The 72,089-nt window shown below is 41.8% G+C and overlaps 2 long non-coding RNA genes across 2 annotated transcripts; both read right to left on the bottom strand.

The window, feature by feature from the left end:
* Nucleotides 1–21,664: 21,664 nt before the first annotated feature.
* On the bottom strand, nucleotides 21,665–23,814 carry LOC112244952. Its single transcript, XR_002952663.1, has 3 exons — nucleotides 23,124–23,814; nucleotides 22,886–23,041; nucleotides 21,665–22,444 (listed from the first exon to the last, which is right to left on the bottom strand). It is a non-coding gene; the product is annotated as an uncharacterized LOC112244952 (long non-coding RNA).
* Nucleotides 23,815–25,080: 1,266 nt separating this feature from the next.
* Nucleotides 25,081–70,667, bottom strand: LOC112244967. The gene is made up of 3 exons (XR_002952666.1): nucleotides 70,542–70,667; nucleotides 27,859–27,997; nucleotides 25,081–25,504 (listed from the first exon to the last, which is right to left on the bottom strand). It is a non-coding gene; the product is annotated as an uncharacterized LOC112244967 (long non-coding RNA).
* Between the last annotated feature and the right edge of the window lie 1,422 nt (nucleotides 70,668–72,089).

Genomic DNA, 72,089 nt, shown 5'->3' with positions numbered 1-72,089 from the left:
ATTCTAGCCATCCCGGATCCGGAATCGTGAATACAGCCTCAAGCTCATTACCATAACGCAACGTTAACTATTCATGAAAATCGCAAATGAAATGAAATAAATATGCTAGCTCTCAAGCTTAGCCTTTTGTTACCAACACTGTCATCTCAGATTTTCAAAATATGCTTCTCAACCATAGCAAAACAAGCAGATTATTGATAGCTAACGTAGCATTTAGCGTAGCATTCAGCATGCAACATTTTCACAAAAACAAGAAAAGCATTCAAATAAAATAATTTACCTTTGAAGAACTTCAGATGTTTTCAATGAGGAGACTCTCAGTTAGATAGCAAATGTTCAGTTTTTCCAAAAAGATTATTTGTTTAGGACAAATCGGTCTGTTTTGATCATCACGTTTAGCTACGAAAAAAACCTGTATCCAGGAGTGTAATTATCCCCGCAGCTCATTAGCATAACACAACGTTAACTATTCATGAAAATCGCAAATGAAATAAAATTAATATGCTAGCTCTCAAGATTAGCCTTTTGTTAACAACACTGTCATCTCATATTTTCAAAATATGCTTCTCAACCATAGCAAAACAAGCATTTGTGTAACAGTATTGATAGCTAGCGTAGCATTTAACGTTAGCATCAGCAGACAACATTTTCACAAAAACCAGAAAATCATTCAAATAAAATAATTTACCTTTGAAGAACTTCAGATGTTTTCAATGAGGAGACTCTCAGTTAGATAGCAAATGTTCAGTTTTTCCTGAAAGATTATTTGTTTAGGAGAAATCGCTCCGTTTGGTGCGTCACGTTTGGCTACCAAAAAAAAACGAAAATTCAGTCATCAAAACGCCGAACTTTTTTCCAAATTAACTCAATAATATCGACTGGTGTTTTTCACATATCTCTTCGATGATATATTGTTCGTGGAAGTGTGCGTTCTCTTCTGAATCTCATGGGAAAATGCCTCCAGTTGAAGATTACGCACCAATTTAGACAAAGGACACCGGGCGGACCCCTGGTAAATGTAGTCTCTTATGGCCAATCTTCCAATGATATGCCTACAAATACGTCACAATGCTGCAGACAACTTGGGGAAACAACAGAAAGCGCAGGCTCATTCCTGGCGCACTCACAGCCATATAAGGAGACAATGGAAAACAGAGCCTCAAAAATTCTGCTAATTTCCTGTTTGAAGTTTCATCTTGGTTTCGCCTGTAGCATGAGTTCTGTGGCACTCACAGGTAATATCTTTGCAGTTTTGGAAACGTCAGAGTGTTTTCTTTCCAAAGCTGTCAATTATATGCATAGTCGAGCATCTTTTCGTGACAAAATATTGCGCTTCAAGAAGATAACTTAGGGGGGCGGGGTGTAGGGTTTAAGACTGTACTGGATAGGCAGCATCGGGGGGAAAAAAACGGAATGTAACATGAACACTTGGAATCTACTACAAATAACCATTTTCTGTTGCAGACAAGGAGGGCAGAGGTTAAGGTGGCCGTATTATTGGTTGAGCACAATGTGCCGCTGGCGGTGGCAGATCACCTGTGGCCTCCGTTCGTGGAGTGTTTCACTGATTCCCAAATTGCTAAAGATGACAAGTGTGCCCGCACAAAGACCACCTGTATAATCAACAAAGCTGTCACACCAAACTTCAAAAAAGAACTAGGGATGAAGATGAAAGACAATCTGTACACGGTCATCACAGATGGATCCAATAATACAGGTAGTATGTGGACACCTGCTTGTCAAACATCTCATTCCAAAATCATGGGCATTAATATGGAGTTGGACCCCCTTTTTGCGGCTATAACAGCCTCCACTGTACTGGGAAGGCTTTCCACTAGCTGTTGGAACATTGCTGGGGAGTCTTGCTTCCGTTCAGCCACAAGAGCATTAGTGAGGTCGGGCACTGATGTTGGGCGATTAGGCCTGGCTCGATGCGGTTGACATCATTGCTCTGTGCAGGCCATTCAAGTTCTTCCACGCCAATCTCGACAAACCATTTCTGTATGGACATCGCCTTATGCACGGGGGCATTGTCATGCTGAAACAGGAAAATGCCTTCGCCAAACTGTTGCCACACAGTTGGAAGCACAGAATCATCTAGAATGTCATTGTATGCTTTCGCGCTCAATGGAACTAAGGGGCCTATCCCAAACCATGAAAAACAGCCCCAGACCATTATTTCTCCTACACCAAACTTACCAGTTGGCACTTTGCATTCGTAGCGTTCTCCTGGCCAAACACAGATTTCTCAGTTGGACTACCAGATAGAGAACTAATTTCACTGCTCCGGAGTCCAATGTCGTCTAGCTTTACACCACTCCTCAGATGAACACTCAAGCCGTGAATGGTCATTTGTCAATCTCATGATGACTGTCAAACACATAGTTTTAAAAAACTATCTGAATGTGGTTTGAGTCGGCAGGGGAAGACACTTTTGTTTTGTTAATGGCTGAGAAGTTTGGACGTCTCTTTGTTATTGGTCTATTAACCAATTTATACAATATTTTTGTGTAACAATAGTAGTAGTTCATTCAATTGGTGGAGGTAAGAAGGGGGGCACTGGAAGTTCCCCCATGATGAAAGGGGGGCATGACTGAAAATGTTTGGAAAGCACTGATCAAGCTAATGATTAGCACAAATACAGATTGGGAAACCCATGCTTCAGTCTTTTTATTTATAGCCACAATGTGGCATCATTTGGGCTACAGGTAGGATTGTTGTGGTAACCATATTACCGCCACACCAGCAGTCACAAGTCATGAAGGCAGTCAAATTCCACATGACCATTTAGTCACGGTAATTAGGCTTCTCCAAGCTCTGATGCTGCTGCTTGTCATTAGTAGCCTACCAAACTTGCTAACTGCCTGGTACTCAGCACTCTATTGTCCCTCTAATCATCGATGTAAATGTGTTCGAAAATCTAATCAAACACTTCATGAGAGCCCATGAGCTCATGTTGCGCAACATTTCTATAGGCTATGCAATTGCAGGAGAAAACAGAGTGATGGCCCTAATAAAAAGAGGAGGATCCATTCAGCTTTCTACAGGCTAGGCCTACTATATTTATTTCTAAACATTCCTAATGTTAAGCACATTGCTTATAATTACAACAGGAGTACAGCCTACCTGGCTGGAATGAAAATAAACTGGTGTGGAAAGCATCCTCCATTTGCTACTTAACGGCATAGATGACATGCATTTTAAATTTAAAAAAAATGTCAAACATATATTATTTAGTATATGTTTTATTCAATTGTATTCTTCATACTCTAAAATAATGCCACGGAATTAGAAGTAAATCTTGTCTGCTAAATTAACTAGAGTAGCCCACAGCCATTTGGCATAGCCACATCAGTACCTAACATAAGGATAACTCAGAGTATGCTATTCTTTTCTTCTGAAATAGACTACATGTTCTTCATATCATGCTTCTTTAGACCTGTCTAAAATAAATAATGGATTTATTGTGAAGGTGTAGGCTATATTACAGGAATTTATTAGACTTTTTTAATGGCTTCTAGATTATGTAACACGATTGAGGATAAGACCCAGATGCAGACACAGGAGGTAGACAATTCGAATTTCAGATGTTTATTACAAAACAGGGCAGGCAAACGGCAGGTCCAGGGCTGGTAGAAGTCAGTAACCGAAGGCAGTGTTAACAAGGGACAGAACCGCAGGCAGGCTCAGGGTCAGGGCAGGCAGAATGGTCAGAACTGGGAGGACTAGAAAACAGAAACTAGAGTTACTAGAAAATTGGAAAACACGCTGTTAAGACTAGACAAGACAAACTGGCAACAGACCAGGTTATAAGTACACAGGGGAGAATGGGGGGAAATGGGAGACACCTGGTGGGGGGTGGAGACAAGCACAAAACAGGTGAAACAGACCAAGGTGTGACACTACGTATGGAAGCCAGGAGATGCTAAATGTTTTTATGTTAGTTAACGGTCGATTACAGTGAGACCGACAGTTATTTGCTTGGCAATCACCGGCAGGCAAAATGTTGTTACCGCCACAGCCCTAGCTACAAGTTATAATCATTATTGCTAAATAACACAGCAGCCTGATAATATGGACCAATATGTTGTTAGGATAATTTCTGGAGGGCAAAATTATATTTAAGACGTTGTCAACATAATTTTATTTTCATTAATTTTGGAGTAGTAAGGTCACCAGAACTGACTTTCTCACAGTCATTCTATGAAACAATTACATGCCAAGCATGTTGAAGGGTACACAAATAAGCATAGTTGTTTATAACGTTCAAAATGTGTTAAACCCAGGGGTTTGGTGGTGACTGTCTGAACATCATTGTCTATGAGGAAATAGCAAGCATTTTCTGAAGGATCTGTTTGAGGTGGGGGGGTTTTTAAGTGTTTTTTTCTCAAATGTATGCTTTGACCACAAATATGAGTATAAGTCCACAACATTATTTGGGTATGAGTTAACAGAACATAAACTTTTAAAAGTGAGATTTTCACCGGTCAGTTACTTTAAAGTATTTCAGTTGTGGTTGGGATATATTGACCAAATTATCAGGAAAGTTGCAGATGTATTTTCCCTAAAATAAAATTCACCAGTAACACCATTTCACAGCTCCTTATTTACTTTTAACTCTCAGGAGGACATGTCCCTGCTGGACCCCCTAGAGGGGTGTTGACCCTGGAAACTATTGGCCCTGAGCCCCCCAATATGCAACACAAGTTAGTTAGCTCAGCCTACCTTAGAACATCAATATCATGGAAATCATTACATTATATTAATTCATTGGGCAGTTGATGCTTATGTTCCTGCTCGCATTTGTATTGAAATAATTTAGTGTTCTGAAATTCTCATAAAGCTACAGTGACAATTTCAGAATAACTGTCTTTTACTGCAATTCCAAGTAAAAAGTAAATAAAACAAGTCTTTAATATAAGGAAAATGCCTATACATTTCAGCTGTTTCAAAAACATTGCTCTGCTATTACTAGTTTTACTGTAGGAGTGTTGGGCTCAATGAAACAATTCTGTTTACACTGCCCTGCTTGGTAACGGTCGAAAAACAACAAGATTGCAAGTTTACGTTACAGAAAAAAGTATATTCTCTGGATTTCCTTCGATTCCTCTCAAGAATCTAATTCAACTCTCTTCAGTGTAAAAAGGGCCTGAGTCCATGAGACCCCATATTGAGTCAACAGATCATGGTAAAAAAGATAATGGTGTGTAAACACACACATAAACCGTATTTGAACTATCAGCTACTAAAATCTACAGCATTAAACAAACTATGTGGCAGTGAGGAAAATAATGGATACACATTACTGTTAGAGAGTGTTCCGTCTGTCACTGAACAACAGAACAGACTGCCGTGTTTATGTTTTAGTTAAGCAAAGAGTTCTCTCTCTCTCTCTCTCTCTCTCTCTCTCTCTCTCTCTCTCTCTCTCTCTCATTGTATAAAGGACCAGACTCCTCTCGATACACAGCATTTACACCTCATGCACTGCTGCAGCTTTTATCTAAGATAAGATCATGTTTTATTGTCACATACACCGGATAGGTACAAAGAAATGTGTTGTTTTACAGGGTCAGCCATAGTAGTACGGCGCTGCCCCTGCTCAAGGACACATCCCCAGATTTTTCACATTGTCGGCTCAGGTGCAAACCACTACGTCACCTGCCGCCGTATTTGTCCCCCTACAAAAAGAAACACACTGGTTCCATGGCACACACTCCATGGCTGGGATCAATAGGCTAGCATTGTGTGGAGACACAGACAAATCAATGTAGCCAGCCTCCCCAGACCAGATCCGTGTGGATCCAGGGATAAATCTGAGCCCTGGCCTCAATATTTCAGTTATTTTTAGGTTACATTCGTAACTAGGCTGGTGTAATGTCAGCGGAGCAAGTAACATTGGTATCCTCCTGAGGTCCAGAGGTATCTGGGCAGTCAGGCTTCAACCTGGTCCGGGGCAGGGTTGAAGGGCTGGAGCTGTGCTTTCCTCATAGCTGTGCTGGATGGGTAGGTCTGCTCCACAGTCCACGTCCACTACTCCTCTCCACAACACCCTGAGGTGATGAGAAAGTGAGCAAAAAGGAAAGAAAGAAATCTGTAAAAATCTGCAGTACTGCAGTCTCTCTTTGCATGACCACAATTACCAGCCAGCGTGAATATGAGGCAGGTTCTTAAACAGAGGGGGGAGCATGATGAAAAGGTAAGTGCCAAAAGCAAGATGCTCCAGCCTCACTGCGAGACAGAGAAATGTATTGCTTTAATTATTTCTTGACCATACCAGAAAGTCTATCTTTTGGGCTTTGCAAGAAAAGAGAGAATGCAAAGGTCATCAAGAAAAATATCACATATTTTGCATCTATATTTGCAAAGTCTTCTAACTCCAAGACCACCATGCAGGTCTGTTCTCAGCTTTGACTTTCATGCCCATGCTGTAGATATCCCTTTCACTCTGACCGATCACACGTCACATCTCAGCACAGTTATTTTCAGGCCTGTCCATTCTGGTCATTGTTTTACAGAGCAATGTACAGACAGCTTTTACAATAGCCTCACTCTTATCCATCTGTTCCCTTATGAGGACAGATTGTTTTTTCTTCATGGCCATTCATCTTGGAGACCTACATGTGCCTTAGTCCACATTGGACTTTTAGCCCTTTGACGCGTACAATCACATATTTGTGATCATTGTTAACTGGTCCCTGCAGCGCACCATCAAACATACGTATGTGATTGGAACAGTAGCAACAGAACATATGATGCAACGCCTCTAAACAGCATTGTTGTCTGAAAAGCATCTAAACAATGTTTTTATACTGCTGGGAAATAAAGATTTTCACAACTTTATACCTCAATTTCACCTTTTATTGTAAAAGATAAATGCGAACTTCATCATCCAAACAACAAACTCATTCCATAAACCAGTCTAAATAACAGGCTGACAAAAGACAAAACATAAATTATCAACCTAAGAGCTAGACTTGTTTACAATATATTATATCTCTGGTGAGCACAAGGGAGAAATGTAATATTGTTTAGAAAAGAGATGCGTGTGAGCTAAGCTAACAGCAGATAAATTCTTTATGATGGCAGCCATTGTTTGTTTATGTTAGACAAGTGAAAAAATAGGGCCTAATCCCAGAATGCCACTCACTAAGTAAACAAATAAACAAAGTTAAAGATGACTGCACCCATTGCCTGAAAAATATAAACATAGTTTGGCCCCTTTTCAGCATATTACAAATTTTCGATGTACGGTACTTGTTACAGTGTATACAAGAACCGGAGCACATGACTTGACAAATCATTTATTGTTTTTGACAAATCACAAAGCAAATACAATGTTATCACCTCACAGATCATCACCCCAAATACAGTGCCTTGCAAAAGTATTCATCCCCCTTGGTGTTTTCCTATTTTGTTGCATTACAACCTCTAATTTAAATTATTTGGATTTGGATTTCATGTAATGGACATACACAAAATAGTCCAAATTGGTGAAGTGAAATGAAAAAAATTACTTGTTTTAAGAAATTCAAAAAAAATTAAATACGGAAAAGTGGTGCGTGCATATGTATTCACCCCCTTTGCTATGAAGCCCCTAAATAAGATCTGGTGCAACCAATTACCTTCAGAAATCACAGAATTAGTTCAATAAATTCCACCTGTGTGCAATCTAAGTGTCACATGATCTGTCAGATGATCTCAGTATATATATACCTGTTCTGAAAGGCCCCAGAGTCTGCAACACCACCAAGCAAGCAGCACCATGAAGACCAAGGAGCTCTCCAAACAGGTCAGGCAGAAACTTTGAACATCCCACGGAGCACCATTAAATTCATTATTAAAAAATGGAAAGGGGCCTCCCGGGTGGCGTAGTGGTCTAGGGCAATGCATCGCAGTGCTAGCTGTGCCACCAGAGACTCTGGTTTCGCGCCCAGGCTCTGTCTCAGCCGGCCGCGACCGGGAGGTCCGTGGAGCGACTCACATTTGGCCTAGCGTCGTCTGGGTTAGGGAGGGTTTGGCCGGTAGGGATATCCTCTCATTGCTCACTAGCACTCCTGTGGCGGGCCGGGTACAGTGCACGCTAACCAGGTCGCCAGGTGCACGGTGTTTCCTCTGACACATTGGTGCGGCTGGCTCCGGGTTGGATGCACGCTGTGTTAAGAAGCAGTGTGGCTTGGTTGGGTTGTGTTTCGGAGGACGCATGGCTTTCGACCTTCGTCTCTCCCGAGCCTGTACGGGAGTTGTAGCGATGAAACAAGATAGTAACTACCAACAATTGAATACCACAAAATTGGGGAGAAAAATAAATAAATAAATAAAAGTGGAAAGAATATGGCACCACAACAAACCTGGTGGGGCTGCTCACCAAAACTCACGGACCAGGCAAGGAGGGCATTAATCAGAGAGGCAACAAAGAGACCAAAGATAACCCTGAAGGAGCTGTAAAGTTCAACAGTGGATATTGGAGTATCTGTCCCTAGGAGCACTTTAAGGCGTACACTACACAGAGCTGGGCTTATGGAAGAGTGTCCAGAAAAACACATTTGGTGTTTGCCAATAGGGAGACACCCCAAACATATGGAAGAAGGTACTCTGGCCAGATAACACTAAAATTGAGCTTTCAAGGAAAACGCTATGTCTGGCGCAAACCCAAAGTTCAATCAAAATAAAAGCCCTGGAAAGGGGGTGTCTGAGCCGGCAACCCTGAGGTACCATAGTTGCAATCTGATGCCGCGTTCAAAACAACTGGAAATGGGAACTGGTCTATGGTATGTGACTTCGTATGTGAATTAATAAGGAGGTGTAACACACCTCAATTCAAACTGTTGTTAGAAAGTCATTTGAAATTGACAAGTTGAAACAGATAATTAAGATAATTAGTAGGCCTTAGTTTGAGGACAGCACCGGACAGGACAGCACCGGTTAACTATTCTGTTGCATAACAATCACATTGTGGAGTGAATTCTGACATCACACGCATAAAAAACTCACACTGGGGCGACCTTTAGAGATATTTGGAACTCACACGTGAAAAGGTTAGATAATGTCCCAAATTTCACCGATGGCCTATCCCCTATATAGTGCACTACTTTTGACCAGGGTCCACGGGGCTCAGTTCAAAAGTAGTGCACTACTGTATGTGGAGAATAGGGTGGCATCTGGGACACAATACATTTCGGTACATTCTGCTTGGTTGTATATTCTTCTGGTAAAGTGGGCCAGGCAACATTTATTATTTTATGCTGTTTTTAGAAACAAAAGGCACTATATGGGCCATTTCCCTTTGTTCTTTGTTGTTGTTGTTTCTTCTTCTATGGAAATATGGAAGCACTCTTCCTCTAATACAATGAAGATATACATTTTTAAAGCACTTGAACCTCTATTTGAAATAGGGAAAATCCACAAAATGGATGAAAGAAAGGAACCGGTGCTTTAACCCCAATCGGCAGCTCTCTCCTATGCCTCCAGGTACTGAATTAATAAGCAGTTCAGAGAGAGGCCTGAAATAGCTGAGAGAGACCACATGGGCCAAGTCAGAAATCAGTGGACAAAACTTTCCTTCTGAGTAGTGGAGAAACACCACTACAGCTCCAGCATCATAAGGGTTGACCTGTCAGAATAGAAAACAGTAGACCGGAAGAAAAAGAAATGTCCATCATCCTCTACTGCCAGCTGTGATTTGCAATCTCTACACCATACAAGTGTAGGATATTAATTTAACCACTTTTTCACAGAAGGAAAATAATCCTGCAGCAACAGGAAATATTAATTATTGTGTGGATTATAATGAATGGACATTTTTATAGGGGTTTACAAATGTTTTGTTTAGGGCAAATGAAGTCTGACATTTTAAACTGAATATTACAAGCTTCAGAAGCCTTTTTAACCTTTCTGGCACAGGCGTTCTGCTAGCAACCCACCTCGACAACATCCGGTGAAATTGCAGAGCGCTAAATTCAAAATACAATAAACGCAATATTAAACATTCATGATAATACAAGCGTCATACATGATTCTTTAGCTTAGAATCCTTGCAATCTAACTGCATCGTTGGATTTCAAAAAAGCTTCACGGCGAATACATTCCATGTTTGCATTTCCTGCAGTGCAGGGTGATCAAATTAAGATCCTTCATATGTATTCACATCTCAAAGACACACTATATGATACACAATCAGTTGAACTGTAACCAGTTAGAAGATAATAGAATAGAAACAAGCTAGTGAACTGAGAGTGCTGCTATACACATTTCTGCAGATTGGGAGGCTAAAAACCCGCATACCTCCAGGCTTTCATACAAATAGCATCCCTGCAGTGAACAGATTTTGTGAATCTACAGCAATTAAGATTGTCTCCACATCTGCCATACCAAGAAATGTTCTGCTCTCACAATCTCTCAGAAAGGAGGCTCCTCCTTTGTTATCCGCTATTGAAGCTCTTCTTCCACTACAAAGTGTTGCCACCGCTGCAAAGTTTCTACCGTTTTACTTTCCAAAGGAAATAAAATGCATAAAACAAAAACATGAAACTATGCTTCACTTTGAGATGTAAATTTTTTATTCTAATCGTCCTACCTTTTGTTCTGCTGTTTTATGAATTAAGGCATAAATTGTTGAAATCCTAGGCCTTTTGTCTTTTAACTCCAGGTACGGACTGGTGATGCTGTGTATCATAAAGGAAGTTGAATACTAATAGTGACACATAATACCGGACAGTTTAACAGTTTGACTGACATTTCTGATTCATATTTTCTGATTCATATAGGGACAAACCATAATTAAAGTCAATACATCTGAGTAAGGAGTACAATATAATAAGGAAACAACACATAAAATATCCTTGAGAGGTATTGAATGGCAACAAATTAGTATAGATTTTCCAAACCAGAGAATGAACTGGGGCAATGTATCGAGTGTAGTGTCTGTCGGTGCTGGTGACTGCAGATGTGCTATTTTGCCCTATGAATAGAATGAAAATCAGTAAAGATATGACCAACCTAAATACATGACCCAAGGCTCAATGGCCTCTGTAGTTCTTGTTCTCTCTCAGCAATATAAGTTGTAAAACAAATAATACGTAAAACATAAATGGTAATAATGGGAATTGATGGGAAATGATGTAAATATATCACTAGCCACTTTAAACAATGCTACCTTATATAATGTTACTTACCCTACATTATTCATCTCATATGCATACGTAGATACTGTACTCTATATCATCGACTGCATCCTTATGTAATACATGTATCACTAGCCACTTTAACTATGCCACTTGGTTTACATACTCATCTCATATGTATATACTGTACTCGATATCATCTACTGTATCTTGCCTATGCTGCTCTGTACCATCACTCATTCATATATCCTCATGTACATATTCTTTATCCCCTTACACTGTGTATAAGACAGTAGTTTTTTGGAATTGTTAGTTAGATTACTTGTTCGTTATTACTGCATTGTCGGAACTAGAAGCACAAGCATTTCGCTACACTCGCATTAACATCTGCTAACCATGTGTATGTGACAAATAAAATTTGATTTGATTTGATTTAAATGGTAATTGAACATTGGCTACTTTGTGAGAGTGTTAAATGTTTTTAGTCAGGTTGTTATTTTGGTAACATTGTCTGTTTTGTCCCTCAACAGATGGATGGCTTAATGATTCCTTCTGTGCTCTCTCCTCTCTTTGTCTCTTTCTTCTCTCTCTGTCTCTCTCTCCCACCTCCTTTCTTTCAGTGTTGGTGATGATCTCGCATAGCTCATGCTGTTTCCTCTCTCTACTGAGTTTACCTTGATCTATCTGCTCTGCTCAACCAGAGGTCTGGCAGGGAGATCAAAGTTCACAAGCCCATGATTAAACCTAATTTATGCTAAAAACCTGGGCCTCGTTCTTCAATAGAACCCCCCTTATCCACCACCATCCATCCATTCCATCCCACTCTCACTTCCCCCGCTTACGACATGAAAGGGTGAAATGTATTTTCTGTTCCTGATCAGATCGAGAAAACCTTTAATCTTGTTAAGCATCGACTGAAAGACACGCTGTTGCAATGTCCGTTACATTTCTCCTCAACAGTCTGATTCTACTGCAGTTACTGCTATATTGTTCTGTTAGAATGATCACTCTCTATCTCTATCATGTCCCCAAGCAGCATTTCACAATCAATCCTTTCCTGCAAGGCAGCCTTTCAACCAGTAGTTTCGAAAATTAATTTAAATTCACTCTATCTATACACACACACACACACACACACACACACACACACACACACACACACACACACACACACACACACACACACACACACACACACACACACACACACACACACACACACTCCCTCCAGGTTAAGCCTCTAAGCTTCTATTATCTCTGAAAAACAGCCACCAACTCCTGGATTGGGTTTCCTGATGGTCAAGTTGCTAGGGGCAACATTTAAGATTAATGCCTTTTTGGCCCCAACTAGCCACTGTGAAAACACATTACACTCCTTTTCTCATTTCAACAGTGCACAGCTTGACTTATCCAATTCCTTAAACTATTTATTTCCAGAAAGCAAGTCCTTCATGAGAACTGTTCATGTACTTGAAGAGTGTGAGGAGGCATATCTACTGTACAGTCCTCCGCACAGCCTTCAACCTTTAGTCAGACACTATAGTGGTTTAAATTTTACACCATGTTCTTCCATTCTGTTTAAAAGTCACAGGTGGCAGCTGATTGAAGTTTGAATCGTCTCAGTCTTAGGTATCTTCAGTCTGTAGGTGTACAGGACATTCTAATCAAAGTTAACGTTAAACTAACGGTCTAAGGACACCTTGGTTACACAAGCAAAGTCTTGTGGATCCCCATTATTAGGATCCCCTAGCTGGCTGTCGCAGGCCCCAGCGAGGGGCCTGGAGGGATGCATCTCCATTCTTTCACAAGGAATTCAATATTAGGTGTTTTGTTGATGGTGGTGGAAAATGCTGTCTCAGGCGCTGCTATTCAATTGGGATGAGATGTGGTTTACATCGTTTTCATGCTCATCAAACCATTCACTCATGCCCTGTGGATGGGGGCATTGTCATCTTATCGGGGCATAGCCATGGTAGCCAAAATAGTGGTTAAGTGTTTCCATTATTTTGGCAATTACATGCACATTTCTATAACAGAGAAATTGCACCAAAACCAAAAAATAAATATTTTATCAGGCCCATGGGCCATTTTACATGTTTTATAGATTTTTGTTTGTCTTTGTGTGTGTGTTAATTTGGACCAGACCACCTTACAAAAAAATGTCCAATTCAGTATTGCACAATGTTTTGCTTGATGTAATGTTTAATATCTGTTTGGACCCCAGGAAGAGTAGCTGCCACTTTGACAGTGATGGGCCAATGAGCGAGCCAATCTACTCCCCTCATATGCGCTCAAGAGAAAAATGTGTTCTGATTGTATAATAATTATGGGAAAAAATACAGCTTTGAAAGCTTTGTCTCCTTGTCCCTGTCAAAGCTCAGTAGCAACTATTTTTACAACCAAGCTTTTTGATATGGCTTTGAGATATGGAGAGGTACACCCACCATTGCGATGGCATACGCCTATAGGTCTCATGGGTAGTAGCCTACAACTGCAAAGTGTTTTTAGGACATTAAATTGACTGAATACATAGCTACTAGCAGTGGCTACTATACTGAGAGCTAGCGATCTAGTTAATTCTTAAGAGTCTAAGCTATTGATTTTGAATGTTAGGACCCCTTTAAGTATAGAAAATTACATAAAACATTGATTTTGGCCTTACTGCTATTATCCCATAGAAACACATTGAATAGCAGATTCATACATGGGGAAAAAAAGAAAAACAGATTGTTCAAAAATGTATCAAAAGGATGTTTTTTTTGTGTCTGTCCCATATCTGAGACATGTAAGAAAGATCAGGAAATTGGCAGTGTGCGCAATGATGTGGGCTGGTGTGAATATAATGCCTAGGCCCAAATTCTTGTCCCAGTCTGCCCTTGGTGCAATATACAAATTGACATTGCACCTTTATTACATTTCAATATTACAATACTACATTAGAGAGTGTGTAAGTGTATGTGTGTGTGTGCATCCCATAGGGCTCTGGTGAAAAGTATTGCAGTATATAGGGAATATGATGCGATTTGGGAGGCATCCTGTGAGATGTGGGGCTTTTGGAGCTTTTACGGCCATGTCTTGTAAACCAAAATACTTTCTGGCGACTCCATCCATCAGTTGAAAACATCCTTTATGGACTGAAGAAAATACTTCAACATTGCTAGGCTGTTCTTTTTCCCTCCAGTCTACAAAGTACCCTCAGTGTTTTATCTAACCAACTAGGTCGTAAAGTTGTAATGTGGTACTGAAGAGCAACAGTCTGAAGTGAAGAGGTGGAAAGGGGTCTGTCTAGCAGTAATAACCTGATACGCCTACTTCAACTAAATGACCTATGCCGCTAAACGCATTCTGAGCTGCTCTGAGAACTGCCCTTGTCTGCGCACATTTGCGCTGACATTCTTTCTCCTCGCCAGGATAAATTGACAACCACTAAAGGTCACCCACAAAATCATCTCTCTCTGTAATACAGAGTGCTCTCTCTCGGTCTCTCTCTCTCGCTCTCTATCTCTCTGTATCTCTCAGTCTACGTTCTCCCGACCTGCAGTAAAAAAGCTAGCAGAGACAGGTTGTTTATGGCAACACAAATCCTAAATGATGGCTTTTACGATAAGCCTCAAAAAGGCTGATTTCAGCATTTTAAGCATTTGCTTATTCATCTCCTACATTATGCATCAGATGATGCTTTCGCCTTCCCCTCCCCGCTTTTTCTCCTCTCCTTCCCTCCCCTCCTTCGGCCTCCAGGTAGAATTAGAAATAATGTTTTCTCTTTCTGTTGCCTTGATTTGCAAATGAATGACGGGGGATCTGGCAGGCAGTAGCTACAGTTGAAGTCAGAAGTTTACATACACTTTGGTTGGAGTCATTAAAACTAGTTTTTCAACCACTCCACAAATTTGTTGTTAACAAACTATAGTTTTGGCAAGTCGGTTAGGACATCTACTTTGTGCATGACACGAGTCATTTTTCCAACAATTGTTTACAAACAGTTTATTTCACTTTACATACACTAAGTTTACATACACTAAGTTGACTGTACCTTTAAACAGCTTGGAAAATTCCAGAAAATTATGTCATGGTTTTAGAAGCTTCTGATAGGCTAATTGACATCATTTGAGTCAATTGGAGGTGTACCTGTGGATGTATTTTAAGGCCTACCTTCAAACTCAGTGCCTCTTTGATTGACATCATGGGAAAATCAAAAGAAATCAGCCAAGACCTCAAAAAGAAAATTGTAGTCCTCCAAAAGTCTGGTTCATCCTTGGGAGCAATTTCCAAATGTCTGAAGGTACCACATTCATCTGTACAAACAATAGTACGCAAGTATAAACACCATGGGACCACGCAGCCGTCATACCGCTCAGGAAGGAGATGCGTTCTGTCTTCTAGAGATGAACGTATTTTGGTGTGAAAAGTGCAAATCAATCCCAGAACAACAGCAAAGGATCTTGTGAAGATGCTGGAGGAAACAGGTACAAAAGTATCTATATCCACAGTAAAACAAGTCCTATATCGACATAACCTGAAAGGCTCCTCAGCAAGGAAGAAGCCACTGCTGTTTGAATATGGTTTGCAACTGCACATGGTTACAAAGATTGTACTTTTTGGAGAAATGTCCTCTGGTCTGATGAAACAATAATGACCATAGTTATGTTTGGAGGAAAAAGAGGGAGGCTTGTAAGCTGAAGATTTCCATCCCAACCGTGAAGCATGGGGGTGGCAGCATCATATTTGTGGGGGTGCTGTGCTGAAGAAGGGACTGGTGCACTTCACAAAATAGATGGCATCATGAGAAGGAAAATTATCTGGATGTATTGAAGCAACATGTCAGGACATCAGTCAGGAAGTTAAAGCTTGGTCTTCCAAATGGACAATGACCCCAAGCATACTTCCAAAGTTGTGGCAAAATGGCTTATGGACAACAAAGTCAGGGTATTGGAGTGGCCATCACAAAGCCCTGATCTCAATCCTATACAAAATGTGTGGGCAGAACTGAAAAAGTGTGTGCGAGCAAGGAGGCCTACAAACCTGACTCAGTTACACCAGCTCTGTCAGGAGGAATGGGCCAAAATTCACCCAACTTATTGTGGGAAGCTTCTGGAAGGCTACCCGAAACGTTTGACCCAAGTTAAACAATTTAAAGGCAATGCTACCAAATACTAATTGAGTGTGTGTAGACTTCTGACCCACTGGGAATGTGATGAAAGAAGTAAAAGCTGAAATAAATCATTCTCTCTACAGTTATTCTAGCATTCTTAAAAATGAAGTGGTGATCCTAACTGACCTAAGACAGGGAATTCTTACTAGGATTAAATGTCAGGAATTGTGAAAAACTGTGTTTAAATGTATTTGGCTAAGGTGTATGTAAACTTCCGACTTCAACTGTAAAGTAGCAGACGATTCGCACTGTTGATGATAAAAACCCTTGGTTGCATCCCAAATGGCACCCTATTTCCTAAATTGTGCTCTTAGGGCTCTTGTCAAAAAGTAGTTCACTATATAGGGAATGTCATGACGTTGCCCTCTTTGGGTACAGCAAGCACCATCCCCCTCTCCCTGCCTCTCTCTGCTCCTTCAACCAGGCTGCTGTGGTCAGTGAGGTCGTAAATTCCTCGAAGAGATTATCTCCTCATGGACACAGTATAAGAGACAGAGTGAATTTTCATTGAGAACAAAGGAATTTCTTCCACCTCACAGAACTTGAGGTCCAAACTAATTTCATGTTCCGGAGAAGGTATAAAAGATCGGTGAAGAATCCAGCTACGAATAGGTCCGTTTGTTACATTTTTGGGAAGATCATGGGAGACGGTGCGGCCACATTACCATAACGCTATTTATATAATAGCCTCAGATATGAGGTTTACATCTAATTGTTGTATAAGATGAATGAGTGAGGATGATAGTGTTTGTAAAATTGTGTAATGTGATTTTGGACTGTTTAATGAAGGAAACTCCAATTCCCTTTTGAGTTGAACTAAATCAGAGGACCGCCCATGAGCCCAGTTAGGGTCAGGCATCCTGGGACAGCCCCTTTTCTGCAATTCCGAATAAAACCCAACTACTGAGAAATTCTCAGTAGACCATGTTTCTCTCAATCACGGGAGGACAAAGGTTGCAGACCATGGCTGAATCTTTTAACCATACCACGTCGTTAAACTCTTAGACTATTGATACCGACAGAATAAGAACAAGTCTTTGATATGAATTACTAGTCTGCAGCTAGGAATTCGGTATCATTGAACGCGAAGAACGACAACCGCCGAAACTTCCATTCTACAACAACTTTTCAACAGCGATCAAGGCGACACACTGAGCATAAATATATATATTGATTGCAATTGTTCCCGAATGAGTGAGCATTCATGTGTAAAGGATTAGCATTTCAATTGTTATAATTATTAACTCTGTAGTGATTTCTTAGTCGACCCCCACTTCCCTTTTGTCTAACAAGCCGCCATGCCGGTTTAGCCCACTAGGACACATTCTCCCCTAATTTCTTGTAACCATATTTACTTTGTTTGTTTTGTTTATGCATTTCTGTGAATTACTTAGTTAGTAATAAATAAATGATTTAAGACAATTGATGTATGGATGACTCATAGTGAAGACTGGGTTCGTGCAGATAACCAACAATTTACGACATTTGGAATGAGACTAACGTGAGGTAAAATAAATAATTCATTAATCAGAAGACTATTGACCAGATATGAAAATATCTGAAAGGTTATATTGGGAAATTATAACTTTGTAATCTGAATATTTTCCTTGGTGCCCTGACTTCCTAGTTAATTACAGTTACATGATTAATCAGTTTGATCGCGTAATACTAATTACAGAGAATCTTTGATAAAAACGAAAAGTCTTAATTTAATGATAGTAAAGACACGACAAGAATATGGTACCATTTGGGACACTGGCCTTGACTCGGTTACTCTTTCTTGTTGTTCCAATAATGGTGATGAGCAGCTTATTCAATCAATGGATAAATCAAATCAAATCAAATCAAATTTTATTTGTCACATACACATGGTTAGCAGATGATAATGCGAGTGTAGCGAAATGCTTGTGCTTCTAGTTCCGACAATGCAGTAATAACGAGCAAGTAATCTAACTAACAATTCCAAAAAAAACTACTGTCATACACAGTGTAAGGGGATAAAGAATATGTACATAAGGATATATGAATGAGTGATGGTACAGAGCAGCATAGGCAAGATACAGTAGATGATATCGAGTACAGTATATACATATGAGATAAGTATGTAAACCAAGTGGCATAGTTAAAGTGGCTAGTGATACATGTATTACATAAGGATGCAGTCGATGATATAGAGTACAGTATCAACGTATGCATATGAGATGAACAATGTAGGGTAAGTAACATTATATAAGGTAGCATTGTTTAAAGTGGCTAGTGATATATTTACATCATTTCCCATCAATTCCCATGATTAAAGTGGCTGGAGTAGAGTCAGTGTCATTGACAGTGTGTTGGCAGTAGCCACTCAATGTTAGTGGTGGCTGTTTAACAGTCTGATGGCCTTGAGATAGAAGCTGTTTTTCAGTCTCTCGGTCCCAGCTTTGATGCACCTGTACTGACCTCGCCTTCTGGATGGCAGCGGGGTGAACAGGCAGTGGCTCGGGTGGTTGATGTCCTTGATGATCTTTATGGCCTTCCTGTAGCATCGGGTGGTGTAGGTGTCCTGGAGGGCAGGTAGTTTGCCCCCGGTGATGCGTTGTGCAGACCTCACTACCCTCTGGAGAGCCTTACGGTTGAGGGCGGTGCAGTTGCCATACCAGGCGGTGATACAGCCCGCCAGGATGCTCTCGATTGTGCATCTGTAGAAGTTTGTGAGTGCTTTTGGTGACAAGCCGAATTTCTTCAGCCTCCTGAGGTTGAAGAGGCGCTGCTGCGCCTTCCTCACGATGCTGTCTGTGTGAGTGGACCAATTCAGTTTGTCTGTGATGTGTATGCCGAGGAACTTAAAACTTGCTACCCTCTCCACTACTGTTCCATCGATGTGGATGGGGGGGTGTTCCCTCTGCTGTTTCCTGAAGTCCACAGGGCTAAAGGGCTATGGAGATGAGGATGGTGATAGAGGTTGCCCTAATAGGTAGGTGAGACTGCATATGAAACAGACATCGTTGCGTTTACACAGGCAATCCAATCCCTATATAACCCTCCTCAGAGGTCAGAATGTCAACCTATACACTTCTACAATAACAGATGAATCATGTCAAGGTCATTTCAGGATTGTATACATTGTTGTAACACAATTGGGAATTGGGAAGAAGCTTGGTTGAAGGGTATTGCTACTTGTGTTGAAAGGTATTCTGCCCTACCAAGCAAAAGAGCAGTAACTGCTCATAGAGTGAAACTGAGAAATTACTTCAATGTTTTTTTATTGTCCTGCCAAATAACCACATCATTTAATGAATTCTAGGCAGATCATTGGATATGTGGTTATCTGTTGTCTTACTATGAGGCAATTTTTTTATTCATATTGACCCTGACCTCTGACATTTCCTTTGACCATAGACTGCAGTTACTGCCTTCTTGCTTGGTACACCCATTGGAATACATTTCCATTATGAATTTGCAATTACTGCACACATGACCCCCCCCCCCTTTTTAAATCCATAATACAACACAACGGAGGCAGGATATTTGTCCACATGATGAAGCAAGTATTTAATGTATAAAAAATATAAATAACTAATGTTTGACCAAATGTGCAGTTACTGCTCTTTTGTTTGGTAGGGCAGTATTGCTGTTTGTGAATGTATGCCATTCTGCTCTGACAGTCAAGTTATTATCATATTTCTCCCTGCCATTACCAGGGATGGGGAATAACTGATTACAAAAAACTGTAAGTGTAATCCATTGTTACCAGCAAAAGTATTGTTAAATAAATTTACAGGTACTTTTGAAAAACTAGATGATCACTTCTAGGATGACTTTTAAATTCCGAAAGAATGTGTGCGAGAAAAAACAATATATACATTATTTTGTTTTCTCAATTACATTAAAATCAGCATTGAAGAAATGAAGAAAGTTTAAGTTTACTCTGCCTGAGCAAGTTAAAATGACTGAGTGACAGGTTGGTGCAAAAAAAATCTCTCCGCTGCGCTGTATCAGCATAATGGACAGGGTGCGCTGCGATGTGTGTAGGGGGGCTATGGAAAGCCACTGGGTGGTTAGGTATGACTCCTTTGTATGGGTGGTGATTCATGCCAGAATTAAGCCTTGTGAAGCTACTGATACCTCTCACCAAGTCACGTAATGTCTACCTAGTGCCAGAAAATAACGGCATGAATTAACATGGACTGTCAATGGAGACTACTTTGTTTCTAAGGTGTCAAACTGCCGACGGGTTCACGTCACGTGACACGTACACGTCATGTAGACGTGGTGCTCACGTGGCGTTCACGTCGCATCACGTGTCACGTCACGTGTAAGTTTATTATGAATGATCTTACCATGAACGCCTTGAAAACGTCTACATGTGTTACGCGTTACGTGTTAGTTTAAGTGTCTGTTTAGTTCATCAATTTCATTTGTCGATTTAGCTAAAATAGGCCTATCATCGCAATGCAAAAATTATTAGGATAGTTGATATCGCAGCCACCATTACTGTGTAGATTTGTCTATTTCTCGCAACAATACAAACCCAAGGGCTTCTTGGTAGCCTAGTGGTTAGATTGTTGGGCCAATAACCAAAAAGTTGCCAGATCAAATCCCAAAGCTGAGAACTTTTTTGTTGTTGTTTTGCCTGAGCAAGACAGTTAACCCACTATTCCCCAGGCGATGAATAGGTGCATTTCGATTAAGGCAGCCCCCCGCACCTCTCTGAGTGTTCAATGCAGAAGACACATTTCAGTTGAATGCATTCAGTTGTACAACTGACTAGGTATCCCCCTTTCCTTTTCTTTGTTGGAGGTAGCCTAAGTCTCTAGTGGCGCCTTCAAAACAACTCAGAAGTCGGCAATCTCTGACTTCCATCTTCAGTGTGTTCAAGACAACTGGGAACTCTGAAAAAAATAAGCTCAGACTGGGATTTTTGTTTTGTTTTGAACAGTCATCCAACTCGGAATCTCTGGCACCTGAAAATGACTGATGTCATGATTTGACCTCATTTTCCCCCCACTTCCCAGTTTGCCGGATTAACAGACATAATCACTGTCACCATGCAATCCTTTGCCTATACATTTCTGTGGAGATGTTTTATGGTTAAAAGCATTGTTCGAATTTAGGGGGTATGTGAGGATATAGGCCTTGTTATAGAGACGTGCAAAAAGCATATGCTACCACTTGTTTTCTTAGCCATAGGAAAAGCAAAGGTACAGATTTTATAAAGCCACCTAGGCTATAACAATGATAAACGCCACAATTATTTCCGCAGTCTATTCGCCTATCAAAGGTCTTGCGCAGCCTTAACATCACATGAAAATGTGGTTGGTTTATTAAATGCTCTGCAATGTAGAGCTATGCCTTATGCAAAATACCAAAAAGTTAGAAACGGTATGGGTCTATGCATCGACCAAACAGCTTAACAGATAAAAATATTTATTATTCAGGAGCATCCCATTGAATCAGGCTATTAATTTCAGTGCAGTTGCGTTCTTACGCATATCCTTAGACTAAACGGAACTGAAAACAGATTTGATACACATGAAGACCTGTATTTAATCTGGAATTGACAAACAAAAGCCTGACTAGGATCCCGACCCACGTTATATTTATCCCCAATTAGGCTAGATGTATTCCTATTAATTTGCATAGGCTAAACATTAATGTTATTTACCATCTGATTTTTTATGAATAAACAGGCATCAGGGTAAACATAATATCATTACAATGCCCCCCCACACACACATTAATGTTACTTACCTTACAGATCACAAAGTGAGCTAATTTACATTGATATTTTTTTGGTACGTATGTCAATTTACTTTCTGATTTTTTTGTGCCAATCATAGACTGAAATACAGAATTCCGGTGTGTGGAATAGAGAGGACGTGGGTACTGTGTGGATGGGAGGTTCTGCCTATCACTTTTTTTTCAACAGGTAATGGACTCGAAGAGGGAAACTGCAAAGTCCAGGCGCTGCTGCCCTCTTTGTGCTGAGTGTTTGCAGTGCTCGTGTTTTTAGCTAATCGGTGAAGCTCACATTATGTGCCCAGTATGATAGTTTTCTTGCTCTTTCTTAGCAGATAATGATAACATGACAACAGTAGCTGTAGATGATGTAATGAAAAGTTGGAGGGTGGTTGGTAATGGAGGACATCAGGTGGATCCACGTCTGGGTGTTGGGCAGAACCGCTAGGTCCTGGAGAACAGGAGCAGAGTAAAGGGAACAAGGTAGGAGACAGATGTAAACAAGCAAACACACAGGTTAAATGATTATCAGGTATGTAAAAATACAGCTATTGAATGATTTAATTGAAATGTTTGATTAGACATGCAATAATGTTAATGGCAGACAAAAAATAAAGGATACCTGTCTAATTTTTTATGTCAGTGGGGTTGGTAAGGGATGGCCCCTGGAAAAGATTGAGAGAAACTCCAGGGTGGCTTCATGACCAGTGCAGTCGTACACCTTAACAGTACCTACCTGGAAGTGGCGGTTACTTAACGTGACCCCGTGGTTAGCTTTGAGATTAACTATTTGGAGAAACCCCTGGGCCAGTGTTGGTACTGCTGACAGCATGGTGATGCACCACGAGGCACCATATGCAAATAGTTATCATCTGAGATTTTTATATTTCACCTTAACAAATGTTGACCCCAGCTTGGAGCAAAAGAGCATCAAGCTTTCCCGGGTCTCGCCTTCCTTCCGTCCTTCTTCCAAGCCAAGTCATTCACCCAGATGTTGAAGCACTTTGTCCACTTGATTCTTCTGCGCCTTGTCCATGCTCAGTCTCACCTTGATTGATAATATAAATAAATGCAATGCTTACATATCTCTTGGAAGGCCAGAAAATAAATTAACAGCGGACAATTTTTACCTGGTCAAAAACCACATCCTTCTCAGTCCGTGCCTGAAGGTGGTCTTCGAAGGCGTTCTGATCTGGTTCGACAATTTACACCACATCAGGTGGAGTATCAGTGACCTCAAAGTATGTTATACAAACAGCAAAAGAAAAACACTAAGTCAGTCAAAAAATATATATTCTACAGTATATGCAATAATGTTATACACAATTGCATTGTTTTTGTCAGTTAACTGCTGAGGCTCATAGAAAATAAAACAAATTGGATCCAAAACTTTGAAAAAAAAAAGTATGGACACCATGTTAATCCCATTTCATTCATGTAAACCATTAGCAACCTAGCCAAACTCCATTACCTTACTTACAATTGGGAAAATACCAACCAGTTTTTCACTCAGTTAAAACTGCCTTCAAATATCACCAAACTCATGGACTATGTAATTAACCATGTTACCTCAATATTTTGAGTCATATTTTATTTTTGCACATTACATACCTGAATTAATCGGGTAAAATTATGAGACGGAGAAACGTTTGTTTTCAGAACTAACGTTAGTCATTCTCCATAATGAAGAAGAAATGTTAAATATCTCACTAACTTACTTCTTTGACGTCACAGTTCCCCTAGCGGCAGTAATTATATACACTGCTCAAAAAAATAAAGGGAACACTTAAACAACACAATGTAACTCCAAGTCAATCACACTTCTGTGAAATCAAACTGTCCACTTAGGAAGCAACACTGATTGACAATAAATTGCACATGCTGTTGTGCAAATGGAATAGACAACAGGTGGAAATTATAGGCAATTAGCAAGACACCCCCAATAAAGGAGTGGTTCTGCAGGTGGTGACCACAGACCACTTCTCAGTTCCTATGCTTCCTGGCTGATGTTTTGGTCACTTTTGAATGCTGGCGGTGCTTTCACTCTAGTGGTAGCATGAGGCGGAGTCTACAACCCACACAAGTGGCTCAGGTAGTGCAGCTCATCCAGGATGGCACATCAATGCGAGCTGTGGCAAGAAGGTTTGCTGTGTCTGTCAGCGTAGTGTCCAGAGCATGGAGGCACTACCAGGAGACAGGCCAGTACATCAGGAGACGTGGAGGAGGCCGTAGGAGGGCAACAACCCAGCAGCAGGACCGCTACCTCCACCTTTGTGCAAGGAGGAGCAGGAGGAGCACTGCCAGAGCCCTGCAAAATGACCTCCAGCAGGCCACAAATGTGCATGTGTCTGCTCAAACGGTCAGAAACAGACTCCATGAGGGTGGTATGAGGTCCACAGGTGGGGGTTGAGCTTACAGCCCAACACCGTGCAGGATGTTTGGCATTTGCCAGAGAACACCAAGATTGGCAGATTCGCCACTGGCACCCTGTGCTCTTCACAGATGAAAGCAGGTTCACACTGAGCACATGTGACAGACGTGACAGAGTCTGGAGACGCCGTGGAGAACATTCTGCTGCCTGCAACATCCTCCAGCATGACCGGTTTGGCGGAGGGTCAGTTATGGTGTGGGGTACCATTTCTTTGGGGGGCCGCACAGCCCTCCATGTGCTCGCCAGAGGTAGCCTGACTGCCATTAGGTACCGAGATGAGATCCTCAGACCCCTTGTGAGACCATATGCTGGTGCGGTTGGCCCTGGGTTCCTCCTAAATCAAGACAATGCTAGACCTCATGTGGCTGGAGTGTGTCAACAGTTCCTACAAGAGGAAGGCATTGATGCTATGGACTGCCCCGCCCGTTCCCCAGACCTGAATCCAATTGAGCACATCTGGGACATCATGTCTCGCTCGATCCACCAACGCCACGTTGCACCACAGACTGTCCAGGAGTTGGCGGATGCTTTAGTCCAGGTCTGGGAGGAGATCCCTCAGGAGACCATCCGCCACCTCATCAGGAGCATGCCCAGGCATTGTAGGGAGGTCATACAGACACGTGGAGGCCACACACACTACTGAGCCTCATTTTGACTTGTTTTAAGGACATTACATCAAAGTTGGATCAGCCTGTAGGGTGGTTTTCCACTTTAATTTTGAGTGTCACTCTTAATCCACTCCGAATCCAGACCTCCATGCTGACAACAAAATCACAAAAAAATTATCAATGGAAATCAAATGTTCCCTTTTTTGAGCAGTGTACATACATTAAATGCAAATAACTGGGAGGCAAAATAAACTAAATTAAATTAAACATAAAAAATGTGTCCATACACATTGGATTGATCATATTACACTGAGATGGGCACAGGGGTATATGTACAGTCATTTTTAGTGTGGTGGCAATGTAGTTGAACAGGAGAAGACGATGTGGTTACTTGTGGAGGGAGAACATTGAGAGTGGTGGGTTGAGCAACTGCAGTAAAGCTGATTGGTTGCTCTGGCTCATCACATCTTGACTGGAAGAAAGAGATTTAGAAAGTAGCTTGACATTGCCATAGTTCAACAGCTGAAAAGCCATCAATAACATACTCCCAGAGATAGCAATATATGCAGTATTCACTGAATGAAGTAGCCTACCCATCCCCATTTACAACTGTATTAATCAATTAAATAAATTATACTATAGCACATTCAATTACATTATTACTGTAGACTATAGACTACTCCTGTATCTACCTTGTACAATAACGTAATCATTGAATGAAAAAGCGTACCCATCCACATTTACAATTGATCAATTAGATAAATAATACCAGCACATACAGTTACATTGTTGTAGAATAGGCTGCTACTGTATCCACACTATATAAGGATACCGTTGTGATATTGTCAGGCTTAATTTTAGGTCTTCGATCGAAGTTGCATGTTGTACCTCATTTCCCTTCTACAGTGAAAAGTAGTTATTTAATTTACAATTGAATGAATCCGTTAAGTAAATAATACTAGCACATCAAATTACATTGTTGTACACTATCCTACTCTATTTAGGCTAGTGTTATTTACGCTATCGACACAGTAAATAATATTGCCTACGTGCTTTCGACAATACGTTATCAACAAAAAAATATTATTTTCAAATAAACCACATTAGGCCTACATTATTAACACAGTAGGCCTAAATAGTTCCTAACAATATCACAACTTAAATATAGCCTACTTACTCCTCAATTGGATCAAGGACATCTTGGTAATTATTTTCATTATCTCTAATGAAACTATCATGGGCAGACACTCGAAAATCACTTCTGCCACTTGTAAAAAAAAAGCTCTCAAATACCATGCCAGTCTCTCACTCTATGAACAGTCACTGCAATCCGGATTCCTTGGGATGTCCTTACCCTAAACCCTAAACTAACACTAACACTAAACTTCAATTTAAATGTATACTTGACAGAGGTATGGACATCCCAAGGATTCTGAATAGCACGGACTCACTGAGAAAGTCTATGAACTGTTTTATTCGACTGAAGGGATATCGCAAGGATCCCGAAATAGCACCTATGAACTCCTCTGAAAGCCTTATTGGTTGAAACTCTTATTGAGTGTCTGATGTGGAACTGGTAACAACACAGTCTGTGATAACAACATTTAGATCTGTTTTCAGCTAGATAAAATAGGGAAAGACAAATTATCTATAGATTGTGCATCATCCTTTCTAGGCCATTAGCAATAAAAAGGAAATACACAAGCCGTAGGCTACACTATAGTTCAAGGTGGCTACGTTGGAATGTCTGCTTGCACGGGAGAAATTGTACGTTTCTAACATTTATGGTTTAAATTTTATTTATATAAATATAAACTATGCACATTATGATTTTCATTAACACGCGATGCAGGCGTCACACAGACGTTAGCAAGGAATTGGTATCATGTCATGTCAGGTGGTACGGTTGCCTAGGCTTATATATGTCCCTTATCACCCCCTATACATTTGGGTATCCATAAAAAGCTGAAATAAACTCATACGTTCCTACAACACAGAAATAAGACTCGAAGCTACAGGGCTGTTGAATGTGGGGACGGACCCCGGCTTGATGTTTACAGCCACCATGGCGCACAGAATCCTCAGTCTTCTCGGTCTTCCAAACAAATTACTCCATGCAAAAGCAATGGCTCTTTACACTGGAGTAAAAGTGGTCCGCAGTGAGTTGGAGTGTGTCGAGAAACTGGGTTGCGAGTTCAAAGCCATTTGGGCACAGTGCAGTGCCAGTGGCACTGATGCAGCATCCCCGGCTCGAAGCAAACAACAACGTTATGGAGGCCCTGTGTGCCCTTGACCCAGAGACCCATGACTTAGATGTGAAACCACTGCTGGATCTAAGCAAAGCAGATTTGGGGGAAGCTGAGTTTAGTGTCGCTTGCCAGTTTTTGCCGCTCTGGCTCCAATGAGGACAAATTGCCCACTTTTGATATCCTGCAATGATTCTCTAGGCCTCTCTTCACTATGCTGACCGTGCTGACTGCACTGGAACATGGACTGAGTTTTGAGGTGTCCACAGTTACCTGCGATAACTAATTGTCCACTTTGACAAGTGTTCAGTCAGCACAGAAGAAGCATGCTACACCTGAAGAAAGCTAAACTAATCACTCTAAAAATAAAATGTTCCTGGAGTATCCTTTAGGGGTTCTTCAAATTGAAACTGTGGGGGAACCCCTATAAGTTCTTTGAAGAAAAGGATTCTTCAAAGATTATAAGATTGTAATTATACAGATGACTAACAAAACATGCACGAGTCAGTTTTCATACCTTGGATTTTGTGGTGAATGTGAATGAAAAAAACTTTTTTGATAATGGTTTTCATACACATACCTTCATACACATATCCATAATGTAGATGCTTATGGGACATCCATTCACTGAAGAGGTAAGGGAGGAGGATGGTAAATATGATCTGCGTAACATGCCAATACTAATTGACATACCGTTGTATGCCTCCTCATCTGTATACCTGCAGACAGACAAAAAAAAAGTGAGTAGCTCAGTCATCTGTGCCCAATACAGCCAGCCTTCAACATATTCTTATAGCCTACGTATTCTTACCTCTTTGTTGATTGATATCCATTGAATTGTGTCCATTTTCAGGTTTAGAAAGATTTTCACAAATGTGAAAAGATAGATGGTATCAGCATAGAACAATATCATTTTAGATCATTCAAGGGACAGATCTTACCTTAAATCGAGATCTTTACATTTTTCAATTAAGTGCCTGCACATGCTGTCCTTTCAATTTCAAATCCAAATGTTTCAGTTGGGCAGTCAGGTTCCTGCAAGAACCCCCACCAACTAAAGGAGGTTCCTCAATGGACCCCACCTCCTATGGGGTTCTTGGAAAAAACCTTTTGGAGGCCATTTTCAATGCCAAGAACCCTGAGGTTCTTCGAAAAACTTTGAGGATCTTAGAAGAACCCTTTTTGAACTCCACATGTTTTGAGTGTACCGCTGTTTTGTTCTGTTCCATTCGTTCACATTCGCAGTTTTGTCGGTATTCTAAGCAAAAACTGCTATTCAATATTATTACTTGCTTGCATGAATAACTAGGCAACTATTTTCAGCATGCAGTAGTATGCATTATATTGATAAGACAGCTGTGTGTACTGTTTGTAATAGGTGAATTGCCAAATCTATCTTGTAGCCTATAGTCATTACCTAAATGGCCTAGCTGTTGGGTGCTGTCCATTGTGCTGCTACAGCACAGCAGAGATAGGCTACAGATTTCAAAAGCACTCAATAATCTCGCAGTCTCTGCATTTTAACTTTGTGTTTATTGTGGTATAGCGTGATTATATAAGCAGAATTCAATATTATTCCAATGCAAGACCCCCCCCCCCGTCCCCAAAAAATGTTATGCCTCGCCAATTTCAACTGCGCCCGTAGTCATTTTATCCTGGCGCCAGGTCTGAATAGGCCTATAGCAAATGCAGCATATTGTCACGGTTTTCTAGTGGTGATGAAGAGTCGGACCAAAATGCGGCGTGGTAAGTGTCCATGGTAAATCTTTAATAAAGAAAATACTGACACTGTATACAAAACAATAAACAAATGACAACCGTGAAGCTACAACATAGACAATCACCCACAAACAAACAGTGCAACCCAGGCTACCTAAGTATGATTCTCAATCAGAGACAACTAATGACACCTGCCTCTGATTGAGAACCATACTAGGCCGAAACATAGAAATGCCCCAAAACATAGAAAAACAAACATAGACTGCCCACCCAACTCACGCCCTGACCAACTAAATAAATACAAAACAAAGGAAATAAAGGTCAGAACGTGACAGTACCCCCAAAGGTGCGGACTCCGGCCGCAAAACCTTGACCTATAGGGGAGGGTCTGGGTGGGCGTCTGTCCGCGGTGGCGGCTCTGGCGCAGGACGCGGACCCCACTTCACCATTGTCTTAGTCCGCCTTATTGTCCGCCTCCGTGGCTTTCTCACCATGGCCACCCCTCTCAATGACCCCACTGGACAGAGGGGCAGCTCTGGACAGAGGGGCAGAAGCTCTGGACAGAGGGGCAGAAGCTCTGGACAGAGGGGCAGAAGCTCTGGACAGAGGGGCAGAAGCTCTGGCGCCTCTGGGCTGACGGGCTCTGGCGCCTCTGGGCTGACGGGCTCTGGCGCCTCTGGGCTGACGGGCTCTGGCGCCTCTGGGCTGACGGGCTCTGGCGCCTCTGGGCTGACGGGCTCTGGCGCCTCTGGGCTGACGGGCTCTGGCGCCTCTGGGCTGACGGGCTCTGGCGCCTCAGACTCCGGCAGCGGCGCCGGACAGGCGGGAGGCTCCGGCAGCAGCGCCGGACAGGCGGGAGGCTCCGGCAGCGGCGCCGGACAGGCGGGAGGCTCCGGCAGCAGCGCCGGACAGGCGGGAGGCTCCGGACAGGCGGGAGGCTCCGGACAGGCGGGAGGCTCCGGCAGCAGCGCCGGACAGGCGGGAGGCTCCGGACAGGCGGGAGGCTCCGGCAGCGGCAGCGGTGCCGGACAGGCGGGAGGCTCCGGCAGCGGCGCCGGACAGGCGGGAGGCTCCGGCAGCGGCGCCGGACAGGCGGGAGGCTCCGGCAGCGGCGCCGGACAGGCGGGAGGCTCCGGACAGGCGGGAGGCTCCGGCAGCGGCGCCGGACAGGCGGGAGGCTCCGGCAGCGGCGCCGGACAGGCGGGAGGCTCCGGCAGCGGCGCCGGACAGGCGGGAGACTCCGGCAGCAGCGCCGGACAGGCGGGAGACTCCGGCAGCTGCGCCGGACAGGCGGGAGACTCCGGCAGCGGCGCCGGACAGACAGGACCACCTGCAGGGAGGAGACGGAGAGACAGCCTGGTGCGTGGGGCTGCCACAGGAACCACCAGGCTGGGGAGACCTTCAGGAGGCTTGGTGTTAAAAGGAGGCAACTGAAGGACCGGGCTGTGGGGAGCACTGGAGCTCTGGTGCGCAACCTTGGCACCACTTCCCCAGGCTGGACAACTACTCTAGCCCGGACCCTCCAGAGTGCAGGCACAGGTTGAACCGGGCTGTGGGTAAGCACGGGAGATCTAGTGCTTACTACACGCACCTCTCCCTTAGGCTCCACTCCCACATTCGCCCGGCACGAGCGGAGCGCAGGCAGAGGACGCACTGCACCCTCCCAGCGCCCGGAGACACAGCACGCAGAGCCGGCGCAGGATAACCTGGACCCAACCTGCGTACCGGCGACCAGACCCGCTGAGCAGGCACCATACGCCCTGGCTCGATGCCCACACTCTCACGGCACTTTCGGGGCTGCCCTATAGCGCACCGGGCTATGGGCGCGCACTGGCGACACCGTGCGCTTAACCGCATAACACGGTGCCTGACCAGTAATGCGCTGCTTATAATAAGCACGAGGAGTGAGCTCAGGTCTGCTACCTGGCTCACTACCACACCTCGTCTGCCCCCCCCAAACATTTTTTTGGGGCTGCCTCTCGTACCTGTCGCACTGCCGTGCTGCCTCCTCATATCGCCGGCTCCTCTCTCCGGCTGCCTCTGTTCTCCTAGCTGCCTCCACCTGTTCCCATGGAAGGTGATCCTTTCCCGCCAGGATCTCCTCCCAGGTGTAGCAACCCTTGCCGTCCAATACATCCTCCCATGTCCAGGAGTCCTGTGATGCTGGCCGCTGTTGTTGCCGCTGCTGCTGCTGTCGTCGCTGCTGTTTACCACGCCGCTTGGTCCGTTGGTGGTGGGTGATTCTGTCACGGTTTTCTAGTGGTGATGAAGAGTCGGACCAAAATGCGGCGTGGTAAGTGTCCATGGTAAATCTTTAATAAAGAAAATACTGACACTGTATACAAAACAATAAACAAATGACAACCGTGAAGCTACAACATAGACAATCACCCACAAACAAACAGTGCAACCCAGGCTACCTAAGTATGATTCTCAATCAGAGACAACTAATGACACCTGCCTCTGATTGAGAACCATACTAGGCCGAAACATAGAAATGCCCCAAAACATAGAAAAACAAACATAGACTGCCCACCCAACTCACGCCCTGACCAACTAAATAAATACAAAACAAAGGAAATAAAGGTCAGAACGTGACACATATGGCATTCATTTTTCACATGCAAATAGCACTTTTCGGGTAGTGCTCAATGCGTGCCATTCAATGAGAGTAGCATTTATTTTTCAACTCTAAGCAATGAGCCCAAACAGTCCTCCATGGCAACAAAGTCATAAGCAACAGAGTAGGCTAAAAGTCCTTAGTTTTGAGGTTATGCTCAGGTAAAACAATTCAACCAATCTATATTTCCAAGTCCGATTCTTAAAGATTGAGGGCTATTAAATTAATTGGAATTACTTGAAATCTGACAGACTTTGGCCTAATCGCAATATGATCTGTAGTAGAAAGCAATGGGTTAGAAGAAGCCTACATAAAGTAAAATGCAACATCTGTTTATGGGCAGTATGTAAACAATTATGTATCCTTCATGTCAATAGCTCTAAAGGGGAAAGTAACTGAAAGTAATCAGATTATGTTGCTGAGTTTGGGTAATCCAAAAAATTACCAATTACAATTTTGGACAGGTAACTAGTAACTATTCGATTACATTTAGAAAGTAACCTACTCAACCCTGGCCATTGCTGAATTAGCTTAATTAGCACGTTCAGTTCAACATGTCGCTGTGTTTTTCCCCATTGTCTCTCACAGTCTTCTTCACAAGGAAATGCAGAGGTGTTTCTCGAAGCAATGAGTAGAGAAGGTCTCAGCCCAGCGTTAAACTCATCTCAGCTTCGTTCACAATGAGGTGTGGATAAGGGGGTTGTTACGCATAGTATGTACCATAAGATTGTGGTTTTGGAATTGGTGCTGTTCTCAAAGCGCTACATTGACAAATCTCAGTCATTGGGTTTGATAAAGTGTTTAACTGATACTAACTGTATGCCAGAGCTCAAAAGACATGTAACCCACACACATCATACACAAATATTATACTTTGACAACATAGCACTACACATACTGTAGAACAGACTAAACATTCCAAATGTCATCTACAGATGAACGTGTGAATCATCACTGTCCTATAAGAATTGTAAATATAATATTTCTTATTTTTAAAGGCAGTCAAAAATGTTATTTTCCTGTAATTTATATGTACTGTATTTCCACACTATGAGGTTAGAATAATACTGTGAAATTGTGAAAATTATGATAATTTTTGTGTAAGAGCTGTTTGGAGACCCTGCCTGAAATTTCAGCCTGTTTTGGTGGGATGTAGATTTGGCCTCCCTGGTGACATCAGAAATGATATGATATTGAGATAAAAATGGCCAGATTGGACCTTTTAACTTTTGTAGCACTTTTCATTTATGTAATGAAAAGTGTTAAAAAAGCTAGTGGTCCAATCCAGCCTTTTTTATCTCAAAATCTTATTATCTCAAAGTGCTTTAAATATTAAAGAGTGAAAGTAAAGACATGCAATTTTGAAAATAAAAACAAATCATTATTGCGTCGAAGATGGACGGGACGATCATGACAGGCAGGGTAGTTCATTCATGGCTTGGAAGGGTTGAGTAAAGGCAGTTCAGAGATCAAACAGATGGAGGTTTCAGACCGGTCTAGAGCTGTTCATCAGGGAACGCCGGCACTTGCCCTCTCTGAAAGATGCTTCTCTGTAGTAGTCTCTGAAGTCAGACTCGATGGGTAGAAATCCACCAGTACCGATATGTAGCACGCTGGGTGACGTCACGACAGAAACAAAGGCGCCAGAAAAGCACACTGGACATCAGTCCAGACTAGTCAGCCTTGGAGCTAACCACTTAAGAAAACTGCTCAAAATGGTAACTTCAGCATCCTTATCTCAAAAACAAACATCCCCTTACTTTCAATCAAAACATGACCTAGTTAGCTTGCTAAACCTCTTCATGACAGTGAAATATTCTATGGCGAAACCAGCTGACTTGCCAGTCATACCATGCTGATAGATAACAAATTAGAAGATAATTAGAAGATGAAAAGATAATTCAAAAATGTAATCAAAAATCCCCAAAAATGATTCAATATTTACAAATGTACAGGAGCTCATAGCCTAGGGTATCAAACTCATTCCATGGAGGGCCTAGTGTCTGCAGGTTTTTCCTTTCAATTAAGACCTAGACAAGCAGGTGAGGGGATTTCTTTACTAATTAGTGAACTTAATTCATCAATCAAGTACGAGGGAGGAGTGAAAACCAGACACTTGGCCCTCCGTGGAATGAGTTTGACACATATGGCCTAGGCTATTCCAGCGCCATTGCTAAAATGGAATTACTGATATGACATATGTCTAATTGTTTCGACACCTTAGACCTAGATTGAAGAAACCCAGGTTAAGACATAACTCTGCAAGATTATTATTCAAAGCAGACCAGCTTCTGCATTCAGAATGAATGGAGGAGTATCGCTGAAGCACCAAAACAATAAGAAAGTCGATTTATGCATGTGTTTTGTAATATCCTGATATAGTACAATGTAAATAAAGACAGTTGTGTCACAGACTAGTCTATGCATGCTTGTTGTTTTTTTGCAAATGGTTGACTGTCTTTCTATTGTTAGCCTCTTCACTCCGGGAGACCAGTACATGTAACATTACAGGTCTCCCTGAACGAAGTGGCTAGCTACAGCGAGCGATAAAACTAAACTGGTAACCCGAAAGGTAGCCTGTGAAAATCATCCTAGCATATGGCTAACACTGCTAACAAAACAGTGGGTTGTGATTATATTGGTGATATAGGAGCAATTGCTATTAATCCCAATGTTAGTTTAAGACCAGAAGCCAATTGTCTCTAACCAAGATTGTGTACGAAAACACTCAACACAAGCATTACAAGTGTGTTTCACGTTGTCTTATGTTATTTTTGTTTGAATTAGTTACTGTTGGATTTTGAAAGTTAATTTTCAAATGGCACCATTGATTATAGTTGTATCTTTTGCTGTAGACGTTGCTACAAAGTAACTAGCTATCTAATCAAAACCGTTCATGTACACTTGCTATTTTTTAAAGGTGCTGAGCCACTTTGGATCAAATAGGGGTGATGGGGCAAACAAAATTTAAAAAAATCAGTTTCCAAAAGAAAGGAAAAGACAGGAATTGTGGTTTAGAGCTATCAGAAGTACAGGACAGAAATACATGATTTTTGAGGTTGCTATCTATAGGTTGACAAGATCAACTTATTTTAGACATAATGTCATATCAGTCAACAGGGCTTGACATTCATGTCAATTTGCTAGTGGCAAACCAGCCCATAACGTGGGCCATTGGTGAATTTTGATGTTGTGAATGTGCAGAATAACAAACGTGTCTATTCGAATTACACACCAAATTTCAAACCATGAAGAACACGTGATGCTGATGGTTCATTGACTTGTGCAGGACATGCGGCCTACAAATTACAATTATAGGCTAGTGAATTTGTTTTTAATGTTGAATACTAACAGGGCCTATTTTACTTTTTTTTTCATAATATTTGCCCAAATGTTGTACGTATGACTTCCTCTTTCACTAATGTTGCTTCATTCCTCCCTCGCTCTCAACAGTTAAATTAAATAACTTTCATTGTCCTTCTCGTCATGACATCAGTGGTGATTTTAGCATGTCAAACTTGGTGGGGCAAACTAAAAAAAAACATTTAGATGCATGCCAGCAAAGCCACTACACAAAACTAAACAATACATTAATTGCACTATAATAGTGACAAACGGTGCTCACAAACTGTGGGCCTAGATGAAGCTGTCCCAAAAGCAGAGCTTTCTTTTCAGCACCATTGAGTGAATCATTACCACTGCTACACCTGGCTATCAGCGTAGCCTTGTCTGGCATTGAAACAGTTCAGTCAGCCTCATTTACTACCTTTAAAAAAAACATAGCTGATATGGTTGACTTGCTTAAACAAATGTGGTTTCTACTGCCAATTGATATGTACAAACTATGGTATAAAGGGACGACGAGCGGATAAGAGGCAATCCTTCATTTCAATTAATAAGACATTAATGAGCGAGCTAGGATGGATGCAATCAATTAAACTATTTGTTCAGCACTTTTGAAAGGTACAGCGACATAATTCAGAACATGGGCCGTTCTTACAGTATGCTCCATGTACACCAAGTCAGAATGATTTATGATAAATTATGATAAATGATATGATAAATAAAGGGAACATATACGCAGACAATGAAAGCTCTTACAGTATCCAAGGATTACATTTCTCTAAAACAGGCAATAGGCCACCAAGTCAGAACAGTAGGCTAAGTTATGAGGGGGAAAGGAACCAAATTATTAGGGTGAGGAGCATGGGCTACTAAAAACGTACTACACAACATACACTTAATATTACTTCCTTAGCTAGAGTATACATATCTCCCTGGCATACAAGACCCTTTTGGACTCTTGTTGTGCTTTTTGGACTCTTGTTGTGCTGTGCTCACTTGGACAAGAAGGTGGTGTGGCGGTCCTTGTGGGCAAATTTTGTCATCAATGTCTGGCATTCTCTGGATTGATGGTGCTCTCATGACAACTGGGAACTCTGGGGGGGAAAAAACAAGGTTGAATAATGACGTCAGTGATCATCAGGTTGGAGCCCTAGAAAGAGGCCAAAGGTCCCGACTTGGAATTCCGAGTTGGATGATCGTTCAAAATCTTCACAGTCAGAGCTAGTTTTCCCCCCAATTCCCAGTTGATTTGAACTCACTGAAGTCTGAGATTTCCTAGTCCTGAGTTTCCAGTTGTTTTGAACGCAGCAGAAGTCATGCTGGATTAACAACATGGCCAATGTATTCAAACTTTTCTGGTCCATGGTGTTGAATGTTTATCCTTTTAAGCTTGGAAAAATTACCCTTAAACCCAAACTTGGACCACATACCCACTCCACTGAATAACAGGCTACTGATTGCTTTGCAACGCTTGCAGTTAGCTACTGATTCCTTCCAAACCACTCATTGTTGAATTTGCGATTTCCAACTTGTTGTGTGATGTTTATGTCCAAAGGCCAATGAGCACCGATACGTTATGTCTGTAATTTATCTTCATATGACAAGGATTGAAAAGGATTTTCCAGGAGATTGCCAACGTGATTCATGATGATGACTGCTTATCTAGCTTGCTAGCATGGTGTTAACATGATCAGTCCAATCAATGCTACAGTAGATATAACGTGATTTGTCGTAATTTTATCTGTGGCTAATGACCTTGAACCTTCTTGGATGGGCTCTTCTAATATAACTCTAAGGCAGCACCCAAGGTGCTTTCATTTTAGAGCTCTGCCTGTAGATTTTGCTGTGATGTAGTGTCCCCATAAGCAGTTATTACTACATCATTATTTAATCCAGTATTATATATGAATGTGAGCAGTAGATGAGAATGTAGTATCAGTAGACAAAACATGAACCTGAACTAATAAGCTGAACCTGAACTTATTAGTTCAGGTTCATGTTTTGTATACTGTTACTACATTCTCATCTACTGCTCACATACATATATAATACTGAATTAAATAAGGATGTAGTAATAACTGCTTACTGTACCTCTCTCCACTGATCTCCACAGCGACCTGCTCAAACGGTTCCAGGACTCTACACACCACCTCCTGCATTGACGCTAACACAACAGACCCCTTTCCCATCTACTTGCCATTCTCTGGCCACTCTCAACGGTTCCTCTGCCAAGTTCCCTGAGGTGTGTCTGTCGCTGAACTCAAAGGAGTCCAGAAGACAGCTAGACATCAAACAAATCTTCAATGAAGTGACATGTAACCGTAAGAAGTGGTTACCCTTGATGTCCAGCAGTCAGTGGTAAGGCAAACTGCAGTAGCTTTTTGGACTCTCTCCCGCACTGAAGCCTGCTCTCGTACATTTGTGGAATAAGTGATTTTGAAAGGGTTTTCCTGCTTGGAATTGTGTACACTGGATTTAGACTATTGCTATAATTTCTAAAACCTCTGTCCTCCACGATCAAAAATGGCTGGAAATCAGTGGAAATAATTTTAGCCAATGCAATATCAATTTGGCCTTGTTTTGCTACAGACATAGACTTTGGCATAAACTGATCCCTAGAAGATTGCGTTGCTGTGGGTTGCAGAGTAGGCCTACTTGACTGAGTGGTGAGGTGCTGGCTCCACCACTATCACTAGCAGGCCCGCTAGTTTCTCGAAGCTCCGCTACAGCTAGCTTCACAGTTGGGTGTACAGTTCACATATGACGGTGTAGGTTGTACGTTGAACCGGCTTTATATTAAATTTTGTTTTGGCAAATTCTACACTGTGCTTTAACATGGTCTACATTATTAAAATGCATCTAAATGCTACTATGCTTCTGACTCATTTTCCAGCTGTTGTTTTCACAGCTGTCCTTCCTCTCTCTCCTCGGCTGCTAAGTGTGTGACTGTGAGTGAGTTGGCTCGGCCCTCCCTCACACATCTTTGGTTCATTGGTTGACACTGGGTGTCTGATTGACAGGAACAACACGTGAGGCTGTTAGTCTGAGCAGACAGTCAGAGCAAATCATTCATCATTCTTCATTTTTTAAATATTTTTAGAAATAGATTCGGCTCTTTTGATATACAAGCCGGCACCCAACACTCACCTACAAGAGCTCGCTCTTAGAGCCGACTCGTTCGCGAATGACCCATCACTATCAGTTACAGCTAGTGGAACGAGCACTGGATACAAATGTCAAGATATGAAATACATAAAGCCATGTTTCACACTAAGGCACGATCATTGAAAGTAACTAACCAGAAAGATTAAGTATATCTAACGTACAGTTCTGGGTTTTGATCAAATTAAGTCGGATCTTAGTCGTTTTTTAATACTTGACTTAATATATTAGTGTTTGTGAAACAAAAATTAAGTATATTATATGTAAAAATACTTAATGTTGGAAATACTTAAAGCTAACGGAAATAGTTCCTCAATTTTTTTAAGTGGAACTTGCAAAGGTCTTTTTACAGTGAAACTGTAACGGATGTCGTCTGGAGATAGAGAGGAGGACCAAAGCGCATCATGGTTAGTGTTCATCTTATTTAATAAAAATCTAAACTGAACATTGAATCACAAAAACAACAAAGAAACAACCGAAACAGTTCTGACTGGTGCAGACACACAACGACTGAAATTAACCACCCACAAAACACAAAGGAAAACAGGCTACCTAAATATGGTTCTCAATCAGGCACAACGATAGACTGCCTCTGATTAAAAACCATATCAGGCCAAACACAGAAATAGAAATATAGAAAAACTAACATAGACTGCCCAACCCAACTCACGCCCTGACCATACTAAATAAAGACAAAACAAAGGAATAAAGGTCAGAACGTGACAGTAACTCTGTACCCCACACATACAATTATCTGTAAGGTCGAGCAGTGAATTTCAAACACCAGTGAGGATTTCCAATGCCTCGCAAAGAAGTGCATCTATATGTAGATGGTTAAAAAAAAGCAGACATTGAATATCCCTTTGAGCATGTTGAAGTTATTAATTACACTTTGCACGGTGTAGCAAAACACCCAGTCACTACAAAGGTACTTCCTAACTCTGTTGCCGGAGATAAAGGAAACCGCTCAGGAATTTCACAATGATGCCAATGATTGTGGACTACAGGAAAAGGAGGACCGAGCACGCCCCCATTCTCATTGACAGGGCTGTAGTGGGACAGGTTGAGAGTGTAAAGTTCCTTGTTGTCCACATCACCAACAAACTAACATGGTCCAAACACACCAAGACCGTCGTGAAGAGGGCACGGCAAAGCCTATTCCCCCTCAGGAGACTCAGGAGATTTGGCATGGGTCCTCACATCCTCAAAGGGTTCTACAGCTGCACCATTGAGAGCATCCTGATTTGTTGCATCACTTCCTGGTATGGCAACTGCTCGCCCTCCGACCGCAAGGCATTACAGAGGGTAGTGCGTACGGCTCAGTACATCACTGGGGCCAAGCTTCCTGCCATCCAGGACCTCTATAAGGCGGTGTCAGAGGAAGGCCCTAAAAATTGTCCAAGACTCCAACCACTCTAGTCATAGACTGTTCTCTCTGCTACCACACGGCAAGCGATACCGGAGCGCCAAGTCGAGGTCCAAAAAGCTTCTTAACAGCTTCTACCCCAAGCCATAAGACTGCTGAACAGCCAATCAAAGGGCTTCCCAGAACCCTCTTTTACGCTGCTGTTACTCTCTGTTTATTATCTATGCATAGTTACTTTAACTCTACCTTCTTGTACATATTACCTCAATTACCTCGACTAACCGGTGCTCCCGTGTCACGCCCTGGCCATAGAGAGGCTTTTATTCTCTATTTTCGTTAGGCCAGGGTGTGACCAGGGTGGGCATTCTATGTTCTTTTTCTATGGTTTGTCCGGGAGTCGTTGTCCCTGATTGAGAACCATACTTAGGTAGCTTTTTCCCACTGGGGGTTTGTGGGTAGTTGCTTTCTGTTTTTGTGTCTGCACCAGACAGAACTGTTTTGGTTGTTCTCTTTGTTGTTTTGCTATTCAGTGTTCAGTTCAACGAATAAAAGATGAACACGTACCACCCTGCATCTTGGTCCTCACCTTCTTCCACTAACGGCCGTTACGTCCCGCCGCACATTGACCCTGTACCGGTACCCCCTGTATATAGCCCCACTTGTTATTTTACTGCTGCTGTTTAATTATTTGTTACTTTTATTGTAAATGTTTTACTTATCTATTTTTTTACTGAACACATTTGTTTATTTTTTTTATTAACTTAAAGCATTGTTGGTTAAGAACTTGTAAGTAAGCATTTCACTGTAAGGTCTACACCTGTTGTATTTGGCGCAATTTGATTTGATATGAGAACTGAGGATGGGATCCACAACATTATAGTTACTCCACAATACTAACTTAATTGACAGAGTGAAAATAAGCTTCTTTGTGATCGGTGTCCCTTCCACGGGACGGTTGAGCTAACGTAGGCTAATACGATTAGCATGAGGTTGTAAGTAACAAAAAACATTCCCAGGACATAGACATATCTGATATTGGCAGAAAGCTTCAATTATTGTAAATCTAACTGCACTCTCCAATTATAGCAGCTATTGCAGTGAAAGAATACCATGCTATTGTTTGAGGAGAGTACACAATTGTGAACATAAAAAGTTATTAATAAACAAATTAGGTATCATTGGATCAGTCTAAAACTTTGCATACAGTACACTGCCAAAATGAATGTTGTACCTGGGCTGGAATAATATTTTTTCTTTCTTTTTACCTTTATTTAACTAGGCAAGTCAATTAAGAACAATTTCTTATTTTCAATGACTGCCTAGGAACAGTGGGCTAACTGCCTTGTTCAGGGGCAGAACGACAGCTTTTTACCTTGTCAGCTCGGGGATTCGATCTTGCAACCTTTCGGTTACTCGTCCAACGCTCTAACCTGCCACCATTCATGGTCTTTCTCTTGCATTTCAAAGATGATGGTACAAATAAAATACAAAAGAATGGTTGTTTTTTTCTTTGTATTATCGTTTACCAGAGCTATTGTGTTATATTCTCCTACATTCCTTTGACATTTCCACAAACTTCAAAGTGTTTCCTTTCAAATGGTACCAAGAATATGCATATCCTTACTTCAGGGCCTGAGCTACAGGCAGGTAGATTTGAGTATGTCATTTCAGGTGAAATTTGAAAAAAATGAATTAACTTTTTGTCCTGAATACAAAGTGTTACGTTTGGGGCAAATCCAATACATCACACTACTGAGTGCCACTCTCCAGATTTTCAAGAATAGTGGTGGCTGCATAACGTTCTGGGTATACTTGTAATTGTTCAGGACTGGGGGGGGGTCAGGATTTAAAGAAAACAAATGGAATGGAGCTAAGCACAGACAAAATCCTAGAAGAAATTCTGGTTCAGTTTGCTTTCCACCAGACACTGGGAGATGAGTTCACCTTTCAACAAGAAATTAACCTAAAACAGAAGGTGCAATCTGAACCAGTGCTGCAGTGACTGTTCCTGAGTGGCTGAGTTAGTTTCTACTTAAAAATACTTGAAAAGAATTTAGAAAAGAATAAAGGGCAAATGTTGCACATTCCAGGTGTAGAAACCTCTTAGACAATTACCCAAAATGACACACACCTATAATCGCTGCCAAAGTATTGACTCAGTGGTGTGAATACTTATGTAAATGAGAGATTTCTGTATTTAATTTTCAATACATTTGCAAGAATTTCTAAAAATATGTTTTCACTTTGTCATTTTGGGGTATTGTGTGTAGATGAGCATGGCAGAGCCTGGGGAGAAGCCCCTACCGTGGACCAGAGCTTTGAGGGTCTCAGGGTACAGAGGCTCAGTAAGGCAGAGTAAGCTTTATTACATCATTTACCAACAGAAACGCTTACAAATAAGTAACTTAAAGTATAACGCCAGTACCAAAGGTTATCTTGATCTCAGTCTTTTAGTCCCAACATGTCTGGTGCTGTGTCCCATCCTTTGTGAGCAGCAGCAGCCTAATCATAAGGTTGGGGCTGATTGGTTGTACAATCACACACTCTATTGACTAATTAACCTCAGCTGGGCTCCATTAGCCTCCCAACTGGGAAGGTGCAGGAAGGAGCCAAGAAGGCACTGGAAGGATGTCTTTCCCCCGAATTCTGGCTGTAGCACAAAGTGTGCAATAAGTCAAAGGGAAGTAATATTTTCTGAAGGCACTGTATTTAATATTCAACAAACAAGAGCAAGTTTTCACCCCTATTCAAATAGTCTATTAGCCAAATAAATGCAAGATTTTCCTCCACAAGAGCTAAGGAGAGAGGCCAGCAGAGAGCAGGTGTGTTATTGCGCAATAGAACAGTGAAGACAGATGCTATAAGTTAGAAGCTTATGCATGTTAACCCACCATTCATTATCCCTAATATGAGGCTAATAGGCCCACTGCATTGAATTGATTACCATGCTCTATGTAAGACAAGAGGCTAAAACATAACCTTTCTGAAACATTTCCCACATGGAGAGCGTTTCCATCACACGCCATCATTATCTTGCATGGAGATAAACTCGCTGTAGAATGGAGCCTTTTCTTAATATTGTAATTACATTTTTGAATAGTATATAGGCCTATTTGGGACTAGAATAAAGCACAGATCGGCTTTAGCTTCTCTTCAAGTGGATTGAATGGGTCTAAATGAATAACTGCTATAGGCCATGCATTCATCCTTTGAGGCTTTAAAAGTGTTCTTACACTGATTTTGAATATTCAAAGCGATTGGGAAACGTCCATGGCAGGCATTGTTGTCACCTTAGCTTGCTACGTAACTTCTGAGTGATAGGAAGCACGAGCACCAATCGGCCTACAGCACTGTGCATACATCCATCGTTACTATGACAACTAGCGTAGCCATGAGCATTAAGGCCTGCAGTGTGAACAAGGCTTCAGACGGAGGGATGATTTTTGCCTTGCTCGTATGCTTTCTCTGGGGAAATAGACTCAGCCTCTTGCGAATTGAAGTAAAATGATGGAACACGAATAGACACGAATGAGAAATAATTTCATAGGTTTGTATGTTTTTGTATTGTAACTTTTTTGGTATTTTTTTATGGCATTAGCAAAAAAAAGAACCATTGCCAACCTTATGATCGGCTTCAGACCGCTTTCCAACTGCCTAGGCAGCATACTGTAGCTACAATGCATGAGCTGTTTCCATGGTTGATTCAGAGCGGTAGAACTTCCACATTATTGTGAGGTCATTGTCTGTATTTATTCAACCTAGTAGAATATTGAATTAAAAGTGGGAATTGAAATGTGTGTAGAATAACAAGAGATAGAAAAGGAGGGGGAGAGCGATTACTCAGAAGAATCATAAAGCTCTTCATAACAGAACCTAGGTATACAGAATATACTCTAAAGCCATATGGTATGGAAGGTGTGTGGGTGTAACAAGGTTATAGTAAGAGCATTATGAGTAATGTGTCAATAACCATTCAGCCGGGAAGTCGGAAGTTTCACTCATTAACATTCAACACGTATAACAAGGGGTGTTAATGGAACACTCAACACTATAAAGCTTCAGCTTTTTGAAGGAGTAAGTGGTTTAAATCAAGAAGAAAATCAGCCATTTTGGGGCAAGAAGTGTGATGTTCCTGTTCCCTGTTCCCTGTTCTGAGATGCCTAGAGAGCTAAAGGGCTGTGTTGTCCAGGAGACTCTACTGTAATGGCACTGAGGGGATTAGACGCTGGGAACAGCAGTGGCAGAACGACACGGCACGCCCCTTGCACAATGAGCCATCCTGGATCTTTATTGTACTCTGTGTCCCTAGAAGGTTTCCCCTGAAAAGGTAATCCATCAAAAGGCAGATAAGGTTATCAATGGGGATCCCGAGACTTTCTCCCATTGTACCTCCAGATGAAAACAAAGAACAGCTAGACAAGGACTCTGGGTCTCCAGAGGACTCATTATTTAATTATCTAGCAGCCCAGTGGAATTTATGGAACTATTAGGACAGTTTTCTTCCTTTAAGGGAAGTAGACCTATCAGAAAAACTAAATCAAATATTGGGAATCCTAAATGATAATTTAGAATTTTTAGTGTTGTGGGCATACCCCAACAACAGAATGGTGTGAGTGTATACTGATCATTAAAGTGTAAGTGTCACTTCACAATGATACAATAATTAAAAATACAAAATATAAGGTGTTTTTTTCAAACCACCTTGTGGACCACTTAAATTGAGTTGAGACACAAAAAAACAATCATAGTCAAACATGGCATCTATAAAGCATTGCATCATCTATAAATATGTATGCATATTAATTTTTTTTTTTTAAGTACAGTGGATAAAAGGACAATTAGGAACTTATAAAGAAATGCCTCGGAGGATAATGTAGCGGCTTTGGCGCAGGCATTAACATTATTGTTACTGAATACAATGTCACATAATTTATTATTTTCATAATTTTGGCTGGACAGCTGACAAAAAATATCATCCCTAATTTCGTTATATAACCCACAGTAAAGCAAGGCATGAGCTTCAGTTTCAGCTAATCTAGCGGAGTGTTTGTTTATCGACCAATAGCGAGAAGGGCCACTCCACGTCCACATTTTGCGAAAGAGCTTCGACATTGCTTGGATAGAACAGTACACACATAAGGTAATGTCCCAAAAGTGTGTTTTAAAAAGGCATTAGGTTTGCAGTTTGTTACTTTCAGGTTTGTTTATCAGTTTGTACCACTTTTAGTTCATTGCTCTCTAAAAGTGCTGATTCAAAAGCATTACGGAAATTTCTAGAATACACTCCATCCATATGTCTCAGCTCACTGATACAGTACGGAGTTTTTAAAAAAGTCTTTGACATGGTATATGCCATTTCTCTTTGCAGTTGCAACATCACAAGCCCATAAAAATACACGTTTACATAGATGTTCTTTTGGCATGCTGCAAAATCTCTGCCAATTTGTAAAAATACATAGCCACTGTTGATGCCATAGTTTTCCATCCCATATCGCATTGAATAGGAGCATTTGGCGGGCATTTACCCACACCAAGGTAAAATATGCAGGCACGGTTAAAAACAGCATTAACACAAGTATAATTTCCATGCCCCCACACTACTGCAGCATAAGTAATAGCAGGTACAATTGAAGTCGGAAGTTTACATACACTTAGGTAGGAGTCTTAAAAACTCGTTTTTCAACCACTCCACAAATTCCTTGTTAACAAACTATAGTTTTGGCAAGTTGGTTAGGACATCTACTTTGTGCATGACACAAGTAACTTTCCAACAATTCTTTACGGATTATTTCATTTATAATTCACTGTATCACAATTCCAGTGGGTCAGAAGTTTCATACACTAAGTTGACTGTGCCTTTAAACTGCTTGGAAAATTTCAGAAAATTATATCATGGATTTATAAGCTTCTGATAGGCTAATTGACATAATTTTAGTCAATCGGAGGTGTACCTGTGGATGTATTTCAAGGCCTACCTTCAAACTCAGTGCCTCTTGAATTGACATCATGGAAAAAATTCAAAGAAGTCAGCAAAAAAAATTGTAGACTTCCACAAGTCTGATTCATCCTTGGGAGCAATTTCCAAACGCCTGAAGGTACCACATTCATCTGTACAAACAATAGTACGCAAGTATAAACACCATGGGACCACGCAGCCGTCATACCACTCAGGAAAGAGACACATTCTGTCTCTTAGAGATGAACGTACTTTGGTGCAAAAAGTGCAAATCAATCCCAGAACAACAGCAAAGGACCTTGTGAAGATGCAGGAGGAAACAGGTACAAAAGTGTCTATATCCACAGTAAAACGAGTCCTATATTGACATAACCTGAAAGGCCGCTCAGCAAGGAAGAAGCCACTGCTCCAAAACTGTTATAAAAAAAGTCAGACTATGGTTTGCAGCTGCATATGGGGACAAAGAAAACGCCGCACACTGCAGCGTTTTTGAAGTAATATATTTGTAGTAATTTACATACACATACAATGTTCAATTAGGATAAAAAAATTATATTTAGAATTATTTCAACTATAAGAACAGTTTCAAGGTCAGCCTGTGGATCCAGAAAGATTCCCTTTGAATAAGTTTCCTCTCAATGTCTCCTCCCCTGTGTGACATCTTGACCATTTCTATTCCAATGTATCTCAGAGAACTAATAGGATGTCCAGCTAGTACAAAATGAGCAGCAACCAGATTTTTTGTCATTGGCCTGTGATGTTGGGACAAATGATATCACATGTGATATCACATGATATCACACATAAATATCACATGTGAGCATGAGCAGCAGTCAGCCGAGTTTTTCCTTTCTGTTTTCCATGAATTTGCCTACAACTCCAGCTCCTGCGGAAAGTACCTGGATGTACGTATGTTCTTCAGCTTTTGTACATGAACTCTATACCATGCAGCACTCCTTTATGAGACTCCCTTTTCACAAGTCTTACCTGTCTTTTAACATTATGACTGACATAAGAGTTCTCAGAGGATCATTATTCCCGGATCATAATGAAAGACTCGCTTTTTGATGAAACTGGCCCAACGACAGACTGCAATGCCGACTCAGTTATCACATCTCTCAAGAATCTACGGATCCGTGAGGCAAAACAATATTATCATGAAGTGATTATCTAAGGAATTAAAGAATTCCACGAGGATTACGGACACAGAAAGCACCTGCTCTTGGTTCGAACAATCCCTCTTTTTTGTGTCCGACGGTGCGAGGTCCTTAATTAATAAATGCTCTTTTGATTTAATGGTGCTTACCATACAAGAAGTGACAGAACAACTGAGTGGGACCAGAGATCAAGTGACACAGTTAAATGTTGACCTAGAAAACAAGATCACCGATAAGGACAAAAGAGAGTACATTCTGACCAATGTGGATAACGTTCGTGACAAACAAGCGGGAAAAGTTTGAGCATGATACTGCGGACAACACGGAGCAGAAGGCTTATTTCTGGAGGGATGGCCAGAGACAGCCAATTGGCACTCCCCCACGAGCAAGAAGGGTAAATGCCAGGGTAGGGTAAATGGAAGGGTAAATGCCAGCCCAGCCATAATCCTAGAGGGCCACTAATGTGGTGATCAACCAACTCTCTCACATCTGACTCCAGTGACCAATCCGGAGCCGGAGCGTCTTCTTTTTTGGGGAATCCCGATGGACGACGTCATCGAATAGGCCGTCATCAAGACCACCGCTTACCCTGCATACCCGCAAGAAATGCAGGCAAGGACTACGTACGAAGTCGACAGCTCCCAAAGTCCCCGCCCCACACACGAAGCAAGACACGGTAATAAACCTGTCCAACAGGTCTATATCTGGTACATGTTCATCTGCCCTAAGTAAGGGACTATCATTTGTCCCAACATCACAGGCCAATGACTTTGATGCAGTTATGGACTTTCAAACGTTTTTTTGCAGTTTGAGATTGACTGAGTGTTTTGGTAATGGGGTTGCTGCCAATGTTAATCTATTGAACAATATTAGTAACCAGACAGGAAACAGTGCTAATGTTTTTCCAATTGATAACCTCAATGAACTTGACTCTCGCACTGAGGACATGACAAGGGAAAATACATATTTCAAGAGGAAAAGCACATTTTTATCAGCCAAAAGAAATCCCTCTCTTGAAACATATTGCCGCCTAGTTGAGAAAGATGTAAATAATCTCCTGGCTAATAAAAAGAATACAAGGTATTCCGCAATATGTCCAAGCAGAGAAAGAATCTCTTGTAGAACTGAAAAATGACTCCAGTATCATTATAAAACCTGCCGACAAAGGAAGTGCAATAGTGATACTAAATGCAGCAGACTGAAAAGGAAATTCTGAGGCAACCTAGTGATGATGAATTTGACAAAAGACTCCCAAAGGACCCTACTAATCAATTCAAGTCTCTGATCCATGATAAATTGTCAACATTTTTGAATGAAGTGGAAATTACAAATACAGAATATGAGTATATGAAAGTTGACTGCCCAACCACACCTGTCATATACGCTCTACCCAAAATTCACAAGAGCATGACACCACCTATACCAGGCATGCCCATCGTGAGTAGTAATGGATCTCTGACAGAGAATATCTCTACCTTTGCAGACCATTTTGTGAAACCCTGGGCAATCTCCCTCCCCACATATACTAGAGACAATTGATGTTATACTTTTTTTTAATCAGCGGACCATATATCTGGAAATTCTATTCTGTGTACTTTTGATGTTACCAGTCTATATACTAACGTCCTCCATTAGGGTGGAGGCCCTCATGTTCTACCTCAATGAATGTCCCCCTAATGCTCTACTCAGCACCAATTGTATTGTGGACTTGGCTGAACTGGTACTAAACTCCAACTATTTTCTCTTCAGAGGAGACTTCTTCCTCCAGACCAAAGGGACAGCGATGGTAATCACTATGGCTCCTAATTATGCTAACCTATATCTAGGTATGTTTGACCTTTTCCATTTTCTCTCTCCAATGTTCTCCAAATTCTGAGATATTTCGATGACATTTTCGTGATCTATACCGGCACTCAGGAAGAACTTTTGGAATTCCATGCTTATCTACACACACCTTCACTTCACCATTAACTATGACCAATCACAAATTAGTTTTCTTGATGTGATGGTTATTAAGGACAAAACCTCCCTCTCTACAGATCTCTACAGCAATACTGTCCGTAGAGGTGACAGCTTTCATCCACGTCCACTTATTAAGTCTCCCTATAAGTCAATTCAGTCATATCAGAAGAATATGCAGCTCTGATGCTGCTTATCTGAAACAGACCACGGACCTCGCACAAAGATTTAAGGAAAGGGGGTACAAAAACAATTGGGTAAAACATGCCAATAATCGTTTTGAAGGACTAACACAAGTGGAAGGCCTGAAACCAAAAGTAAAAGAAAAAGCAGAACATATCCCATCATGCTTTTCCCAATACTCACCATTGGGGAAGGCATTTAAGGACATTATCGGGAAGCACTGGTACATTATTGATGCTGACCCTCAATTGAAACTCATTGTTAAATATCCCCCACGTATGGTTTTTAAAAGACCTCCAAACTTGAGAGATATTGTGGTTAAATCTGATTTACCCACCAGAGAAAAGGGTACAAACGTACAAATGCAACTCATTTACATACCCCACAGGGCAAAAATGTAAGATAAAGGGCCTGATTACTTGCATGTCCACCAATGGTATTTCCATGTTGAAATGTCCTTGTGGTCTGTCTTGGAGGGAAAACCTGTAGAAGCCTTAAGACACGGATCAGTGAGCACCACAGCAATATAAGGACAGAGGAGACAAAAAAATCTGGTTGCTGCTCAATTTGTACTAGCTGGACATCCTATTAGTTCTCTGAGATACATTAGAATAGAAATGGTCAAGATGTCACGCAGGAGAGGGGACATTGAGAGGAAATTTCTTCGAAGGGAATCTTTCTGGATCCTCAGGCTGAACACACTGTCTCCTCTTGGCCTTAACGAGGAGTTTGACTTGAAACTGTTCTTATAGTTTCAGCAATCCAAAATTACGTTTTTTTAAAATCCTAATTGAATATTGTATGCGTATGTATATTACTATAAATATTGATCACATTCTCTCTGTATGATCATATATTTTGATAAATTGAATGTTAATATTGCGAAACTATGTTATGCATTTTTAATTCGTATTTTAGGAAGTGATGTCACTCAGTACTGCCCCGAAATATAGGACCTTCCACCTCCACCATGGAATATGGATGCCTGATGATGACGTAAGGGTCGCAACGTTGTAAATAAATATCACCTGGGAGCATGAGCAGCAGTGTGCGGCATTTTCCTTTCTGTTTTCCATGGTTCTTTTTACCACACTGCTGTCTTCCACAGGTTCAAGCTTTGAGATGGGTTTTAAAGGAGAAAGGCGTTACTGTCATACGGGAACACATAAACCCCCTTCATTGTGGGTGTTTGCATCCAGATGAAGAGGTACAGGTAACTGACAAAATAAAAGAAACCAACATAAAGTGTCTAAAGAGTGTGTTGGGCCACCACGAGACAGACCAGCTTCAATGCACCTTGGCATGGATTCTATAAGTGGGATGCAACACCATTCAGAGGGGTCTCAATTTACTGTTGCAAGTTAGAATTTCACTAAATTCACAAGATGTCATTCTAAATTTGATTGTGCATCAGCAGTTTCTATCTTGTTATGTCAGACCTGCAAGCAACTGCGGCCCCTCATGATGAGTTCAGATTTTTTTGTCTCCCACCCCCATTCAAAGTTGCCCATCCCTGGTTAATATCGTTTTCATGCTCATCAAACTATTCAGTGAGTGACCTCTCGTGCCCTGTTGATGGGGGAATTATCATCCTATGGGAGCATAGCCATGGTAGCCAAAATAATGACCTGCCCAGTATGACCCTCAGCATTATGGGATGTGGTACTGTGTGGATCTGTTGGTAGAGCATGGTGCTTGCAATGCCAGAGCTGTGGGTTTGATTCCCATGGGGGGGACCAGTACAATTATCTTTTAGGAAAATGTATGCACTCACTACTGTAAGTTGCTCTGGATAAGAGCATCTGCTAAAATTACATTAAAAAAAGACATTTTAATTGCTTAAATAACTCAGGAACCACAAATGTGTGAAAGCACCTGCTTTCAATATACTTTACATCCCTTTACTCAAGTGTTTCCATTATTTTGGCAGTTAGCTGTAAATAGTGTAAATATCCAATGGAGAGTGTGAATTTATGCTTCTCATATTCGCCTAAATTTATTGTACATAAACAGTATAAAACAAACAGTCAGCCGACAACTTCTAACAGGCCCATTTGGAGTGAAATCAATTACATCAATGCATAGGTATTACCATACCTCCTGTCTTTTCCCACTGGTTAACATGACATCATAATGAATGTACAATTGGTTGTAATGATGTCTGGGATTGCTATAACACTGTACAATTGCCTGCCATTTCTTCATAGTGCAGTGCAGAACAGTGCATCAAATACAAATCATTTCTGTGTGAAATCAAATGCATTACAACCAGAATGCGAAAGGCTGTGTTGGCCAGACTAAAAAGTCGCCAGAGCCCGTGTACAGGTTACCGTTACCCCTGTATTCTACCGAGTAGTGACAGGCATGCCAAACACACACTCCAACCTACACATGCACGCCCCCCCCTCGGCCAGACCCCTCGGTGGCTCTTTTACCCCCTCCTGGCCATGGTAAGAGCTGATCAGAGATGGAACCGGTATCTCTCTCTCGCAGAGTGACAGTGCAATCACAGAGCACAGACAGCACACAGGTGTTCAGTGACAGGGAACACAGCTGATATAACACTCATTATTCATCTGAGCCAGCTGATGCTTTTATCCAAGGTGACATGGCCGACAACACAAGACACAGCTGGAGACCCAGCCAGGTGATGAGGAGGAAGAGGAGGAGGGAAGAACGGAGTTCAACAATGTTCTCTGAAAGATTGTATCATCCAACAACCAACCCCTCCCAAATGGTGTTGGCACAAACCAAAAACCTTCCCCACTCTGCATGTCAAAATGCAGGGAATAAGATCAGATAGGATAAGATAGTACTTCAATAATCCTGCAAGGGGAAATTGGATTGTGCCAGCCAGAACATACAAAACATGAAAATATATACGCATACCAACACAATAATTCTACCACAAGCAACAAATGAATAAGGCAATATGATGATATAGATATGCACTCTTCATTGGGCACTAATGAAACAACAGCTAGAATATTGCTCAATGGTAAATAAATCAAATCAAAGTTTATTGGTCAGGTAAACAGATTTGCAGATGTTATCGCAGGTGCAGCGAAATGCTTGTGTTTCTAGCTCCAACAGTGCTGTAATACCTGACAATAAAATAAAAAAAACAATACACACACAATCCAGAAATATAAATGTATGAGACCTGCCAACTTTGTGGGCAGAGAAAGTCATTTTCTTTACAGGAGCTGTAAAATAAATGAAGCCCGGCAAAGCAGTGCAGACAATACGAAGGCAGGTCTGCAGTTGGCTCCTATGTCTCACGATTACATTCATACTTTGTTCACATTGGTAAATTCTATTTACGAGTTTGCATGCATATTTTCATGTAGCCTATTTTCAGATGAGGTGTTTTCTAAATGGAGCTTGGAAAGAAGATGTGCAAGAGAGCCAGTTCCTCCTCGTCTCAAATACATTACTAAACAGAAATCAGACTATTCATTCAGGTTGTTTAGGGTTCAGTTGAGCTTGTAACGGCCTAAAATCTGCATGCAAACATAATTGTGTACAAAATGGATACATTATGCATTAGGGTAAAGTACTCTGGTAGAATGTTTTTACATTTTAAATTGTCTCTGACATTTCGGTGATGATCTGCATCTATAATCTGGGAATAAAACATATTTCTGGGAATAATACATAATTCCAAAACAGCCATCTGAATTAAGCAAGGACCTGCATGTGCATCAAACCTCTAAACAGAATGCAACAGGGTATTACCACTGGCATATAATTAAATGGGTCAAGGAATCTTTGCAGGTGTCAAATTCTGAATTCATTAGCTAGCATGACGATGCAATCCCATAGCAATTCTAGTTTGAACGCCATTTTGTAAAAGTCTGCAATACAGACAGACACACACAACCACTGATCAACTCTATACGAAAAAAAAATGATATTTTTTCTCTCTGCATTGTTGAGAGGGGCCTGTAAATATTTCACTGTTTACTCTACACCTGTTGCGTGACAAATACAATTTGATTTGATTTAATTGATTGGCCTAGTCTGTCAATCTTATTCTGCCACCTGGTGGTTTAAATCAGAATGCCCCCCCCGCTCCACCCAACATTCTATGTTATTTTCAGAATATTCTGTGGGTCATGAAAGGGTGAAGTTGTTTTTAACTGAGCCTGTTAAACCCTGGCGGTGGTGGTGGTGGTGGGGGGGGGTACGTGAGGATGGCTAGGGGGGGTTCCAGAGGCCCCCTGTCTGTAAATTTGAGAAATTTGCATTTTTTTTCAAACATCTGAAACAGCCTTTTCCTGCAATCTAGAGCCATAATCATTATTTTTCTGCCTATCTAAGCATACCTCTTGAACTGTCTGTATCCTCCTGACTGGTGGTTCTTTTTTTAAAGAAACTACATATGCTTCTCTGACATCTCTGCTAAAATCTGGGTAAAACATTGAAAGGAATGTGAGTCTTATTCAGTACATTTAGTTATTTCTTGCTTTTCTAAAGTCTGCCAACCTTGCCAGCAGGCATGCCTACTAATATACACTGCTCAAAAAATTAAGGGAACACTTAAACAACACAATGTAACTCCAAGTCAATCACACTTCTGTGAAATCAAACTGTCCACTTAGGAAGCAACACTGATTGACAATACATTTCACATCCTGTTGTGCATATGGACAAGACAACAGGTGGAAATTATAGGCAATTAGCAAGACACCCCCAATAAAGGAGTGGTTCTGCAGGTGGTTACCACAGACCACCACAGACCACTTCTCAGTTCCTATGCTTCCTGGCTGATGTTTTGGTCACTTTTGAATGCTGGTGGTGCTTTCACTCTAGTGGTAGCATGAGACGGAGTCTACAACCCACACAAGTGGCTCAGGTAGTGCAGCTCATCCAGGATGGCACATCAATGCGAGCTGTGGCAAGAAGGTTCGCTGTGTCTGTCAGCGTAGTGTCCAGAGCATGGAGGCACTACCAGGAGACAGGCCAGTACATCAGGAGATGTGGAGGAGGCCATAGGAGGGCAACAACCCAGCAGCAGGACTGCTACCTCCGCCTTTGTGCAAGGAGGAGCAGGAGGAGCACTGCCAGAGCCCTGAAAAATGACCTCCAGCAGGCCACAAATGTGCATGTGTCTGCTCAAATGGTCAGAAACAGACTCCATGAGGGTGGTATGAGGGCCCGACATCCACAGGTGGGGGTTGTGCTTACAGCCCAACACCGTGCAGGATGTTTGGCATTTGCCAGAGAACACCAAGATTGGCAAATTCCCCACTGGCGCCCTGTGCTCTTTACAGATGAAAGCAGGTTCACACTGAGCACATGTGACAGACGTGACAGAGTCTGGAGACGCAGTGGAGAACGTTCTGCTGCCTGCAACATCCTCCAGCATGACCGGTTTGGCGGTGGGTCAGTCATGGTGTGGGGTGGCATTTCTTTGGGGGGCCGCACAGCCCTCCATGTGCTCGCCAGAGGTAGCCTGACTGCCATTAGGTACCGAGATGAGATCCTCAGACCCCTTATGAGACCATATGCTGGTGTGGTTGGCCCTGGGTTCCTCCTAATGCAAAACAATGCTAGACCTCATTTGGCTGGAGTGTGTCAGCAGTTCCTGCAAGAGGAAGGCATTGATGCTATGGACTGGCATGCCCGTTCCCCAGACCTGAATCCAATTGAGCACATCTGGGACATCATGTCTCGCTCCATCTGTTGCACCACAGACTGTCCAGGAGTTGGCGGATGCTTTAGTCCAGGTCTGGGAGGAGATCCCTCAGGAGACCATCCGCCACCTCATCAGGAGCATGCCCAGGCATTGTAGGGAGGTCATACAGGCACGTGGAGGCCACACACACTACTGAGCCTCATGTTGACTTGTTTTAAGGACATTAGATCAAAAGTGGATCAGCCTGTAGTGTGGTTTTCCACTTTAATTTTGAGTGTGACTCCAAATCCAGACCTCCATGGGTTGATAAATTTGATTTCCATTGATAATTTTTGTGTGATTTTGTTGTCAGCACATTCAACTATGTAAAGAAAAAAGTATTTAATAAGAATATTTCATTCATTCAGATCTAGGATGTGTTATTTTAGTGTTCCCTTTATTTTTTTGAGCAGTGTATTTAGACAAACTCGCTACTCTAATTAGATTTATAGCCTGAAATGGCTTCTTAGTAGCTGGTTATGAGGTTGGGGGATTAGGAACCTATCTGGGCTAGCTAAAGCCAACTTCATAACATTTCTAAGTGGCTAATACAGAGTATTACAGAGAAGAAAACTAACAACCATTTAAAAATATATATATTTTTAAAGGACTAATCTGAGGGCTCACGTGCCCTCTATAGGCATGGCACCTATGCCTGTAGTCATGGCTGCTTTGATGTCATTGCTATTCTTACAAAGCCTTTAAAGGTGTATTGGTAGTAATGTGTGTTTTTTTGCTTTATTAAAGGAAATACAGTATGTGACTCGTTTCCGGAAATTATGCGTATGTTGCGCGCCACTACTTCACAGGAGAGGCATTTGAACGTAAACATGTATTTTTTTTATCAAAATGTGTTTTTGGGCAGAAATGCCTTCTGGAACATGTCATCTTTTATTTAACTTATTAACACATTGGTATGCCATCTGTAAATACGAATAAAGTTGTGAAATTACAAGTCTAGTTTGTTTTGCCATGCAAAAAGACAGGAACCTTCCCACTAGCCATGATTGGCTGAGATAATGGATGGGCTGGACATGCCGAGAGATGAGTTCAGATTGGTCTGCCAACTCTTCTGTCTATAACAATGGGCTGCTCAGTATATGTAGGTAATACTTTCTAAAGCTGCTTTTTTTAAGATCTCACGAATAACTGCAAAATCGTTGCCCTCCACTTTCTGGAGGACTGAGTTTTTAAATCATTGGAATGCCCGGGGGAAGCAGAGTATGATAGCTAAGGACATGGATCAAATTCAGGTGTTTGATTGCAAATAGGTAGAGTGAGTTGAAAAGAGAACAACACAGGCTGTTGTATAAAACACCTGTCTCCGGATTACATCTTCAAACTAAGAGCAACCATGGCATCCGTGACTAGGAGGGAGAAGCGTCCATCCATGTATACAGGTAAGAGTATAGCTAGCTACATTTTCAGATATTACAATTTTTAATTTAGTCAAAAAGTCATTTTCATTGCAAGTTAAAGCATACTGTTAGCTAGCTAATGTTAGCTGGCTGGCTCGCTAGCTAACATTACGTGTATGATCTGTGTAGTACTATTATTCGTATCTCAGCGACATTTGCATAGCTAGTTATAGACTAATGTCAGCTAGCTAGCTGACATTGAATCTAGCTGGTTAGCTACCTGCAGGTTCATGAAGGGTAATAACATTATGAGTTGGGATTATGATTCACATGTCTAAACAAAAGACTCCACTATTGCAAGGCACCATTTCACTGTATCGTTTACACCTTCTGTATCCTGTGCATGTGACAAATAAATGTTGATTTTATTTGATATAGTGAGTGTTTACCAGAGACGATAACGTGAAGAACAACAAAGTCAAATTAGGATATAACGTTAGGCCAACGAGACAGTGTCCAAGTTCTAAAATTCTCCGGTATAATTTAAGCTATTTTCTGTAATTTGCTTGCCCATTAACTTGTAAATAATGATCTTGTTGTGAGGTATATGATGGGTTCATTATCTGTATTAACTGCCGAAGCCAGCTAACTTAACATTAGCTAGCTAGCTAACAAGCTAGAAACTAGCCAAAACATTGTTTAGAAAGTTGCTTTTCGTTTCCTGGTTTGCTTGATTGAAATATACTAAATTAATTTTTAAACGGATGGGTTTATTAGTGTTAAAATACACCAGTTATGCTATTTTGAACCACCAGGCTGCTGATGTCATGAATGTGAATCATTAAAGGCTGAAGAGGGTGTGAACAATGCTGAATGGGTGTAGACAAAGAAGAGCTCTCCAGTACGAGTTCCAAAATATTCCAGGGCCATTTAAAAGAAAATCATATTATAAGTTTATCAACTTTCAAAGCAGAATTACTTTCCTATTGTCCCTCAACTGTAGTGTATGTAACATGTTCTGGCTCTGAGTCTCTACTTTTATCCAATGTAAAAAAAAAAACATTTCTAATTTTGCTACATAAGACCGAATCGAGCCGGTCGGTCACATATATGTTTTTGTCATTGAACTATATTTCTGTAGAAGTGGGAGTAAAATGGATTTGTGACAATCATCACAAAATACTGTTGATTAAATACCTTTTTGCCAAGCTACATGTAAGTGTTTCTGTCTTACTGCGACAATAGATAAGGAATTAAGGGAAAGGACATTATTTTCCAAGCTTCTTTTATCCATGCATTATCATAAATTAGACAATTTTCATTCATCTGGTTTGGTTTCTGAGTGGCATTTATCAGTTCATATGCCAGCAGCATACCACCCTGCATACCACTCCTGGCTTGCTTCTGAAGCTAAGCAGGGTTGGTCCTGGTCAGTTCCTGGATGGGAGACCAGATGCTGCTGGAAGTTGTGTTGGAGTGCTAGTAGGAGGCACTCTTTCCTCTGGTCTAAAAACAATATTCCCAGGGCAGTGATTGGGGACACTGCCTTGTGTAGGGTGCCATCTTTTGGATGGGACGTTAAACGGGTGTCCTGACTCTCTGAGGTCATTAAAGATCCAATGGCACTTATCGAGGTGTTTTAACCCTGGTGTCCTGGCTAAATTCCCAATCTGGCCCTCAAACCATCACGGTCACCTAATAATCCCCAGTTTACAATTGGCTCTTTCATCCCCCTCCTTTTCCCTGTAACTATTCCCCAGGTCGTTGCTGCATATGAGAGCGTGTTCTCAGTCAACTTACCTGGTAAAATAACTGATAAATAATAATTTACATTTTTCAAAGAGTAGGAGGGCTCCTTGTTTTTTGGCACTGCGATGGAAAAAATATGTTCAATTATGGGGAATTTATGCCAGCTTTCACAGCTGAAGTGTTTGAAATCCAATTGAGAAACTAGATCATTAGCTTGCCAGCTAGCACCCAGGGCACCTTTGTAAGTAAGATTGTTATCTCTGGGTAAACAGAGGAGCCCATGTGTTTCTGGGAGAAATGGATCTCTGTGGAGCATCATGTTTTTTGTTAGTGCAAGACGGTGCCGCCGACAAGGTTAGTTTGAAACAAATTAAGGCCCTGTGCCATAGAGACTAGAAGCAAGATGGTTCTCAACTATCTAAGGTTTAGTGTTGACTAGAGGTGATGCCTGGCGGGATTCTCTTGGTTGGAATAGGTATGTTGAAAAGCCTGGTGGTTCTAGAGTAAAATATTTGAGAGCAGCTAGAAGCTGCAGCCAGGCCCCCTCTACAGTAAGTAGTCATCAATTTCTATCATAGACAATGTCAGGACATCTCAGAGACATAAGTGAACAAAAATGGAATGAGACCTTCAGTTTGAGTTAACAGATAGGCAGTAAGTAGAAAGGAGCGTTTCCCAACCCTCAGTATTTATTACTGTCACTCAGGCGTGCGCACACACACACACACACACACACACACACACACACACACACACACACACACACACACACACACACACACACACACACACACACACACACACACACACACACACACACACACACACACACACACAACACATTCAACATAATAACATGGCACTAATTGTGGAGTTACATCATGTGAGTGTTAGAACACACATCTCTATGAGTTACTATTTAATCTAATGTGGTAAGGTATGTTTCCTGGTCTAGATTCCAATCTCATGGAAGTGTCTGCTAGGTTGTCATCACCATCAAGGACTGCGGCATCATCACAATTATGCTGGGTGCCTTTTGCCTAACCTAATAAGATCAACAACCTGACAGACTCCTTTCTCATTGTCTCCAAGAAGCAAGAGTGTAAGTGTGACAACTGTCAGTGAATGGTTTACATAATAGGCACAAGTAATACACAGTAATAACAAACTAGGACCAGGACTCTCAGTCAACAGCAAATTCTAAATGTTCTGACAGAAAGGTACATGTATGAATGTCATGTATGAAAAGGGTAATCATTCAGGTCAATCCAGTGAACACAGAATAAATGTGATGTTTCCAAAGGCATCCTATTCCCTATATAGGGCACTACATTCGAATAGGGAACCATTTGGGACTCATCCATTTACCAGCCACTCATCATCTTTCCTGTAGTTTTCATGTTCCTGTCTGGAGAGCCTGACTGACTGCCTGGTTTCCACAGTGACAATACTTCATTAGAGAAGTGGACTGCAGAGAGGGGGTGGCTTCATGAGTAGAAATCTTAGTCGTATTATATAAGCATAGATAAGTATAGAACACACAGCTACAGCTATGACACAGCAACAAACAGAGAATAACTAAATCTGCAGAATGGGACAAAAGCTCCATGAACTCCATTTGTCAAACATATTTATACTCAAGCTCAAATGCAATGTATCAAAGATATTTAGCTACAATATCAAAAACATGCTCCAACCTACGCTAAAAATATGTGCTCTGCCCAATAGCATCTATGCTCAATTTGATCAGTCGGATAAGAGCTTGTTCCCTGATCAGTAAGATTCCCATTTACTTTTGTTACCAAATAATATTTCATGTTTACCTTTTTTATTCATTGTTTTCATATGTGATGAGTGATGGTCAAATTATATATTAATTTTTAGGAACAAGCCAAATATTTCATGTCAGTGTTATACAGCTTCTCCATCTCTGTCTTTGAAAACTTGTCCATTCTATGGCGTTTCTACATTGGGAATCCAAACCAAATCAATCTCTGAATTATCTAAATTATTTGAGATATAAATGGCCCAACCTGTGTTTCCAACACACCCAGGCCAAACTCTAAAGGATTATGCTGAAAAAGTACAATACGAAGTATTTCAAAAACACTGCCTAGAAGGAATATTTCATCTACTGTGGTTCTATTCTTGTTTCAGACAGTTTTTTAGTGTGCAGACCAGAGCAGGGAATGATCAATAACATGGTGTGAAAAACTGCACAGTAAATGAATAAATGAATAGCTAGCGGATGGTACGCATCAGAACCGAGTCATCTGGCAACATGCTACAGAAAGGATCCATCCACACAGCACTGCTATTTTACCAACACTGTTGTCTCTCTCACGCCCTCTCTCAGCCAACCAACTGTGACGTACAGATGCTGTTAGCTAGCTAGTACAACAAGGAAACAATGTCCAGGTTTTTTTTCAGTCAAACAGTAGCCAAAATCAGTTATATTCTTCAAGAATTAATGGGTACATAATTAATTGAAATGACCATAAACATAGGTTATGTCACGACTCCTACCGAAGGTGGCTCCCCTTCCCGTTCAGGTGGCGCTCGGCGGTCGTCGTCACCGGCCTACTAGCTGCCACTACTAGCTGCCACTGATCTTTTTTTTGCATTTCCCCTCCTTGTCTGTTTATTAGTTACACCTGTTGTAACTCGGACAAAACAGAGATGCTTGTTCTAGGTCCCAAGAAACAAAGAGATCTTCTGTTGAATCTGACAATTAATCTTAATGGTTGTACAGTCGTCTCAAATAAAACTGTGAAGGACCTCGGCATTACTCTGGACCCTGATCTCTCTTTTGAAGAACATATCAAGACCATTTCAAGGACAGCTTTTTTCCATCTACGTAACATTGCAAAAATCAGAAACTTTCTGTCCAAAAATGATGCAGAAAAATGTATCCATGCTTTTGTCACTTCTAGGTTAGACTACTGCAATGCTCTACTTTCCGGCTACCTGGATAAAGCACTAAATAAACTTCAGTTAGTGCTAAATACGGCTGCTAGAATCCTGACTAGAACCAAAAAATTTGATCATATTACTCCAGTGCTAGCCTCTCTACACTGGCTTCCTGTCAAAGCAAGGGCTGATTTCAAGGTTTTACTGCTAACCTACAAAGCATTACATGGGCTTGCTCCTACCTATCTCTCTGATTTGGTCCTGCCGTACATACCTACACGTACGCTACGGTCACAAGACGCAGGCCTCCTAATTGTCCCTAGAATTTCTAAGCAAACAGCTGGAGGCAGGGCTTTCTCCTATAGAGCTCCATTTTTATGGAACGGTCTGCCTACCCATGTCAGAGACGCAAACTCGGTCTCAACCTTTAAGTCTTTACTGAAGACTCATCTCTTCAGTGGGTCATATGATTGAGTGTAGTCTGGCCCAGGAGTGGGAAGGTGAACGGAAAGGCTCTGGAGCAACGAACCGCCCTTGCTGTCTCTGCCTGGCCGGTTCCCCTCTTTCCACTGGGATTCTCTGCCTCTAACCCTATTACAGGGGCTGAGTCACTGGCTTACTGGGGCTCTCTCATGCCGTCCCTGGAAGGGGTGCGTCACCTGAGTGGGTTGATTCACTGATGTGGTCAGCCTGTCTGGGTTGGCGCCCCCTTGGGTTGTGCCATGGCGGAGATCTTTGTGGGCTATACTCGGCCCTGTCTCAGGATGGTAAGTTGGTGGTTGAAGATATCCCTCTAGTGGTGTGGGGGCTGTGCTTTGGCAAAGTGGGTGGGGTTATATCCTTCCTGTTTGGCCCTGTCCGGGGTGTCCTCGGATGGGTCCACAGTGTCTCCTGACCCCTCCTGTCTCAGCCTCCAGTATTTATGCTGCAGTAGTTTATGTGTCGGGGGCTAGGGTCAGTTTGTTATATCTGGAGTACTTCTCCTGTCCTATTCGGTGTCCTGTATGAATCTAAGTGTGCATTCTCTAATTCTCTCCTTCTCTCTCTCGGAGGACCTGAGCCCTAGGACCATGCCCCAGGATTACCTGACATGATGACTCCTTGCTGTCCCCAGTCCACCTGGCCGTGCTGCTGCTCCAGTTTCAACTGTTCTGCCTTCTTATTATTCGAACATGCTGATCATTTATGAACATTTGAACATCTTGGCCATGTTCTGTTATAATCTCCACCCGGCACAGCCAGAAGAGGACTGGCCATTTACATATGCTCTCTCTAATTCTCTCTTTTTTTTTCTCTCTCGGAGGACCTGAGCCCTAGGACCATGCCTCAGGACTACCTGACATGATGACTCCTTGCTGTCCCCAGTCCATCTGACTGTGCTACTGCTCCAGTTTCAACTGTTCTGCCTTATTATTATACGACCATGCTGGTCATTTATGAACATTATGAACATTATGAACATCTTGTTCTGTTATAATCTCCACCCGGCACAGCCAGAAGAGGACTGGCCACCCCACATAGCCTGGTTCCTCTCTAGGTTTCTTCCTAGGTTTTGGCCTTTCTAGGGAGTTTTTCCTAGCCACCGTGCTTCTACACCTGCATTGCTTGCTGTTTGGGGTTTTAGGCTGGGTTTCTGTACAGCACTTTGAGATATCAGCTGATGTACGAAGGGCTATATAAATAAATTTGATTTGATTTGATTTGATTTTGTTAATTAGGTTTATTAGGTTTATTAGTTGGGCTTTATTAGCCAGCCGGACCGCCTGCTGGGTGTACGAGATTGTTTTATGTGTACTCGTGTACACGCCTGTAAGTCGCGGTTGTTCGTGTATGTGAGTTATTTTCGGGACTGTTTTAGTTCCCCTGTGTTTTGGGGCATTTGTTTTGAGTGGCATCTGTTTTCTGTTTTCACCTGGTTGGTGAATAAAGAAGAAGCGCTACTCTGAACTCTCTGTCTCCTGTGTCTGACTCCTTCCTCCGCTACACCCTGGGCATTACAGGTAAATATCACAGCTTGTACCATTAACGCCTGCAGGTAAGGTAAAACCTAACTGGATAATGGCGCCGGAGGGTATGGCTGCCGTTTTACGGTCTCCTAGCCAACTGTGCTATTTTGTTTGTTTTTTCGCAATGTTTGTAACTCATTTTGTACGTAATGTTTTTGCTACCGTCTCTTATGACCGAAAAGAGCTTCTGGACATCAGAACAGCGATTACTGACCTCAAACTGAACTGGATTGTTTCATTAATTAGTCCGATGCGAAGGAAATACTGCTCTTTCGGGAACAGGCCCAAATGGCCAACATGCAATCATTGGAAAATAAATTGGATGATCTACGATTAAGACTATCCTACTGTCATGACGTTGGCCTGGATAGGTTTATGACAGTCATAAATACCTCTACCCCCTTTTTCCTCTCTCTACCCTACTGAGGTTACATTTGCAAAACCCTTGGTTAACATAGAGATTCTGGGGACATCAGTAGGTGGGGGGAAATTAACTATATTCTGGTAATCCGAACAATTGAACATATGCGGTGGTACTTAATGAATATGATGTCAGTTCGGTTGTCATCTGAGACATTCTCATCAATGATAAGATGACATAAACTTTACAGTGGAAAGTCTACACATCAGAGTTATCGGATTCACATGGAATTGTTGTTAAATTTAAATATGAAATTAAATGTGATTTTAGCTTCTAAAATGTGAGATGTGGGTTTTCATAAGATAGGGCTGCTCAATCAGTGGCCCGCCCTGTGAAGGGACATGGGCTATAAAACTTTTCAAACACGCCCTCCTCTCCCTTCCTATATAAGCCCTTGACGACAATAGAACTTCCTGTTCCGGGGATGTAGGACGACGGTCCTATGTCAGAATGGTTCAGATAATGACTACAGAATGAAGCCAACATCAGCGTGAGCTTTGGTTGCGAATGGTATGAACTTTGAACTCTTATTCACTACAGAAGTGATACCTCCAAGCCGTTGAGTTAGCAACCGCAGCTGCAAACGCAGGTTAGGAAGGAACAGACAGAGTATTCCGTCTACCACCCAACAACGTTACTACAACGTATCCAATTGACCACCAGAGACATTCTTCAAAGGACTCGGTTGGGCAACACGGCCTTCCATCTACCACCAACCTACCGAAGCGCAGCTCAGAGTAAATACTTATTGCATTTTCCTTTTCCAAATGGGCGGTAATTTAGGATGCATAAGATACTGTATTTACGATAGCACAGCTTCTTCCCATTGTTCCTCAGTCTTCCCGCTCTTTCACGGAAACCCAGTCCCTTTTCTTTTGTGTAACAAGCTGTCATATCTGTTCCGCCTGCTAGGGACGTTTTCCTTTATGACGTAATTTGTAATCAAGTTATGATTAATTGTGTGTATGTGTAAGTCTGTGTGATTGCTTAGGTATTTAGTAAGTAAATAATTAAACCCAATTTTGTATTGCTGATTCAACTTGTTGGCCAGGGTTCGTGCAGATAAAATAATTTACAACTTTCAGATGAGACTGAATTAAGATGACGATTGATATTGACTGCTATTGATGTAAAATATTACTAGGCCTTTAAGAATTTATTCGGAAGATAACAGCTCTATAAATATTATTTTGTGGTGCCCGACTCTCTAGTTAATTACATTTACATGATTAGCTTAATCAGATAATATTAATTACGGAGAAATTATTTTAAAGAACAGCATGTCATATCACTTAATCCGTCATAGTTTTTAATGAAACTACCAACGTGACATTAAAAACTGTATTATCTTGTGTTTCACCGAGATGTTGCTGAACGACAACACAGATAATAAAGAGCTGGCTGGTTTTTCTGTGAATCGATAGGACAGAGCATCTACGTCTGGTAAGATGAGAGGTGGGGGTGTGTGTCTCTTTGTCAATAACTGCTGGTGCGCGATGTCTAATATTAAAGAGGTCTCGAGGTATTGCTCAACTGAGGTAGAAAAGCTGTACCAAGAGAGTTACACTATCTACACTATCTACCAAGAGAGTCCTGGCAATAAGACCACACTCAATGAGCTGTATAAGGCCATATAAGGCTGTATTTGGTAGCATTGCCTTTAAATTGTTTAACTTGGGTCAAATGTTTCGGGTAGCCTTCCACAACCTTCCCACAATAAGTTGGGTGAATTTTGGCCCATTCCTACTGACAGAGCTGGTGTAACTGTGTCAGATTTGTAGGCCTCCTTGCTCGCACACGCTTTTTCAGTTCTGCCCACAAATTTTCTATAGGATTGAGGTCAGGGCTTTGTGATGGCCACTCCAATACCTTGACTTTGTTGTCCTTAAGCCATTTTGCCACAACTTTGGAGGTATGCTTGGGGTCATTGTCCATTTGGAAGACCCATTTGCGACCAAGCTTCAACTTCCTGACTGATGTCTTGAGATGTTGCTTCAATATATCCACATAATTTCCCTACCTCATGATGCCATCTATTTTGTGAAGTGCACCAGTCCCTCCTGCAGCAAAGCACCCCACAACATGATGCTGCCACCCCCGTGTTTCACGGTTGGGATGGTATTCTTTGGCTTGCAGGCCTCCTCCTTTTTCCTCCAAACATAACGATGGTCAAACAGTTCTATTTTTGTTTCATCAGACCAGAGGACATTTCTCCAAAAAGCACAATCTTTGTCCCCATGTGCAGTTGCAAACCGTAGTCTGGCTTTTTTTATGGCGATTTTGGAGCAGTGGCTTTTCCTTGCTGAGTGGCCTTTCAGGTTATGTCAATATAGGACTCATTTTACTGTGAATATAGATACTTTTGTACCGGTTTCCTCCAGCATCTTCACAAGGTCCTTTGCTGTTGTTCTGGGATTGATTTGCACTTTTCACACCAAAATGCATTCATCTTTAGAAGACAGAACGCATCTCCTTCCTGAGCGGTATGACGGCTGCGTGGTTCCATGGGGTTTATACTTGCGTACTATTGTTTGTACAGATGAACGTGGTACCTTCAGGTGTTTGGAAATTGCTCTCAAGGATGAACTAGACTTGTGGAGGTCTAAAAGAAATCTGAGGTCTTGGCTGATTTTTGGGGATTTTCTCATGATGTCAAGGAAGAAGGCACTGAGTTTGAAAGTAGTCCTTGAAATACATCCACAGGTACACCTCCAATTGACTCAAATTATGTCAATTAGCCTATCAGAAGGTTCTAAAGCCATGACATCATATTCTGGAATTTTCCAAGCTGTTTAATGGCACAGTCAACTTAGTGTATGTAAACTTCTGACCCACTGGAATTGTGATACAGTACATTATAATTGAAATAATCTGTCTATAAACAATTGTTGGAAAAATGACTTGTATCATGCACAAAGTAGATGTCCTACCCAACTTGCCAACACTATAGTTTGTTAACAAGAAATTTGTGGAGTGGTTGAAAAATGAGTTTTAATGACTCAAACCTAAGTGTATGTAAACATCCAACCTCCACTGTATATAAGACAACTGCTGGGACTACCCAGGCAGAGCTCCTGATGACATGTGTACTATGGTGCATTAAGTTGGTTGGAACCTCTCCAGTATGCTGACAATAAACAATGATTAATATTAAGATTGACTTCAAGTGTCCCTGTGTCAGAATTCCCACGACACTGCTTACAAGCAAAAACTAAAGCAGGAAATACCAGTGGAAAATAAGTATTTGGTCACCTACAAACAAGCAAGATTTCTGGCTCTCACACAGACCTGTAACTTCTTTAAGAGGCTCCTCTGTCCTCCACTCGTTACCTGTATTAATGGCACCTGTTTGAACTTGTTATCAGTATAAAAGACACCTGTCCACAACCTCAAACAGTCACACTCCAAACTCCACTATGGCCAAGACCAAAGAGCTGTCAACAGTTTGTGAAAACCTTGTGAAGACTTACAGAAAATGTTTGACCTCTGTCATTGCCAACAAAGGGTAGATAACAAAGTATTGAGATAAACTTTTGTTATTGACCAAATACTTATTTTCCACCATAATTTGTAAATAAATTCATTAAAAATCCTACAATGCGATTTTCTGGATATTTCTTCTCCTCATTTTGTCTGTCACAGTTAAAGTGTACCTATGATGAAAATTACAGGCCTCTCTCATCTTTTTAAGTGGGAGAACTTGCACAATTGGTGGCTGACTAAATACTTTTTTGCCCCACTGTATGTGATTAAGCAGTTCAATGACCACAGCTCAGCGTTCAACACCATAGTGCCCACAAAGCTCATCGCTAAGCTAGGGACCTTGGGACTAAACACCTCCCTCTGCAACTGGATCCTGGACTTCCTCACAGGCCACCCCCAGGTGGTAAGGGTAGGCAACAACACATCTACCACGCTGATCCTCAACACTGGGGCATCTCAGGGGTGCGTGCTTAGTCCCCTCCTGTACTCCCTGTTCACCCATGACTGCGTGGCTAATCACGACTCCAACACCATCATTAAGTTTGCTGATGACAACAGCATGATCACCGACAATGATGAGCCAACCTATAGGGAGGAGGTCAGAAACCTAGAAATGTGGTGCCAGGACAACAACCTCTCCCTCAATGTGAGCAAGACAAAGGAGCTGACAGTGAACTGTAGGAAAAGAAGGGCCGGACAGGCCTCCATTAACATCGACGGGACTGTAGTGGAGCGGGTCGAGAGTTTCAAGTACCTTGGTGTCCACATCACCAACAAACTATCATGGTCCAAATACACCAAGACAGTTGTGAAGAGGAAACAACAACACCTTTTCCCCGTCAGGATACTGAAAAGATTTGGCATTGGTCCCCAGATCCTCAAAGTTATACAGCTGCACTATCGAGAGCATCACCGCCTGGTATGGCAACTACTCGACATCTGACCGTAAGACGCTACAGAGGGTACTGCGTACGACCCAGTACATCACTGTGGCCAAGCTTCCTTCCATCCAGGACCTATATATTAGGCAGTGTCAGAGGAAGGCCCAAAAAATGTTCAAAGGCTCCAGTCACAGTCTGTTCTCTCTGCTACCACAAGGCAAGCGGATTTAGGTTCAAAAGGCTCCTTAACAGCTTTGACCCCAAAGACTTCTGAACAATTATTTTTACACTGCTGATATGCACTGCTTATTATCTTTGCATTGTCCCTTTACCCCTACCTACATGTACAAATTTCCTTGACTAAACTGTACCCCCGCAGATTGACTCGGTACCGGTACCCCCTGTATATAGCCTCGTTACTGTAAGTTCACGGTAAGGTCTACACCGGTTGTATTTGGCGCATGTGACAAATCAAATGTGATTTGATTTAAAATCAGGATTCAAGATGGATGGCAGGGATGCTGAGACCTATACCCTGCTGAAGGCAGGGCATTCTGATGTTTCTCTTCTTTCATTTTACTTCTGACAGGCCAGCCTCTCGGTCGGGGAGTGCTATTGTTTGCTTTTAACAGGCTTTCAGGCCTGCCGGTAGTGCCTGTAAGACATCCATTATGGCCTGTGAGCCCTCTCTCTCCAATCATTCGCCCATTGTCAGTTCACAGCTGACAAGCTGCCTTTTTCTCTCTGTCTACTATCTCTCAGAAAAATCAATGAGATCTGATTTTGTGCCACCCTTGTCAGAGTGCTGTCAGAGCGCTATCTGAGTAATTAGAGTGGGATTTTTCTGAAATGCCATCGGCCGACAGACATGAACTCTTCCATTTTGTATGTGCATAGGTGATGCTCAATATCCACACAAGGCAATAACAAGGGAATTGAATGAAAGAAGAAATAAACAAGTGGAATAAACCAGTCGAGTGCAGGTTATCTAAAGGCCATCAGAGGGTTTGTAGTGGTTAGTAGCTCACAGAACCTGCCAGCCAGGCAGCCAGGCCTCCTGAGGATGCCAGAGCCAGAGACATGGATCTGATTGGACAGGAGGGGACAGCATACAGGGTGCAAAGCCGATCCCGGCTGTGATGAATTTCTCACTAGGCGAACATATCCCCTGAGTCAGCGAATCAGTCTGGGCACTGTGAGTGGTCAAGGTAAGGAAGGCAGGCAGAGGAGATAGAGTAATCTTAAGCACCTGCACACAAAGTTCAAGAGAGCTTCAGGTTGAGAGCACTCCAGAACTTAGAGCGGGTCATTTTAGTGCCAAGAAGTATGAAAGGATATTTCGATATAAAATAGAAAAAAAACTCTAAAACATTGAGAATTTATACACAGGGGACCCCCAAACCTCTGTGTCAGCACTCCTACCTCCCATTGAAAGCTGTTCAATAAATCTCAGCCCTGTTGCCTCTCAGCCCTGAAAAGTGCCTCCAAACAAACTTGTTAAGCAGGAATTTGAGTTGTGTTTTTGTGGTATATATCACAGCTATCTGGGTACCTCTCCAGAGGGGGTGGATGCTGGAGAGATTGAGAAGGTACTTAAATGTGTATTATTGCCATGTCAAGTGGGGGAAAGCGGCCAGGATCATTGTGTTACTGGTCAGAGCTGTCGAATGAGAGCCCTTATCCACATAAGCTCTGCCTCTCCAGCCAAGCAAGAAACATTGTGATATATTACCCCAGCTGCCCGCCTGGAGTTCATTGGCTGAAGCCATCAAGCTGCTCTCCACACACTCACACACCACTTCCAGCACCTATAACAGTACAGTTTAGAGATGGTTCTTGAATGCCTTCAGCAGGGGGGCTGCCCCTTTACTGCCTCAATATCACAGGTAAGTGATAAACCTCAAAGTTCGCAAACATGGTCATACACACACACACACACACACATAAACACATGCAGTCCCTAAGTGACTCCCTAGCAAGGAAACTGTAGTTTATCTGTGCTGCAGTTTATCCCCCATCATGTATTATTCAAGGCCCACTCCTGGTAAAAGGCTCAATAATGTATCAGATAAATAGGATATCTGATGTTAAGCATGTGGCCCATATCCTGTGACCAAGCTTAAGTAGGATTACTTCATGAGCAGAGCACCTCAATGGCTAAGAGCAGGGGAAGGAAGGCCACACAGTAATCTGGGCCTGCAATCACAAAGAAGAGAAGAAAGGCCTCCATTATCAGAGAGGAGAGGAGAGGCAGGAGTCAGGACGCATTTATTAATTCTCTATACTGACGTGTATGGAAGTGGAAATCAATCAATAAGAAGAGAGGGGGAAAGAGATTGAAGGGACCAACTCTGATCTGGTTGGTTGTAACATCTTATAACATTATAGTGTGGTTTTGATCCACCTATCAACCCACGAAACTACAACCATGAGAAACATACATCACTGTAGTTTGGTTGCTGCCTCTTCATCTCATCTTTCTTGATTTAAAACATGCATCACTCTAACATTCTATTACCCAGCTGGGGTGGCAGGGTAGCCTAGTGGTTAGTGTGTTGTGTTGGACTAGTAACCAAAAGGTTGCAAGTTCAAATTCCCGAGCTGACAAGGTACAAATCTGTCGTTCTGCCCCTGAACAGGCAGTTAACCCACTGTTCCTAGGCTGTCATTGAAAATAAGAACGTGTTCTTAACTGACTTGCCTGGTTAAATAAAGGTTAAAAATAAAAAATAAAAAACATAGCCATGAGATTAAATAGCAATATTTTAATATCCTGAAAATCGAGTATCTTGTCTATATTGTTCATCAAGTGGTGGCATCCCACACTGCCTGTTGTGTTTATTTCCAGGTGATTGGATCAAGCTATCAAGCATGTGAATCCTCCACACCTCCACACCCTTCAACAAGACTTGTTTTTAGAACCGTTAAGGGTGAGATACCAATAGACATATGTTACAGCAACAAACAACAGATGCATGCTCCAGGACCAACAAAACAATAGTTAACTTTTTTGATAGAAGACAAAATTGTTGGAGGAGTGATGTTTGTAATGTTGGTTTCCTATTGGTAGGTTAGTTCATGGGTAAGTCTACCTGAAACCCAGAAAATAATGATTGTGGCCATTTATAAGCCTAAAGGGATGGTTTCTTCCCAAAAAAGCATAATGATTATATTTGTTCCATTGATATTTATCTGTGCTGCAAAAATCTTTTTCTGTGTTGTAGAGGATCACACAAAAGTAAAAAGGAGAGTATTACATTACATTAAAGAGATGATTAGTGGTTTAATATTTTCCTTCCTAAACGTACCTTTTCCTTCATATGTATGGTGTTATGAGAATCGAAATCCTTGTAGCCATGCTCATTAGCCCATTCTTAATGTTTTCATAATCAATGTTTCCAGCTCAGCCTTTTCTCCGCACTGCTTCAATTGATCTCATTAATTGGTAGCTCTGTGACAAGGATGAATACTTAAAGGTTTCAGTCGCTCAAGAGAGAGAGAGCGAGAGAGAGAGACAAAGAGAGAGAGAGAGAGAGAGAGAGAGGCTTGGATGTCCTAATATGATTGCAGACTGTAGTGGTGGTGTGGTGTAATTGCTAGTTTAGAGATTATTTTATTGTGTATGACAGCAGATGGGGAACAGTAGAGATGACAGCTTGGGCTCCAGGCACGCCACACTGACTGTGGCTCCGCTGTGCTGTCTGACTGGCTGCCTCTGCCTGCCTCGCAGATGCTCCTTTTTAATATTTTATTCAGACCTACATGGGTTCAAATGATTTAGCTGCTGATTGAGTTTGCCTGCTGCAAAAGAACTAACAGAAAAGTCCCGCAAGGTCAAACCTCGTCCACCTGGCACTCCAGGTAGGCTAAAGCCAAACGCTTAGTGTCTGAAAGATTTCAGATAGTATTTGAACCCAAGTCTGCTTCTATTCAGATCAATCACACAGACACCCATAAAATGTCAGCTGCAATGCACACTGGGAATGAATAACTAGAGGGGTCGATGCAAGGCTGGCATTATGGGCAGGCCCTAGGGGGCCTGTACCTTCTTGCCCATCCCCCAAAAATATTGAAATATTGATAATATTTTGGGACTGAGATGCACGCCAACAGAAAGATGCATCAATCTCAGATAAAGCATCCGAGCGAGGGAAACAGCGCCCCTCTGTCTCCGTACATGTGGACCATGTATCTGACACTGTCTGGACAAAAGGAGTACGGCATGTCATACTTTTTCTGTCCAGACAGTATCAGATACATGGGATAAATATAGTAAGACAGAGGGCGCTAGTTTCAGCAGAGAGGAAGAGGCGAAGCGAGAGGGCTCACTCTCGCCAAAAAAATCTGTCCTGAATAAACCCAATGCTTTTCTATGGGCATAATATGCAGACCTAAGCTTGTTGCCTGCATTCCCAGCTTTGGGACAACGACTCGCATTGTTAGGGCGGAGACATGAGCATCTCATCATTATATACAAATCTCTGGTTACTGCAACTTGCGACTTAGAAAAGAAAAGTTGGTGGGTGAACCGTTTGGATGCTGGCATCCCCTAAAGTAAATTGCTGTTTTGCCAAAAATACATAAGTATGCCAGTCTATATAAAGTCATTAGAAATACTTTACTTTACCTCTGGGCACAGAGGATCATTGGCTTATTTGAAAAAATAACTAGCTGTGGATTGTTTCAAATCACAATAGGCCTATGGCTATTTGCGAAGCCATCAATTTGGGCAGAGTGTGTGGCAATATTTCTTGCTGATTATTGAGTTGCAGCTCTCAGTGAAAAGCAAATGTGTGAAGATAATGTGTCTTGAGTATAATTTCAAATGTTGAGACAAGAAGAAGGGGAGAAGTGTC

Source organism: Oncorhynchus tshawytscha, linkage group LG11 (genome assembly GCF_018296145.1).
Source record: "Oncorhynchus tshawytscha isolate Ot180627B linkage group LG11, Otsh_v2.0, whole genome shotgun sequence".
NCBI lineage: Eukaryota > Metazoa > Chordata > Actinopteri > Salmoniformes > Salmonidae > Oncorhynchus > Oncorhynchus tshawytscha.
This window is presented reverse-complemented; position numbering and strand designations above follow the sequence as displayed.